This window comes from Vitis vinifera, chromosome 8 (genome assembly GCF_030704535.1).
Source record: "Vitis vinifera cultivar Pinot Noir 40024 chromosome 8, ASM3070453v1".
Classification (NCBI taxonomy): Eukaryota; Viridiplantae; Streptophyta; class Magnoliopsida; order Vitales; family Vitaceae; genus Vitis; species Vitis vinifera.
Genome location: NC_081812.1, coordinates 11,470,485 through 11,540,309, shown reverse-complemented (window position 1 = coordinate 11,540,309; position 69,825 = coordinate 11,470,485). Strand labels below are relative to the sequence as shown.

At 33.2% G+C, this 69,825-nt stretch overlaps 8 protein-coding genes and 1 long non-coding RNA gene across 12 annotated transcripts in view; 2 read left to right on the top strand and 7 right to left on the bottom strand.

Annotated features, from left to right (window-relative positions):
• LOC109123019 (uncharacterized) overlaps nt 1-1,027 on the top strand; it is a 1,466-nt gene extending 439 nt beyond the window's left edge. The window contains exons 1-2 of the long non-coding RNA XR_002030638.2: nt 1-217; nt 759-1,027. The exon at nt 1-217 is cut by the window's left edge and continues 439 nt beyond it. This is a non-coding gene — a long non-coding RNA (uncharacterized LOC109123019). The remainder of the gene's footprint in view (nt 218-758) is intronic.
• LOC100248250 (uncharacterized) lies at nt 281-4,902 on the bottom strand. Of its 2 annotated transcripts, XM_002268545.5 has the most exons (6): nt 4,687-4,902; nt 2,871-2,996; nt 1,955-2,151; nt 1,467-1,661; nt 1,116-1,175; nt 281-677 (listed from the first exon to the last, which is right to left on the bottom strand). In XM_002268545.5, exons 2-6 carry the CDS (start codon nt 2,989-2,991, stop codon nt 525-527), a joined length of 726 nt encoding a protein of 241 aa, XP_002268581.1. In that variant the 5' UTR covers nt 2,992-2,996; nt 4,687-4,902; the 3' UTR covers nt 281-524. The 2 variants fall into 2 exon arrangements, with proteins under 2 accessions (XP_002268581.1, XP_059594944.1); XM_059738961.1 differs by having other exon boundaries at nt 281-1,175; nt 4,687-4,819.
• Nucleotides 4,903-11,073: 6,171 nt separating this feature from the next.
• LOC100265320 (WEB family protein At2g38370) lies at nt 11,074-16,334 on the bottom strand. Of its 2 annotated transcripts, none has more exons than XM_010655054.3 (2): nt 15,868-16,334; nt 11,074-12,971 (listed from the first exon to the last, which is right to left on the bottom strand). In XM_010655054.3, the coding sequence occupies exons 1-2, from the start codon at nt 16,111-16,113 to the stop codon at nt 11,430-11,432; spliced, it is 1,788 nt and encodes a 595-aa protein (XP_010653356.1). In that variant the 5' UTR covers nt 16,114-16,334; the 3' UTR covers nt 11,074-11,429. The 2 variants fall into 2 exon arrangements, with proteins under 2 accessions (XP_010653356.1, XP_002266471.1); XM_002266435.5 differs by having other exon boundaries at nt 11,074-12,968; nt 15,868-16,332.
• A 4,798-nt stretch (nt 16,335-21,132) lies between these two features.
• LOC100253378 (uncharacterized) lies at nt 21,133-22,058 on the top strand. Its single transcript, XM_010655055.3, has one exon. The coding sequence runs from the start codon at nt 21,231-21,233 to the stop codon at nt 21,855-21,857; it is 627 nt and encodes a 208-aa protein (XP_010653357.1). The 5' UTR covers nt 21,133-21,230; the 3' UTR covers nt 21,858-22,058.
• Nucleotides 22,059-23,810: 1,752 nt separating this feature from the next.
• Nucleotides 23,811-28,291, bottom strand: LOC100243028 (aspartate aminotransferase, mitochondrial). The gene is made up of 10 exons (XM_002266390.5): nt 27,945-28,291; nt 27,767-27,852; nt 26,750-26,956; nt 26,523-26,628; nt 26,344-26,448; nt 26,096-26,268; nt 25,415-25,574; nt 25,219-25,314; nt 25,020-25,114; nt 23,811-24,112 (listed from the first exon to the last, which is right to left on the bottom strand). The coding sequence occupies exons 1-10, from the start codon at nt 28,125-28,127 to the stop codon at nt 24,040-24,042; spliced, it is 1,284 nt and encodes a 427-aa protein (XP_002266426.2). The 5' UTR covers nt 28,128-28,291; the 3' UTR covers nt 23,811-24,039.
• A 934-nt stretch (nt 28,292-29,225) lies between these two features.
• LOC100258515 (cationic peroxidase 1) lies at nt 29,226-30,575 on the bottom strand. Its single transcript, XM_002268376.5, has 3 exons — nt 30,328-30,575; nt 30,015-30,209; nt 29,226-29,920 (listed from the first exon to the last, which is right to left on the bottom strand). Exons 1-3 carry the CDS (start codon nt 30,538-30,540, stop codon nt 29,372-29,374), a joined length of 957 nt encoding a protein of 318 aa, XP_002268412.1. The 5' UTR covers nt 30,541-30,575; the 3' UTR covers nt 29,226-29,371.
• Nucleotides 30,576-34,519: 3,944 nt separating this feature from the next.
• LOC100253452 (cationic peroxidase 1) lies at nt 34,520-36,632 on the bottom strand. The gene is made up of 4 exons (XM_010655056.3): nt 36,330-36,632; nt 35,592-35,783; nt 35,139-35,304; nt 34,520-35,059 (listed from the first exon to the last, which is right to left on the bottom strand). Exons 1-4 carry the CDS (start codon nt 36,561-36,563, stop codon nt 34,674-34,676), a joined length of 978 nt encoding a protein of 325 aa, XP_010653358.1. The 5' UTR covers nt 36,564-36,632; the 3' UTR covers nt 34,520-34,673.
• Nucleotides 36,633-41,517: 4,885 nt separating this feature from the next.
• Nucleotides 41,518-43,506, bottom strand: LOC100263665 (cationic peroxidase 1). The gene is made up of 4 exons (XM_010655057.3): nt 43,131-43,506; nt 42,458-42,649; nt 42,144-42,309; nt 41,518-42,054 (listed from the first exon to the last, which is right to left on the bottom strand). Exons 1-4 carry the CDS (start codon nt 43,365-43,367, stop codon nt 41,669-41,671), a joined length of 981 nt encoding a protein of 326 aa, XP_010653359.1. The 5' UTR covers nt 43,368-43,506; the 3' UTR covers nt 41,518-41,668.
• A 23,426-nt stretch (nt 43,507-66,932) lies between these two features.
• LOC100241403 (uncharacterized) lies at nt 66,933-68,535 on the bottom strand. Of its 2 annotated transcripts, none has more exons than XM_002268064.5 (4): nt 68,341-68,535; nt 67,919-68,044; nt 67,649-67,819; nt 66,933-67,147 (listed from the first exon to the last, which is right to left on the bottom strand). In XM_002268064.5, the coding sequence occupies exons 1-4, from the start codon at nt 68,416-68,418 to the stop codon at nt 67,052-67,054; spliced, it is 471 nt and encodes a 156-aa protein (XP_002268100.2). In that variant the 5' UTR covers nt 68,419-68,535; the 3' UTR covers nt 66,933-67,051. The 2 variants fall into 2 exon arrangements, with proteins under 2 accessions (XP_002268100.2, XP_010653360.1); XM_010655058.3 differs by having other exon boundaries at nt 67,649-67,822; nt 68,341-68,531.
• Nucleotides 68,536-69,825: the final 1,290 nt, after the last annotated feature.

The window sequence follows — 69,825 nt, the reverse complement described above, 5'->3', positions numbered from 1 at the left end:
AAAGCCCTCTCCCACCATTTCTTGAACTTGCTCACCTCCTCCACATTCTCACCGTAATACCTCCTTCCGACTGTCATCACCTTAACAGACGCTCGAAGATAAGCAATTTCATCTCCATCTCCATCTCCATCTCCATCTCCATCATCTGATGTGAGGCCTGGAGATGACTGAACTCAACACTGGAACAAGTATGGCGCTGATACGATCAAAACAGTAGGTAATGTTGAGAAACTCATAATCAAGCTCGTGCTTTTTGCTTCAATATAATGCACTACAGATGTATACAAGATTCTTCCCCGAAATTTGCCAAGGGGATTTTTATTTTTATTAGCCCTATGAAGTGCCAAATACAGAGTGAGATAATTGGCGAAGGTAGTTCATGAATACTTTAAGATTGAAGTAATTTGAAACAAATACTTTGCAGGGAAGCACAAACTGTGATAGGTAATCTTACATCACACCCCAATACTTGGAAGCCAAATAATATATACTACTGTATTACAAAGCACAATTTGCTATCATATTCAAGAGTCCGACACTTTAGCTACTGCTTCTTCAACGCTAGCAGCTGGGGGCACACCACAGGCATGCACTGTGGTGCATACATCATTTTTTTCTAAAAACCTCTCCGTATTGTTGAGGATTATTGGCCCATACTCAAACACCATTCTCTTGCACTGCAGAAAGAGTTTAAAATATTAGAGAACCAAAGAATTATTTAAGAATAATTATGTAATGTTCCTCTCATCATCAAACAGGCAAACAGGCTGTTCCACTTCATCTTCCCAGACATCTCACAACCAAAAAATTTTCAACCAGGCAGGAAAGGTGATAGTTTTCTTCAATTTTCCTTCTTGCTTTTACTCTTGATTATCTGATCTCAATGCTGATATTTTGGATCAACAAGATGGGCAGTGGCAGTCCAAATTTTAGAGTGCAGAATGATGATGAAATCATCTAATATCCGACACTGTTATTGGTCGACTAACTAGATGTACCCATTTATTGAAATCTCTTTGCTTTGAAATCATGGTGAAAGTATAGAAATAGAAAAGGGGTAGTTTGTTAACATGTAAGAAATTATAGTCTAGCATAAATTCCTGAATTGTTCTCACCTTTCTCACCAAGCCCTCCACAGCATCACAACCTTTCAGAAGCAACTCAAGTATCTCCAACTGAAAAAAAATAAAATAAAATAAGATTATTTGATTTGTTTGCCTATCAGAAGTAAGCTGCAAATTTTTCATTTTATTTTTATGTAAGCTTCGCAGTATAATACTTTCTATATTTTAGCAATAGTCAGACTTGTCCCCACAATTTAGAGAAAAACTGAATGCCATTTTGCACTTTGGAGTTGGAGACTGAGCCAGAAGGCAAGGTCTAATGAGATAAATATATGCAGCTGCAAATAGCAAGAGTTGTTTTATTATATTTCCTTATGGTCAGCTGAAGTTGCAAGTACAAACCTGTGTGTCAGGATCTCTCAACTTAATTAGAACTTCATCAACAGCATGACGGCAAAACACACAGCTGTCTTGATAGAGTTGTCCAGCAGTGAATGTCGGTCCACAGAGATTGGCCTTTTCACAGAAATTACCAGGTGTAATCAAGGCAAGCTCGGAGAAAATGAGAGCAGCATAATAGTCCACCAAAGTGATGCACTGCCAAACAATGAATATTGTCAATACGAATCAAAGAGATACTTTGAATTTGTGCAATTAAAGATAACAACTAAACTGAGTCTTTAGTCCTAATTACTTGGGATCAGCTGCATGTGACAAACTTATCAGTGTTTGCACTTCATAGAGAAGACGCACAGAATATACAGATTAAAATCAGACAAATGAAAGAAAAACAATGGTGATAGGGAAGTAAAAGAATAAGTAATTCTGTCACTGACAGAAATTACACAGCTTAAACAACAAACTCAACTCTGCTTACAGGAAGTAACTACCTGCTGCTTAAAAGACTGAACTTCAGAGCACGTAGCATGAAGCATTTCAATGATCAATTTCTGGGTCCTGTTTTCAGCAAGGAGATCAAGCGCCTCAGTAATAAGCCTCTCGCACATGGTGCATACATTTTCATTCCCGTCATCTGGTTCCAAAGCTAGAGCTTCCCCTTCTTTTGGTAGGGAATTCATCAGCACAACTGAAACAGGAAAGCACATTTTATTATTTTGGCTTCCAGCATAGCAGGTGCTTTAGCTTGAATTACAATATTAAAAAATGCATTGCCCCTCCAACCATATAAGAGTGCACATTAGGGTCCTAAATTCCTAATGGAACATTATAAGCTCAAAGATCTGCATGAATACATTTTGGAATACGGTTCTCATTTCAAAAAATGTGCATACAACTGTTTAAGGTAATATGCTGGGTTTCAACCAATCCTGATGATAACATGCACTTTATGAAGTAGAATATTTGGACAGGTCAACAAACAACTTAGAATGCAGGAAATATAGCCTCTATACTTGAGAATCTGTTCTGTCACCCATGTACCAGGACCAAAATGAGTACTGGCGTATATGGTTCCCACCCCACAATCTTTCAGTCAGAAAAAGAGGTCATGAAGACAGGGGAATAAGGAGAAGCACAGAGAATGTGCACGATCCCCCTAATTGTCTCATGTCGCAAGAAAAAGTCAAGGATTGCATCTCCAGGTCTCAAAATGGTATTAAAAATTGTGCCAACCTATCAAAATCCTGAATTTTTAAAAGAAAGCCAAAACTACTTTTATGTCATATACATCGGACAAGAGGATATGAACTGTGTAGGACAACATTATCAAGTTAGGCAATGATATTCAGAACAAATTCTTATAGAAGAAAATAAAGTAACACCATTGGAATTAGTTGAAAGAATTACCTGAAAAATCAGAGAACCCAATGCTCTTACTAGACAAATCAGAGGTCTGCAATTGTCTAGCATCACAGGCCCAGCTAATGCCCAACACAACAAGAAATAAGAGCCCCACTCTCACGCCCATGATGCCTGAAGAGATAGCCATCCAACCACCAATATTACAATATCATTGTGGTAAAATTGGCTGAATCTTGTAATTTTTTCAATCATTATTGATCCAGAGGAGGATTTAGTAAGTCTAGGGAAAAAGCAGCAACCAGCACAAGATAATTCTGAGCAGTAGTAATCAATGCTAAAATGCATACAGAACACCTCACTTCCTATTTTCAAGAGACGATTGAAGCCTACTTTGATGTGAGGTGCTGTAAATTACAATCCTACAGCTAAGTATGTTGCAATACCAAATATTATGTAAAAAAATTGCTTCAGAGTTATGATAATGCTATTGAAAAGAAAGTATCATCATATGGACAATTAGGAATCAAGAAATGACAATTACATTTAAGTGTTCGTTTGGATACACTTTTTTAATTTTTGTTTTTAAAGTCACAAAATAGTAGTAACTTTTAGAAACTTACATTGGAAAAGTAATGGTTTTAAAAACAGTTTTAAAAAATTCAGGTATCAAAAAAAATTTTACTACCTCAAATTTTAAATTTTTTTAAAATGATTTGTATATCTGTGATTTTTGTACAAGATGCCCTACTTTTATATAGAAGGTTTTTTTTTTTTTTTTTTTTTTTTAGAAACAAAAAAAAAAAGGAAGTGTATCCAATATATTTTCTATTTTCTCTTACATGCTGTTATTTGGGCAAAGTTTTTCACTGTATTATGCTAGAATTGCAAGTTCATGCCCAGCCTTGTATTTGCTCAAACTTAGATGCTAAGCATTGAGGTTAGAACATAAATTTTGATCTCAGCTTGTTTAGGCTGGTATTTGAACTCGAACAAGAAACTCAAGAGTTGAACACAGTATTTAATTAAGAAGGCTGGTTGGCTCATTATCAGCCCCAAGCCTAATCCCTAATGTCATACATACATCCTATGTGCGGAGTCCTAAATGAACAAGCTTGGGGTAGTTTTGGATCTTGGCTCAAGTTTAGTTCATTTTATTGATGAACAAGACTGGACACCTCTCACTGAGCCATGCAGGAGGGCGACACAAATCCAGGAGTCAGTGCTCTAGACGAATTAGTTAAAATCAGCCCTGTTAACCTTTCATATTTTGATGATTTGCAAAATGAGATAAGATCACTGGAAAGTGAAAACCATTAAGTGCTATTTATTTGACAAGAACAAAAAGGAAAATTTTAAACAGAGGATTCATCTGAGATCCAAGAGAATGAAAATCTCCAAGCACCAAAACCAACAAAACTACTTGGTTAATTCAGGAGAGTTTTCCATATTTTGAAAGCCAAACAGCATAAACAAATTAAAAATTCTTTTTTCTTTTCTTTTCTTCCTCTCAGCTTTCTATGCAACCAAGCGAAACAGATATTAATTGAGAAACCCCAATAGGACAGAGAACACTACGGTCATCTACATACGTAATAAAAATATCGCTAAAAAAAAGGAAAAAAGGAAAAAAGAAAAATAATGAAAAACAAATCAAACTGAACCAACAAAGCAGAAAAAGCATAACACCGCAATCAAACACTATGAGCGACATAATAAAAGAATTCAAATAAGAAGAAGAAAATCCCTAACGATCGTGGAATTGGATAGCAAGAAAACTTTTCAGTTTCTTCTATTATTCCACGATTTCCCGGAAAACAAACGAAGCAGAATCGAAATCGAAGGGCAGGGAAGGAAGACTTACCTTTTCGCAAGGGTAGGGTGGAAGGAATGCTTAGGAACTCTGCAGAGAGAGGAAGGCAACCGATTCCTTCTTGTATTGGGTTGAGGGAAGCGTTGAAGGGTGGTTGGTTTATTTCGAAAGGTCCACTCACTAGGGTTATAATCCTCTGTATTCGTCCTCATCTAACAACATTCAGCACACCATGGATGTCGACGTGTCACGTGGAGAATGGGTCCTAGAATTCGTTTGCTTTTGATTTGATCGTGATATGTCAAGATAAGACCGCGGCATCATTGGAGCGTAGACATTGGAAGTTTGGAACTTTGCTCCACCCCTTTGGCGTGGTACGAATTTTTAAGAATTATGAATACCTCCCCACATCTTTCTCATATTATCACAAATCTTTATATCTTTATCTATTCCCCATTAATCTAATATAAATCGTAAAATCATCAACCCTATCCAAAACCATTCAAAATCATTAATTGAGATAATCATCATTATTTTTCCAAAAAAAAAAAAGTTTGGATGTGAGATGGGAATAAAAAATAATAATAATAAATTGTATTTTATTTAAAAAATAATTATAATTAATGATTTTAAGTAATGAAAATTATTTTTCTAAATAGATTCAAATAATCATTAATTAAATATAACTTAATAAAAAAAATTACAAAAGTACATTAATACTTATTTATGAAAATTTTGAAAAAGATCATTTACTCATTTCTGTGTTTTACAATTAAAATTTTTTTAAGAGCCACGATTAAGATTTTATTTTTTATTTTATTAAGGCATTAAGTCAGAATGAGAAATTACGTGTACACTCCACAATGAATGATAATTATAATATTTTGGAATAATCCAAAACAAAAAAAAGGATAATTATTAAAAAAAAAAAAAAAGTTGATATTTTCATATCGTATATAAACATCCAACATATAGGTATTGTTCCAAACCTTTCCCTCAAAAAATGAAAATACCCACGTCCGTACAAAATTGTAGCACAAGATTGAACGCAAACACCCGTATGGAAAAGGAAGTTGGGGTTTAATCATAACCCATTGGACAAGTATGAGGAACAAGCAACACGTAAGACATTGCTAAGTACACAATTTCTTCATTTCTCTCCATAAAATATTTACTTTTTATATATATATATATTAAAAGGTGATGAGACAAATGCATGGAGAAAATAAACATTTTTTTAAATTTGTTATAGTAATAATTAAAAAAAAAAATTAATGTGGAAGTTGATCATACGCAAAACTCTAGAAATAGATGAGCTGTTTGATGTGAAGGAGGAAGCGAAGTGATGGAAGAACGATGAGGAAGCGTGCCAATTAAGATGCTGTCTTTTTTTCAATTAATAGACTCAATGCCACAGCATATGAAGCCTAGACAATTTTGTTCATCGAAGATAAAGACGAATAAGATAGAGACTAGATTGAAAGTATGATTTATTTATTTATTTATTAGTTAAGTTATTTCCATTTATTTTCGTTAAAATAATTAGTATTAAAATGACTGAAATGAAGGCCTCACTTTTCATGAAGCTTCATCATTGTAAAAATCTAAAAATAATTTTATTTTTGTTAGCTTGGAATTGAAAATTTTTCCAAGAATCTTCATTTGTTTCTTCAAAGAAATAAAAATTTACATATAATAATTACATTTTTGAACATAAATATTTATTTTTAGGTGTATCTCAAAAAAGTAAAAAATTCACGCAAACCCTCAAATGTAAATGGTTGTCAAATTTTTATTTAACTAAAATTTTAAAAGTATTACGATTATCTTTAATAAAAAGATTTTTAAAATATAGTTTATAAATGTAAATTTCAGTTAGATTTAGATTTATTAAATCTATTTTTTCCCCTTTTGATTACATTTTTCTTTAAATTCTCATAAACCAAACATTTAGTATTTATTTGACAATTATTTTTTAGAACAATTTTCTGTTTTACAAAATAAAAAATATAAAAAACACATTTGACAATAAAAAACTATTAACAAAATGGAGTTTTCAGATAAAATCTTTTAGTTGTTATCTGTTATTTTTTAAGGGTTGTTTTAAAAAATAATTATACAAATAAGTATAATGATTAAAAAATAAAACACTTGATATGAAATTATTAAAAACAAGTTAAAAATATTTTAGGTTTCTAAGCAGACTTTTATTTTACAAAAATCAAAAAATAATTTTCAAAAATTTTATTTTCGAAATTGTTTTTAAAAATAGTTATCAAACAATTACTTAAGAATTCTATTAAGTTTTTTTTTTTACCCATAAATTATGCATTAAAAATATTGTTTCAACTTAGTACAATCAATTATATACATTAACTTTGTACATTTGTGTCGCTAGTTTACCTTCGTTTAGTAATAGGTTATGGTAAGGATCCAAAGATGTGCTCCTAGGTTTGTAAGTAAAAAAGATGAAATTTCTTCAAAAGTTTCTCCACATAATACTATTAAAAAAAATTATTTTACATCACACATTTCATCCGAGACTACAACCATATTTGTTTTTTGATTGAATAAAAAAAGGTTAAAATATTTAGTTTTATTATCCATTTAAAAATAATCTGTTAATATCAATCAATATAATTAAAGTGTACTTATTATTAATAGATTCGATTTATTAATATTGGTTGATATTAACTGATTATTTTTAACTCAATAAAAAAAGTTAAATTATTTGATTTATTTATATCAAACTAAAAAACAAATACCACCTACATCTATTTGGACATAAACCTTTTATCTCGTACACTTTTGTGAGTTAAATTTGTTAGTTGCAACAATATTTGACGAAAATATCATTCAATCATTGACATAAAAAATAATTAATGGTTTGTCACTTTCTTTAGTAAATAGACCGTGATCTAACTTACAACTTTTGAAGTCAAATTTTCTTAATTTCTTTCTTGAACTTTTTATCCTTAAATCAAATTTGCTAACTTCTTTCTTGACCTTTCCTCTCCATTGTCTAATCATATAATAATTTATAAAGCTTTCCTTTTGTGGTTGTGTGACATCTTTGGATGGATTACATATATTTCTTCTCAAAAGTTAATTTTACATTCATTAAAGCTATATTTAGTCCTGGAAAAAGATCAAGGAAAAAAAATGGTAAAAAAAATGATTTTCTCATAAAAAAAATATGAAATAATACAAAAAAATAAAATAAAATATAATTCAAAATTTATGTATTTTAAATTTATTTAGTAAAAATAATTTATTGAATTTAATTTTTTTTCTTTCATTTTTTTTCTTTATTTTCTTTTCTTCAAATTTTCTAAGAACTAATAGCCTTAAGGTGATGTTTGGTTTTTTGGTTTTTTACTGAAAGTAATTTATTTTTAGAATTTAAGTTATTTATTTTTCTACTTTTTTATAACTTATTATAAATTTTTTACTAAATAAGAGAAACCAAAATATATAATTTTTTCGAAATAGAAAAAAATAACATATTGATTTTTTTTATTTTTTAATACTTAATAGAAATAAAATATTATAAAAATAAATAACTCAATATTTAACACTATTAAACATTAAGATTCTATTTAGAATTAAGTAAAAAAATAAACACCACCTAAATTCCGCCTTATCATTTTTACCTTTTTATCTTTTTTCTTTTAAATTTTCGTGAAAACCAAATATTAACCATTCATTTGGATATAAAGTAAAAGGAATTTGGTAATGATTTTAATAATGTATTATAAAATTAAAAAGTCATATTGGAATAATCACCGAATAAATAATTGTTTGAGAATCAATTTAAGTGAATCTCCAGTACTTCTAAAAATGCTTTAAAAAAAATTACTCAAAAGCCTAATTTTCTTGTAAAAAGAAAAACACTTCAAAGAAATTAAAAAATAATAATAATTCCCAACTCTTTAACATACTCTAAACTGCGCAATGATATTTGATGTTATTGGTAATAAACAAAATTGGGAAAAAAGTTGTGGAAAGGTTGAGAAAACATAGAATTTTTTAAAAGCATCTCGAAAACATTAGGAGAGCTCTGAGATGGGCATTTTGAACTAACTAGAACAACTCGGCAAATTCTAACAACGGCCCTAGAGTTCAGGAATCGACTAAACTAACTTCTAACATCCCCTTCCAAGTTCATGGACTGTTAAGATCATCAGTCACCTTGGTTCCAAAGACTTGAAATCTTTGAGTTGGAAAAGGTTTGATGATCAGATAAATGATAAACCCAACATCCAAAAGCTTCTCTGGCATCTTTTCTCCGACAGAATGATGATCAATATGGGCAGCCTCAGTGCTAGCACACAAGACTGGAGAAAGAGCAAGATGAGTAACGCTCATAGTTGTCACAATACAAGACGAGCAACAAGCAGGGACTGATGCACTCACCTTAACAATTTGTATATTGAAAAAAATCCCAAGATGGACCTTAAGATTATAATGTTCATGCTGTAAGTTACCATTGGCTCAATATGCCCATGCATGAAACGGGAATCAATTGAAATTCAGAGGGGTCTGACACATCAAACTTCTTTGTTCAAGCAATATATCATCACCTTTCCCCTTCTATTCTTCCTTTTGGGTGCTACTTCATACAATACCAGTTTCAATAGGGCAACATTAATTTATATGGGTGAAAGATAGGGCAATACAAATTACAAAAATACAACTAACAGCCAGACATGGGTGAAATACCATCCGATAAAACACGTTACCAACCCTAGCAAACATAATTGCAAACCAGTAGAGCCCAAGAGGGATGGGGAATAGGAGGAAGGAGAAGACAGTCCCCAATCTTAGATCAATTCATGTGGCTGCCATGCCATTGGGAATTTGTGGTTGGCTTCTTTTTCTTACTTTGTTCTATCAGGAGTGAGAATGGACCAAACCCATATTTCTATTGCGTGTGGGAGTCTTTCTGCTTGAAATATTTTTTTAATGAATGCATTTATTTAAGAAGTGTTTTTAGAAGAATCGTCCCAAATTATTTTTCCAAAAAATACTATAAATAATTTTTTAACACTATAAATAATTTTAAAAATATTTTTTAAATTTTATCAAATATCTAATATTTTTTTTTTATTTTTTTTTTTTATTTTTTTCCTGTTGCTGGAAACTGCTTGGGAACGCTTTCTCTCTTAGCCTTCCGATGGGAGGGTAAGTCACCACCTTGTTTGTTAAGCATTTGACCCCAGTGACATTTTCTTTTACTGTTTTTGTCTTTATCGGATTCCTGGCTCAAATTCATCTGGCATAAGAAGCTTCTTTGAAGCATTTCTTTGAAAAAGCAATTTTCATTGCTTCAAGTATTTTTCTAAACTTTTGAAAATATTTTTTCAAATGTCACCAAGCACAAGTTTTTTTTTAAAAAACATTTCAAATGTTTTTAGAGTTAAAAACACTTTTAAGAAGTGCTATCTTTTAAAATATGTTTGACAATAATTATAGGAAATATTTTTAACATTTTTATTACTTAAAAAATGAATATTTTCAAATGTTACAAATGTTAGAAAACTTTTGAAAATCACTGTCAAACACACTTTTAGAATCGTTTGATAGTAATTCTAAAAAGTGTTTTTAATCTTTCTATCACTTCAAATTTTTTATCACATAAGTATTAAAAAAGTTAAAAATATTTTTTAAAATCATTATCAAACACACTCTTAATAATGTATCGTATGATAATTTTATTTATTTTTTTAAATAATCATCTAATAAATCGATGACTATGAATTAATTTAAGTGATTCTCCACTCTCTTAAAAAGTGCTTTAAATTTTTTTTCAAACACCTGATTTTCATTTTATTTTGTGGGTAAAAAAATTTACTTATAAGCATTAGAAAACGTTTTTAACCCATTTCAAAATCATCCCCGACTTCTCAACTTTCAAACAAACTCTAAATCGTGCGGTGCTATTTGATGTTATTGCTAATAATCAAACCTCGAAAGATTGGAACTTGTGAAAAGCTTCTCAAAAACATTACGAGAACTCTGAATAAGCATTTGGAACTAACTAGAAGCTAAAAACTTCTTAACTAATCTGATAACTTGGCAAATTCTAACAACAGTCCTAGAGTTTAGGAATTGACTAAACTAACTTCTCAAGTTCGTGGACTGTTAAGATCATCAGTGAGCTTGGTTCCAAAGACTTACACGTCTTTGAATTGGAAAAGGTTCGATGATCAGATAAATCCAACATCTAAGAGCTTCTCAAGCATCCTTTCTCCGACTGAAATGATACTCGATATGGGCAGAGTCTCGGTGCTAGGATACAAGCCTGGAGTAAGAGCAAGATGAGCATGACTCAAAGTTGTCAATATACCCTAACAATTTGTATATTGAAAAAGTCCCAAGATGGGCCTCCAGATTTTAATATTCATGCTGTAAGTTACCATTGGCTCAATATGATCATGCATGAAACAGGAATCAAATTGACATTCAGAAGGATAATACATCAAACTTCTTTTGTTCAAGCAATAATTCATCACCTTTCCCCTTTTCTTCCTTTTGTACAACCGCGTCAATACCATATAGTAGGTGCTACTTCATACGATACCAGTTTCAACAGGGTGAAAGCTAGGGCACCGTTACACGTTGAAATGGGTGAAAGCTAGGGCAATACAAATTACAAAAATACAACTAACAAGCGTCTGGGCAACAGCCAGTTCCAGGTGAGATTCCATTTGATAACGTAATTGCAAACCAGGAAGAACCAAAGAGGGATGGGAGTAGGAGGAAGGAGAAGAAAGTTAGTCCCTAGTCTTAGATTAATTCATGTAGCTGCCATGCCATTTGGAATTTGTGGTTGACTTCTTCTTTTTCTTACTCTGTTTTGTCAGAAGGAGAGAGAACCGACCAAACCCAAACTTCTTTCTCTTGGCAGGAAACTGCTTGGGAACACTCTCTCTCTCAGCCTTCCAATGGGAGGGTAGGTCAACACCTTGTTTGTTAAGCATTTGACCCAGTGACATTTTCTGCTTCACAGTGCTTTTGTCTTTGTGGATTCCTGGCTCAAATTCATCTGGCATAAGAAGCTTCCTGCTCAGTATCTGGCCTATTGATAGGGTAGGCTTTAGAACAGGGCTTGGGCCATCACTAACCAGATTCAGTCCATTCACATCAAGCATGCGGGAATCTCTCCGATGGTGGGCTGGGTAGGAATTCTTGAACTTAGTCGAGTTTTGTACAGAACGCCTTCTCTGACCATGTTCAGATCTCCATTTCCGAAGAGCCTCTTCAACAGCCAGCTTCCCTCTATTTGCAGCCTCTACTCTGTTCAGAGCTTCTTCCAATGCCTTCTTACTGGTTTTGATTTCTTCAGTAGCTTCCTCTACTCTCCTCAAGATTTCCACTTTTGAAATATTTGCTTCATCAACTTGAAGCATGGCCTCAATTACCTTCCCTTTAGAGAGTTCCTCAGCCTCTCGAGCTCTGCAGGTTAAGGCAGAGTACTCTTCAAATGAAAGAGTTACTCCATCAGGCTTTTGCAGGAGAACTCCATGTGAGCTCTCACTGTTTGATAGAGCCTTGATCTCTGCAAGAGCAATGACTTCTGCAGCTCTAGCGGCTTCCTTCATTTTTTTGGCAGCAACTAGCCTGATCTCAGCTGTTTTTATTCTAGCTTTTGTCTGTTCAATCTCAGAGATTGCTTTCAAAACTTCTGATTTTGCTGCTTCCCCCATTTTCTTGAAATCTTCTGCTTCAGAAGTCAATTTTTGGAGCTCCCTTGCAATATCCATAGGATTGTCAAAACTGCCTTTGATTTCAGCATCTTTTGCCAGTTGTACCTTTAATCTTGTTTGATTTAGCTCCGCCTCAAGAGATGAAATTTTTGAGGAATTCAAAGTTAGCCGCTCTCGGGTCTTTTCAAGTGAGATTCTTTCTTTCTCTATTTTCTTGTTAAATGATTCAACAGAAGCTCGAATATCAGCAAGATCATTTGTTGTTCTGGTGAGGTTCAACTTAGCCTGTTTTAGCTCCATTAAGATTAAACCTGGGGCTGAAGATGGACACAGCATCAAACCTCCGGCCAAATGCTGTTGATCTGCTTCAGGATTCTCATGTCGTTTCATTTCTGCCTCTTGCACAATGGGGGTCACAATCCTATCATCTGAATTTGTCTCAAGAATTGCAGTGACTTCAGATGATTCTTTTTGTAGCTTTAATTTTAGTTCTTCTACAATCATTTTAGTGGCTTCCAGTTCTTTTAAGACATCAAGTGTTTCCCTTTCTTTCAAAATAAGATCTTTCTCCAACTGTGCTGCATGTTCTTCTACTTGAGCAATGTCAACCTCTTCAATTCCACGCTGCTATTATTAAAAAAATTATTCAGAAATAGAATCATATAAAAAGAGTAGAAACAAACAATTAGCAGGCTTCCAAGCCTACAATTCATAATTTTCTATTCAGCCAGTCTGATATGTGAATGCATGAATATGGAAGCCCCAGTAGTAAACAGATGTCACAAAGAAAACCCATTACGTCTCTTTTTTTTGTTCCTCAAAAAAACGCTTCTGATATGGAAGCCCCAGAAACAAAGAATCAGGTAGTCCAAATTTGGTGGAGTTGCAACATAAGAAGCTTCCTAGAGTTTCACACAATATCACAGCGTTGCATGGTTGAAGGAGCTTCAAATTTAGAAATAGATGGAGGTTTGAACTTTATGACCACATATCTAAACGTGTATGTGACATGAATTCATGCTGTACTCAAGTTCACTTGTGTTTCTAGATGACTATTAAAATTTACTTGGTGCTACCAGTGAAGATTGCACTCAGGTACAATATGATGACTTATCTTTTTATCTGGCCAAGAAAAACTCCAGTACCAAACAGAATAACATGCCAGCATTTGATATCCAGGTCTCATGAAAATTCTGCAGTAGTGTAGGCCTGATCTAGGAGATAGCAAGTTCCAAACCATGATATCATAGTTTTGGGCTCATTGTAGGAGCCAAGTATCAACATGACAACTTCCCAATGTTCTTTTTTCCTAAGTATCATAGACATTTTTCCTAAGTATCATAGTGACAACTTTCCAATTTTTTATTTTTTTTTAGACCGGCTTATAATGAAGCATACCAATCTGATGGAGAAACAAATCACAGACATGATTGATATCAAGGCATGCATCAAACTATCATCACCTGAGTATAATAAAACTCCCCAGATGATTCTTCCTTCCCAAAGCAGCTCTTGTTGCTTTCATTGGGTTCTGATCCTTTAAGTTACCGTGGAAGTTTCTAACAACATGAAGTTGAGCCAAGTTCATCCAATTTAAAATATTCTCCAGATGATAAATTCCTGATAGTTTTCCTACTTTCATTAAGGCGCCTTCTATCATTGATGTGTTTATATCTGAACAAGGATTAAAAATTTTCATATCCTACCAATTTGAGAGGGAAGAAAGCATATATTTTATTCAAGGGTAAAAATAAGATGATCTTTAAAAGACACAACCATAAGCCCAAGTTCTGGTTTAGCACATTAACAAAAGAATGCAGTCATATGGCTGTGATCCCGTGTGATGTGACTATTAGATGGAGGAAGGATGAGGAGGGGTAAAACGCCCTTCAGGTTTGAACATATGTGGCTTAAAGTAGAGAGATTCAAGGACATAGTTAGAAACTGGTGGATGGGTTACAATGTTAGGGACTCCTCAGTAATATTCTAGAAGCTAAGCTAAAAGCTTTAAAGCATGACCTAAAATTATGGAATAAAGAGGTGTTTAGCAATGTCACAACCAGAAAAGTTGTGATCTTAAATCATATTGATTTATAGGATGCCAACAGAAGGGAAGTCATTCTCTCTGTTGAAGTGGTTGAGAGGCTAGGATGGAGGTGGAAGATGAGTTCAACAAGTGGGCTACAAGAAGCCTACTAAAAGCAGAAATCAAGAGAACTTTGGTTAAAGGAGGGCAATAAAAACACTAATTCTTTCATAAAATGGTCATCACTCATAGAAGACAAAACCACATGGCTAAAATAAGGGTGAATGGTCATTTAAAGGATGCAGATATAAAGAAGGGGATGTCAAATGTCTTTCTTAGCCTTCTTGCTGGGGCAAGGGAGTGGAGACTGAGCACCAACAGAATATTATTTGTGTCCTTGGGTAGTGATGCTTTAGGGAAAATGGAGATTGCTTTTCCTGAGGGGGAAGTTTTCGCCGCTCTATCCTCTTTCTATGAGGATAAAGCTCTTGGTCCGGATGGATTCACAATGGCATTTTGAGAGCATTTTCAAGATTTTGTAAGGTATGGGGGGTGATGGGATGTTTTTTTGGGAAGTTCTATAAGCAAGGTTCTTTCAAAAGAAGCTTAAATGACAAGTTTCTTCACTTCCTGTGTTAATTCCTGAATTTGAAATTCGAGGTCTTACAGTTTGTTCCAACAACTACATTTTGTTCTAACGGTAAATTTGGGAAGTTTTTTATGGGCACTCATAAGGCCATGTTCTAGTGCGGCACACTAACATTAAAATACAATTATAAAATTGACCCATGTAATGCGGCAATACCGACCAAATAGGGAATGAACTTTTCCATCTATAAACTTCTCAGCAATGATTTTGTCCACCAATAGAAAAGGGCCTCTTATTTAAATAAAAAAGGAAAAGGCCAATATCAACAGCCTATATTGGCGCCGTGTGTCTTAATTTTGTGTTTCCCATACATATAGCTAATGATATGAAGCCACGCACGAGATCCATAGCTCCATAAGACAGATCTCCTGTCTTAGATGCAAAATCACAACTAAATTTAAAAAGCACAAGCCACAACATTTGGGGCAAAAAGTGGTATGGTTGAAAATTAACGTTAGCGAATCAAAGAATCGCATTTCAATTGTCACAGGTAAGCTTAAAAACATACATTAATATTTAAGCAACCTGTTCTTATGGTTTGCTCCATCGAAATCGACGAACAAGAAACTATTCATATCGCAATTGCAAATTCATATTCAACTTCAAATTTGCCCATCAGAAAGAAAAGAGAGAGTAACAATCCACTCAGAGAAGCTCCGAAAAACAGAACTTAAAGCCCCGTTTGGTTCCCGAGAAAGAATGAGAGGAAAAAAAGAAGGAAAAAGCTTTAAACGGCCTTTTTTGTTTTTGGTTCTGTAGAGCATTTTCCTACTATTTTCCCTTCATTTTCTCTCCTCCCGATTACCAACCAAACGGGAGGAAAATGAATAGAGAAACAATAAACATACCTCAGCTTCAGAGAGCTTGCAATGACTGGGTTTCCAGAATCCGATTCCACCAAATCGACTCGCAGCTTCCTTCACAGACTCGAACGGCGCTGACGTGTCGATCTCCCCCCTGCCCCCACCCTCCTTCTTCCACTCCTCCGAACCCGCTTCACTCCTACCCTTCGGGTTCCCCATTTTCACGCCCGAATCAACCACACCATTATTTCCAACTTCCACTCCAGTACCAAACTTTAGGGTTTCAGCCATTGAAAAAGCCAACAGCTGAGAAACACAATCTGAGATCAAGAAACCGAAACTCTAGAATTTAGGGATGAGAGAATGCGAGTGTATGGGCTATAATGGAGGCGATGAATGATGATGTCGGCGTGAGTGGGGCGAAAATCAAAGCTCAGTACTCCACACCCACAGTCTCTGTAGAGATAAAAGAGGGAAAAAAAGCAACAGCGTCCATTTGATTTCTGAATCGTTCTAAGTTGAATTTCCCCAAAAGCCCCTACTTGGATTCAAATTCCCAAAAATTTTACGGAAGCAGCCGGGGAAAAACAAAAAATGAGTTTCCCCCTTTACCCCTAATGGGAAAGGACTTCACAGGTGAGAGCTTCGAAACGACGCGTTTAACGAGCGTGTGATTTACGCTCCCACCAGCCCAACGGACAAATGAAGCAGTGAATACATTTGTCCTTGATTTCAGCCAAAATCGCGTTAACCTTCTAAAAACGTTACCCCTCTGTTTTTCCACTTTGGTGGCACAGTAAAAATCCAAATATGCTATTATAATAATCTTTTTAATTATGAAATTAAGAACAATGATGTCGCGTCTGAGAATTAAATTATGGCATTGTGTCCAAGGAAATGTCACTACTAATTAATTAAAATCTTATTTAATAATTATTATTGCATGTCCCATCTTTTATGTCGCACTTATCCTCCATATTGCAGACCCAAAACATTCAACATTGAATTGGCGTTATCCTATTGTATGGTTTTATCATAAATTCGAAATTGGAAGATGACTTGAAGGATTTAATATTAATTAGACCACTCTACAAATTTGGGTGCCGTATTAATGGGCATCAATTCCACAGTATAATTTGGCGTGTCCATTAAGAAATTTTATCATCCACACCCACCGATGTAGCCCCCGGAAGGATTAGGTGCAACTGAAAATAGCAGTCGTAGGTTTGCCAAAAATAAATGATTGTAGCATTTGACGCCTGCTTTCCTATATATAAATTTGCTTCCCCTTTTAGGCCATCGAGGTAATTGAGCAAATGTCACATGTAAATCCTAGGCCGTGGGTCCAAGTGAAAAGGGCTTGGTCCCGACCCTCAGTCTCCATGGAAGTGAGTAAGAATAATAATAATTAGAAAAAAAAAAAAAAAACTAAATGAAAGGACAAGCCTTAGTTTGCTTTGCACTTTTTAATCTCCTCAGTGCTCCGACGGGCGTACCGGCATGATGAGATGACCGTTGCTGTGAAAGTTATGTAGAAGCTGGCCCTACAGGTTCAGTGCCGTTGGCCTTTAGTATTTGAATTTAAAATAAGTTAAATAACTTTAAAGTGGAATGCACTTGCAGACATTGCTGCTATTATAGCTTCACTTTTAGCTGCCAATTTCCCTCAAGAGACTATTCTTGAACGATTTTGGAATAAGCTATTTAAATTAATTCAGTACTTTCCATCAATCTCTTCACATAATAAAATTAATTTGGAAAATATAGAAATTAGAAATAAAATTAATTTGAAAAAGGAACTTAAGATTAAAATTTTTAAAAATAGAAAATATCTTCACATAATAAAATTAACTTGGAAAAAAAATTTAAATTGTGAATTAAAAAAAGAAACTTTTCAAATATTGTAAGAAATTTGGAGACAATTTAAATGTAGATTTGTTTTCAGAAAAAACTTTCCAAATCTAGTTGAATTTAAAAAGAAGGAAATATTTGCAAAATCTTTCCAAATCTCTGTAAGTTTCTAGAATTGACTTTAAGTACATTATAATTTTTTGAATATAAATTTTCCTTTCGTGTTTAATTCAAATCCACAAAGGTAGTTCATATTTAATTCTTAGGCTAGCAAGAGATTCACATGGTGGTAGTGCATCAGGGACGTAACATTGTCAAGTAAGTCTATGTATATTTCGTAAAGTAATGGGTGGTGGTGGTTGAATGGTGTTACATGGCTTTCAAGTGACTTTGGGTTGAAGGCTAATTGGAGCTTAAACCCATCATAATAAAGTGGAGTTTACTTAGCATAATTTTAATACAAGTTGTACTTAATTATAGTTTCATAGTTGTGTATTTCCAACACGAAATTCATTTTCTTAGTAAAACTTGTAAGGTTTAGACAATGGGTTCACTATCAGCCCAAATGGGCCCAACTTGATGTGGTAAAATTCTGAATAGGCCCCAGCAAAAGGCCCAGCTATATATAGCTGAAACTTGGAAGTCTTGACTCTGAACAGGCCGGACAGTGGAGCACTCCATACAAAACTGAATCTGTTGAAACAGAAAGAACGGGTAGCGGTGAACGGTGATGATCTTCTTGGCCTAATGATTCTTTGGGATCTCCAAAAACATTCACTAAGGTGATGTTTGTTTTTTTACTTAATTTTAAGTAGAATTTTAATGTTTAATACCGTTAAGTATTGAGTTGGTTGTTTGTGTATATTTTATTTAAGTATTAAAAAGTAAAGAAAGATCAATATATTAATTTTTTTATTTATAAAAAATTAAATATTTTGATTTTTTTTAATTAAAAAATTTAAATAACTTATGAAAAAATAGAAAAACAAATAACTTAAATTCTAAAAATAAATTGCTTTTAGCAAAATTAAAACCTGAAGATGCACTGTATTGGATGGGTCAAATCTCAGTGTGGGTTACCTCCGGATGGTGGTGCTTTGAGATGAGTATGAATGATTATATGTATTGATGGGCTTTTAATTAATTGTGTAGATATTATCTACTGAATGCATCTATAAGGTTAATAAATTAATTTTCAAATGAATAGCTAAATCCTTATCCTTCTAATTCATTTTTAGATTAAATAGCTAAATCCTTGTCTTAAAGACAATTACTACATCCGTAGGAGGGACGCAGAGGTATGTAAGATCAAAGATGGTTAGGCTGTTATAAAACACAGGATCAATTAAAACTTTGAGATGGGTGTGTTGTATGAGATGAGTCAAAATCCATTGGTTCTGGGTCAAGCTAAGTGTGGATAGGCGTAATCTTAAATTCCGAGGATTAGATTGATATCACCGACAATTAATTGATTTTCAAATGAGATGAGTAAAACCTTATCCCAAGTCTAATATCGTGATTTTGAGTCTTCGTAGCCCTATTGGGTGGGTAAGGCCGAGAATGATATTTCATTTTCATGGGATGATACGAAACATGGATTTGAATCTCGAGAGCCCCACTGGGTGTGTAAGGTCGGCGATGGTATTCCATTTTCATGGGATGACCAAGAACATGACTGTTCGAACCATCAATTAATTAGGTGATTAGCCTTTTATAGATCCAGAGGTGGGATGACCCAAAACAGGCACTGTTGGAATTGCTATTAATCAGTTGATTAGCCTTTTAGTTTTATAGATCCAGAGGTTTGGGGACGCCAAAACTTACCAACAAGCACATACTAGAAACCGCGGTCGCTATAGAAATCATTGGACTTGGGAAACCTGCAGATTCTTCAGCCAAATTCACAAGCACAACAGCAAATAATGTCGGATCCACTATCGTTCAATCCACCCCAGGGTCAAAATGTAGGGTCTTCTTTTGTGGTGTGTTTGAGTGGCGTACAGCACTATCTATATCTAGCTCATACCCTACTATTTAATTTTTTTCACCCTTCGCCGTTGTTTTCTTCTGGTGTTCCCTTCACCAACTTTTCCTTCCCATGGCCCATATACCATGAAAACAACTACGAATGCCACTGTTGTACCTCACTATCAGCCATTCAATGGTGAATGCCGTGATCATTTCCACCACTGACGACCAGTACACTCTATGTCCTCTTTAAGGTATGTATAATAATTATTTCTTTTCCTTCCCATCACAAACATCTCCCTGTATTAATCTCACTAGCTTCATCTGCAATATTCTAATGCATGTAGATTCAGGCAGCAACTAAATAAAAGGAAAAGAAAATGATCAGTTTTCTCAAATTCCAACATACACTGACTTAGAATATACTTTGTAAGTTTATCAGGGATGGCATTTTACTGCAAACAATCGTTTGTAATCCTCATCACGCATTTCTACTACTCGCTAAGCTGTATATGTCGCGATCCCAGTGGTTGTATAATGATGGTGGATACATTATTTTCGTAGCCTTCCAGCTCCACTATTACCCAATCACATCCTGACAGATCACTGCCATACTACCTCAGGGTTCCCTGCAGTAATTGCGGTTACCAAATCACATTCGGGCATGTCACTGATCTTCTCTTTAGACTTCTCATCTCCCTTAGGTTGTTTTCATTTTTATTTTTTGCTTAATATTTCGGCATCCATGATAGTGGAATGACTGTACGTAGAGGTAGTCATCGTAGCAGATCAGCCCCCAGTCAATCTCGCGTCCTTGCCTATTGCTTGGGAAAATCGACACATTAATTAATGGTGGCCCTGCTAAGCTTCAAATTTCATTTTCCACTATTCTTTTCGGTGAAGCACGTTTTCTTGAGTGGTGCCCTAAATTATAGGCAACCACTTCTCATCAGAACAAGAAAAGATACTCTTATTTGATTCTACAAGGCCTACTATAAAAAAAAATCTTATGTTTATGATCGTTGAGAATACATTTTAGACTCCAAATCTTGGTTCACAGTGCTTTGGCTAGAACTAAATATGTTGTTAGAAGGGTCCAAAAAAATAAATCTATATTGAGGGTGATGTAACCAGAAAGCAGTGAGAACTGAGAAGAGGCTTTTAAGGAGAGATGGACCACCAATGAGGCTACCTTCCCTATCATTTATTTCTACAGACCCAACCATGCGGACCTTAACAATAAACCATAAACCAACCCTTCTTGTTCGAGAAACATGCATGTGAGGCATCTCTTACATTGTAATATAATAAGACTTCACTTTTTAATTGCCCATTTGTTGACTGGTTGGGAAACAAATCCAGTGTACATACTCAGACCAAAACCCTTATGGTTCCTTGAATAATGACCATACGCGTGGCACGTGGCATTAAAGTCAATAATCAATTTGCATGAGTCATTGTGTGTGTGTGTATATATATATTATATGACTTCAATGTAAGGTTTGCAAGCTAACTTTCCACCTTTTCCATCTTCTCCATCTTTGAATCTCTGCGAATCAGAGAATTTCCAACAATCCCAGGAACCCGAGATGCTGAGAAGTGAGCAAGATGTGCCCCAAAAGCGGCTCCAAATCAAGGAAGATGACAAGTTCTTCAGCAGGCTGTTGTCCAAGGAGAGCTCCATGGCCAACCCTTCCTCGAGAGTCTACTATGGAGGAGTGACTGGTGCAGTGCCATTTACTTGGGAGTCTCAACCTGGAACCCCTAAATACACATTCAGTGAGTCTTCTCTTCCTCCTCTCACTCCTCCACCTTCCTACTACTCCAATTCCATGGACAAGAAGCCCAACAAAAAGCACTCAAGATCCAATCTCTTGCACTCCATATTCCCAAGGATGAACCACAACAACAATAATCCTAAGAAACCGAATGTTCTATCATCACCCTCCTTGTCATCGTCCTGTTCGTCATGGTCTTCGCCGCGCTCATCATCCATGTCTGGTTCATTGACTCCAAACTTTCTCAGGCGGAGGCGGTGTTGTAGCTCAAGATCATCGTTTGATTCCGGAGCTGATTATGAAGAGGAGGCCGTTTCGCCTACTTCAACCTTGTGCTTTCGCATGGGTAGCGGGCTGAGAGGGCGCTGCTCGGTTGTGGTTATGAAGAAGGCTTTCTTGTCCATGGTCGGCCATGGATCTGGCCAAGGTACCGCCTAAGTTAGCTAGAAAGATTCTCCATTTCTTGTTTAAACACTTGTTTTCTCTCTGAGTGGGGTCTCATTTCTTTTATGGTAGTGAGTTTTCTACCAAAAAAAAAAAAAAAAAAAACCAAAAAAAAATGCATGCTGGTTATAGCTGTTGTTGATCTGAAAAAGAAAAGAAAATAAAAAATAATTCTGTTTTTAGAATGAATGTAAATCATGTTCTTCAGTCTTCACCATCTCTGGTTCTTCTTCAATAGTTTGTGCATGTGGGTGGGTAGCTCAATTTAGTAAATCTCACAGCAGTCAAAACTTAAAACAGTTCTCCTTTTGAGTGAAGAAACTGCTATCAATTATCAAGTACAATTATCACCATTTGGGGAGAAAGAGACGGAAGCGTAAGCATTAGAGGGCTCATATCCCAAGCAAACCCAGGGGACATCATATACTAAGATTAATAGCGTGGTGGCATTTTGAGATGTGCCTCACTGGCTATTCTGAAAATAAAGGAGGGCATATGCTGGGGGTTGTGTTTGGTGGTGGTTGTGGGAAGCTAGGCATTGTGGTTAGATGAATCTCTCTGTCACTGTGTCTCTGTTATTATTTAATGCCAAGAGGAAAGGTGGATGCAGGTTCCTATCTCGATATTTAATTTTTTGGCCTGGCTGCTTTTTGGAATCTTTTTTGCTCTGCCTTCGTCTTCCCCACACATAATGAATGGGAGGGGAAACCTTCTGTTTTTATATTTAATCACTCTAGATATTAATAGGTGGTCAGTTGATTTATGAATATGTTAATTGGTAATGAATGTTCAGTCCTTGTCCATCTCCGTCCACTTACTTCAATACCGAGCAGAGACAAATCCTTCCATATGACAGCTTTTGAAGGGCGACCCACTCACCACAGCCCATTTTTCACGCATAAAATGATACGCCAAACAAGCTAAAACAAAACCAAACAAAATGGGTTTGTCCCTAAACCAAAAATAACCCATCAATGAAAATAGATGGTCAGTCTGAAATGTTGTGATTTTTATCATCAGGTTAAGAGTGGATCAACCTTTTTTGGTAGAATGAAATGATGAAAAGGGCAGCAAGTGTTGTAGTAGGGAAGGAGGTCACAGAGGGCATGTGCCCCATCACATCTCTATGGGCTGGCTCACCCACCTACTTGAGATGTGCTACAAATCCACAGCATCTCATTCTTTACTTTAAATTAATGAAAGAAAAGCTGGAGAATCCTGACCAGAAAGCCAAGAATGAAAAGGATACAAGACCACCGATATACTCATTCAAGATTGCATTTTTTCTTTGTAATTTGTCTGTCGTTTGGTGGTCTTTGCGGGAGCGTGTCCACTTCAATAAAAAAGTTCACTTTTGAAGGTGATCAAAAGAAAGTGGTCCATGAAAAAGTTATTCTAGTTCCCTCTAGTATTTCCTTATCTTTATGGGTTTCAAGGAGCCAGGCAAACCATGTGGAAGGTTTATGAACGGGGATTTAACGGAACCTAAAATATCAGGAATAATATTTGGGAGGAAAATTTCAACAATGAATATGAAATTGGGAAACACAATGCACCATCAAAGACAAGTACTTGTCTAATTGTTTTCATTCAAGGAAAAATTACAGAACCATACAAGTCATTGAGGACAAAAAAATTCATTGCATCAGGTCCCATGGGATCTGTCCCTAATGGGACAAGGACAAAGAGCATAATAAGGATTGAGGTTGAAAAAACTTCATAAAACCTAAAACAGGGAGGAGGCGGAATCTGTCTCCATCCCCACCCTTATTTTATATATATATATATGGAAGCCCTCCTGGACTGGTCGAATTCATCCCTTAACAAGAATTCACCATCCCTATCCCACCTAGTCTAAGCCGAGAAATGAGACAGGGATGAGAAATAAATTCATAGACATAAACGGCGACGGGAAGCCCTCCTTGACCGGCCCTGTTCATGTCCCTATTCATAAAACAATAACTTTCAAAGCTTAGAAAATACATTGGAATTGTGCATTTGGAGGGAAGTCAGACTTGTTCTAACTCCATAGTTGCCACAGTTCAAAATAGAAGGGCCACAATTTTTATCCTCGTATTCCTCATTTTCAAATGTTTGTACACCATACAATATCACTTCCCAAAAGGTATCGACTGTAAGTGAAGTTCCTCATTTTCAAAGAATACATGTACGCTTCTCAGCCAAATTTAGTAACTTCATGTATTGCATTTGCCAAGTAACTCACATTGCTTGTAGTCACACCTGCCATACTGCCAATGATACATTTTATAAAAGGTTATTCAGTCTCACAGCCATTTAATTCAATAATTAAAACCAGGGGAATAAGACAATATGCTTTTGTTGAAAAGTTACATCATAACCAATCTTTCCAAACAAATCAAGTTAAATAATCAATTCAGTGCCTTAAATGCCATATTGGATGCAGAAATAATGCATAAGCATTTAAGTGGAACTCAGCAAACCAAAACAGGCTAGATGTTGTCATATTGCTACCAGTACCATAATAAATGGTATTATTTATCTCTTGGGATAATGATGGATGTACCAATCCACTCTCTTCTTTTGGGCCTAATAGGTCCTCATGGCTTCAAATTACATCTACCTAATTAAGAGAAGTACCAATGTGAGATATCACAATCACCCCCCAGTAGACACAAGAAATATGGAATATCACAATTAACCCCCCATGCTAATACAACATTAATAGAATCCCTTAAGGGGTACACAAATAGAATCCCACATTATCAGGGTTGGGGATCGGTTTTGATACCATTTGTAACAACTACTTTTCCTGTGCAGATATCATTTACTTTGGGCTTAATGCACCCTCATGAGTTTAAAATGCATTTACCTAATTAAGAGAAGCTCACTACCTATATATAATTTACATAACTTCTTCCCTTGGTCAATGTGAGATATTACAAATTCACAATGGATATGCCTGAAAAGATTCTCCAAATTTCCTTTACCTTTTAGAAACACCAGACACATTCAAAACAAGATCCCAACATATTCAGCTATGAACTGAAAATATTCATTGGTTAAATGACTACCAGCTCACACAAGATCTTTGCAGAAAGAACTAGTAGAAAGATTGGTGTGTCAAAAAGGTAATTCAAACAAGATATAACCATTTATATGAGCTTGATTAATCACCTTATGCGACCATCATAAGTCATGTATATATGGAATTCCTTCACCAGTCTATTAACCTGATCCGGGGATAAGCCAGAGAAGCAAAACATCCCAACCTGCACTTTTGTAGATTTCATCATTAGATCATTGCCATCCAACTAGTCAAATCTTTTTCAGGCATGCTTTGAGACCATAAAATTTGGATAATTAAATTCTAAACCTGGTTAGTCATGTGATCCCAGTTTAGGGGAGAACCCAGCTTCTTGAGACTTTCATGTAGAGTGGACCGCATCCTATGAATGCGGTTTGCCATTACCTTAAAAAGTGGGTATGGTTAAAGGCAAATCAGAATCTTCTAGTCCATCTTGGATAGAAAATGATAGGAAAAAAAAAAAAAAACAAGTAAAAGTTACCACCTTCAGCTCTTTTTTCCAAAGCTCCTTTAGATGTGGGTCACTCAAGATTGTTGAAACCAGTAATATGCCATGGACAGGAGGGCTGCTGTACATTGCCCTAGTAATATGCTGTAGTTGGCTTTTAATTGCAACTGCTTGCTTTGCATCCACACAAAGAACACTGCAGAAATTAAATTAGGATGCAAAAGTGAAAAAACTTAAAGAAGCTAAATCTGACTACAGATTGAGATGGTTGTATGATGGAACAATAAAGCATGTGGAACATCATCAAACCATCCTCCCGCCCTACTCTTTGATCATCAATGAGCATTGGAATAGATTTGATTATAGTTTTGAAGAAGTTTAGTTTTTCAAAACATGTGTAATAACAATCCCTCTGAGTTGTGTGCCTCAATTTTAAAAATGTTAGATGGATGACTTAGCGACAATAATTGAAGTTCTGCTGACATTTTGGCCTCTCATACTAAAAAAATATCTGAAACCCATAGCTTGAGGATGTAAGTAGTTGGAAAAACTAGTGGTTCAATGCTCTTTGGTCCATGTGAAGGGTGTTACTGCCCTGACAGAGGGTTGCTTTCAAGGATCAAAGCCAACATTCTATTGATTTTTAAACTCGCAAAACTTTAAGGTGGATAAACACATATAATCATTCACAAAAAACTGTGGATTAGTGGTCTATACCTGAGACAGCCCACTCTGTGCCCATATAATCCCATATTTTTAGCAAAGGACTGAGCACAGCCTATTAAATGTCCATCTTCAAGAAATATCCGGATAGCCTTGGCATCCTTGTCAAGGTCCCCACTAGCGAAACCTTGATAAGCCATGTCAAAGAAGGGAAAATGATTTTTTACCTGAAAATGATTAATTAGCACCTATCGGTAATTTAGAGATCAAGGAAATGCTTTAGAAGACTTGTTGTTATTTACCTTGAAAAGATTTGAGATCTCTCTCCATTGTTCCTCAGTTGGGTCAACCCCTGTTGGGTTGTGAGCACAAGGATGGAGCAAGAAAAAGGAACGATCTGGAGCATTCTGGAAAAAAATGCCTGATGTAATCAGTTTCTTACAAATTGGTGAATATCCTATCCATTTGAAGATTCTTATACCTTGATATCGTCCATAAGTGCAGCAAAGTGTAATCCCTTAGAGTCAGGATGGTAGTAATGGAAGGTTCTCCCTGGAACTTGGGCATCTCTCCAGATGTTATGGTGGCTGTGCAACAAGCAATTCCAATTATAGAAAATCACATAAGATTTCAACAATATAATTGATCAGGGGAGGCTAGGAGTCTTAAAAATGAGCAGGAATTGAGAGGATACAGCACAGGCTTTACTTGGACCAAGTTGGAATGGGTAAATATATTCTTGATTGAGGATAGAAACGCCTCTGAAACTCAGCAAAGAGACGGCAAGCACCAGTGCCAGAGAGAGCTTGGACCCCCGCAAATCTTCCTTCTTTTATGAAATCTGCCTCCTTTCCATAAATCAACTTGACACTCTCCTCGACTAGTTTTGAACTAACTGAAGCTGAAACTGACTCCCTGCCAATGGCTCCAAAAATTAGACTAGAAAAGGTACGGCAATAAAATTGGCAGTGGAATTGGGAGAAAGTATGCATCCATATTTAAGAACAAGAAACTATATCTAGTCAATTATTAGATATGCCAATAAATAGAGCATGTACACCATGCCATAATAATGGATATACAAATATAAGTCAGAAGATACTAATGCCATTGTGCTTCTCTGGAATCGATGATGGCAGTGCTAATAACAAGGGCACCTATACCACAATATTTATTAACTTTAACTCATTAAAATAGATTCTGTTATTGTTTCATTCCCCAAGTACCCAATTGCCAGATGAACCACATAGTCAGTATAATATTATATTTCATTGCTATTAAACACAATCATAATCCAATCTTGCGTTATCACAACTCTCAACTTCATGATAATTGGGAAAAATTTCTCGTAACATCTAGCATTTTGCGCAAAAGGGGCATCGCCAATTTTTCAGTGTTTTAAGGGTTCATTCTTTCAAGTATGGTTTGAATTGATGAGGGAACATGGATACAAACAAAATAGTTTAGAAACAACAACAAAATGCCACCAACATTTGAACGGTAAGCAGAGTGATCAGCCAAACCTATCAACCTCAAGCAAACACGAAAAGTTCATCAAATCAGCCATTCTAAAATCATGGAACAACCCTAGACTCTTCCAATAACAAATGGCCTTTCTCATTCATTGCAAAAAGAATTAAAGAAAATTAATTGATAAATCTCAATCATAAACAACTAAAACCATCATACCCAGAAAGAAGAAAAAGGAAAAAGACAGAAACTCACAGGAACTCGGTGCCCGCAATCTTTACCTCCCCATCTCTAACGCACTGAAGAACCACAGGTCTTCCATCATCATCCCTGTAAGCCCCCTAAATCATAAAAGAGCCATAGTCGCAGTATATTCTCATCAGAGCTGGTGCAACAGCACTAGAAGCAACCAAAGACTGAACAAAACACCTACCACTCCAAGATTGATCTTGTTGGGGCTGGTATCAGAAAGAAAAGCCTCAGTAACACTCATGATGGGGTCCTTAGGGGCGTGACCCACATGATCCCACCAATCAATGGCAGCGGCTGAGGTTGACATGAATCTTCTTCTCACAGTATCACGTGCCCACTTGATCATCATCCTCCTCCTTTGCATTTGTTTTTACAGTCTCAATGCCAGACCCTGTGGAAAGCTGCTGAATCGAGTTCGGAGAGTTGAGGTTCTTGAAGAAGGTGGAGCTTAGAAAACTATGCTCTTCCATGGTTTTTGCTGGTTGTCTCAATTTCCTGTGGGCTCTGCTGGTCTTTGTTGCCTTTTGGGAGCACATTGGTATAGAGTTTCTGCTCCTCTACGATGAACTTTTCTACAGTTTGTCAAGTGACCCAAGCCCCATGAGACTGGCCCAAGAGATTTTGTTGTTGATGTGAATTGTTGTTTTGAGGCCCAATTTCATAATGGCCCAACAACACACCTATACAATTGGGCTGGGGCCCAACTCCAAGCTGCTGCATAGATTACACTTGTCAGCGCACCGACAAGGGAGGCTTTCTGCATAAGGACGGTCGTCTATTTTTTTTTTTCCCATTTTTTTAAAATAACCCTCTACAAAATATATTTTTAAACTATATTTTATGTAAAACTCGTCTTACAAGGTTAATGAAAGAAGACTTATCATATTTTAATAGTCATATATATATATATTTTTAAAAATTGAAGGCTGAAGGTTTTGAATTACCAAATTATTTTAGGATTTATGTAATGATTTTAGGAAATGTTTTTTTATTTTTTTAATATTTAAATTTTTTTATCGTTCTAATATTAAAAATGTTAAAAATATTTTTTAGAAATATTATTAATTACTTGTAGAATAATTTTATAATAACTAATGATAAATAAAAGACAAATATTTATGAATGGTGGCATTTATTAGTAAGATTCAACAATTTTTTTATGAGTAAGTATTGTTTTGGAATTGAAATATTTCAACTTTGAGCAAATAAAAAGGGGTTTGGTTTCCGGAAAACTTTGAGCAATATTCCAAGATGAGGACCCTGGTTTCACATTTGGATCTAATAATGCTTCTAAAGGAAGTGTCAGCGGTGGTTATCATAAAGATTAATTTATGAATAAAATCTTAGATATTTTATTTAGAAACGTTAAAGACTGTATTTTTTATTTGTCTCGTTGTAGAACAGCTCAAAAAAGTGTGGTGGGGAACTAGAAATTCCACATGAAGGCAAATATATATATATATTAAAGGAAAAAAAAAATCACTTGTATAGTATGGTCTGTAGAACAGTTCCACATATAAATTTATTACATTGACTTACACATTTTTATTTGCAATGAAACAAACCAACAAAAGAACATGTTAATCAAACTCCAATCCATCACATTAACTAGTTCACCTTCCTGCAGTTCACACGAATCTGGCCCTTCTTCCCTGTCAATGGCTTTATGTTTCCCATCTTCACCATGGACTTGGCGAAATCAGCTGAAAATGCTCCAAAGTTTGTACTGTATGTCTTCACCAGTGTATCGGTTGAGCCACCATTGAAGAGTGCCTGATCCGAGTGGAGCAGTCCCCTCCTCTTCACCAAGTTGGTGAAGTATCCGGTGTCGAAGCGCGCTGCGGTCGGGTCCAGGGGAGCCAGTTTGGTGTCACCGCCGTTGGGAGGGCATGTGGATTGGCGGGCACGAGCGAAGGCGGGATCGATGTTGGACTCATTGTAGATGCGGTTCTTGAAGAAATTACACTGGGCAAATCCTATGACGTGGCCACCTGAGAGTGCAACTAGGTCTTTAGTGTCCAGGCCTTGGTTGCTGAACCTGGTGATGAGTGCGGGGAGGTCCATGAATGGCGAGGGAATGTTGTTGTTGGCGTCTGTCCTGCTCGCTGTTGTCGAGTCTCTCCTTCCCAGTTGTACAGTCCATGATGGTCCTCCAAGCTGTGGTTTCATGATACAGAGAACTCCATGAGTTACGATAATGGAAAGCCTTGGTTAATTTCAATGACAAATATTAACTATATGTAGTACCCACCGCAACCACAGAGTCCCGTGCTGCAACAGCCAAGATGTCTGCACAGGACACCACTGGGCGTCCGCAGACTTTGTCAACCTGAGACTTGATGTCGTCGACGACATTGAATCCTCTTGCAGAATTTGCATTAGCGCCCGCATTCTTTTCACTGTCAATCGTGGATGTAGCGTCTAGGAGAATTGAAGCATCACAACCCTGCCATGAACGAACAACTTCAAGTTCAGAAAAATAATTTAAGCATTCAAGAGTACATATAATGTCAGAATTAGGGGGAGGAAAAAAAAAGAAAATAAAGATTAAGCAGGGTTCATACATTAACAAAACAGTCATGGAAGTGGAGACGAAGCAAAGAAGCACCCATGCGCTTCTCCTTCTGCACTGCGGCCTCAACCACTCGTTTGATGGTTGGCAAAGCTTTGGGACACACTTTGTTATAAAAATAAGGAGACAAGGCTGCAGAGAAATCTGCGGTGGCAAGACTAAACAGCACAAAGGCATAGAGACACAAGAGGCTGCGTGAAGCCATCTTTAATATTCTAATTTGTATGTATCAACTGTGGTGCTTTGGGCTTCATCCTAAGGTGTATTTATAGTGTTGAGAACGTGAGAGTTGGGGCGTGCTGCCCTTTGGACTTAGCCAACAAGGCAGCCTGTTATAATAATTTTATGATCTCAAAGGTCAAGGAAATTTCCATGGAATTAAGGAAACGTACGGGATTGCAATTTACACTGTTTGATTGGGTCATGTGTTACAGCAGGCGCCTAACTCATACCCTAATTACATTAATATCTTATAACTATTTATTTTCCTTTCCTAATTTTCATAAAAGCCTTTCTAAATTTAACCCAAGACTATTCAACTACGCTATAAGCCTATAACTTAGGTGAATCCCAACCTTCTATCGGCCGCTAAACCCTCAGTCCTCTATCCTATAGTTAGTGGGATTGGGTTAGGCAACCTCAACTTGACCTCTAAATTCTTTCATGTCAGTAACTAAACTTGGAAGTTGGGCAGATTTAAAACCAATATCAGGCTTCTCTAGTTACAACTTTTCTTTTCTTCTTTTTTTTTAATAAAAAAAGGCTTGTGAGAGAAATGTAATTGTTGAATATTGTAATAGTGATACTAATATCATTGGGTTTGAAGTGGATAAACTAACCATACATGTCTGATTCACATGCTGATGTGTTTCAATGAAACCCGGCTCAGACTTACCAATAAGAAAAAAAATGTTACTGTCTTGATTGATATGTACGTAACCCTGATATCGATATAAACTTGATTGGAAGATCATGTCAGCTAATCGTCCACTTTGGCGGTTTGTAGCTAGTCCACACAAGTCAATGAATGCCAATAAAAGCTTTTAAATCACTGTCCTTATCTTCATGTCCATAGACAAGACCTGGTTAGGTTTCAACTGCCCTTACCTAATTCCAAGAACAAAATAGATCCAAGATTGAAAAATTAGCAATATGATTGCATTACTTGAAATTTTTTCATCCTTGTTATTATTATCGTGATTAATAGTACCTTATCCATATACAGAGCGTCAGCGAATTTATCTACCAATGAATTATGCAAATATATATCATGTCTTGGGCCAGCTCTGCCATTATTGTTTACAATGACGCATATCATACATATCTCATATGTGAGCACATCTGCTATGAACTAATGTCAACCATAATTATTTGTATGCATGCAGGAATATAATCCCACATTTCCAGTTACACCAAGTCCTAGTTGCTTTAAATATTTAGCATACTTGTCAACACTATGAGAGCCTTTTTCTTTATCTTCGTTTTTCTCTTTTTACTTATGAAGATCTAGGACTTGGTAACATTATGGTTTGAAGAAGAAAGGTCCTAATACTAGGTGAAATATACCTCTCATACTTTGAATTAATCTTAAGAACTATTCCAATCAAATAACCTTATATCCCGCGAAGAAATCAAGGAGGATGGTGAGGGGGATATGATCCCATCTTTGACTTTTCTAGGTTGAAGATTTCTGCACCTATTATTGCTCTATCCCTTATTTAAAATGGGAGAATCAAGGCCAAAAAAAATAAAAAATTATATATGAGCACATGCATGTGCAAGCTTCGTGCTGAAGTGTATGAACATGACTTTTAGCAACTTCATTGAGTAGCCCAAGTCCAAGCTTTTGAGTCCCAGCTGGCCTGGTTTCTTAATTGAAAGAAGCCAAGCTTTGGTTCATTGCTATGTTATTTGCAAAACATAATTTCCTAAAACTTAGTTATATCTTGATAAAAGGATATTAGGCATTTGCACAATTTTTTTACTCTTCCCACACCTTAACTTAGAACCTTCAGTAAGAAAAAACCAGCTAATAGTGGCTCTCCTAGGTGGATGAATTTATTACTTCAATTCTTATAAGCTGATGTAGGTCATTATACACTCTCAAAAGTTTAAGTTAACGAGGGATATAGGTAGTCTCACATATAAAGCCCCACCAACGTTCTTAATCAACTGATGTGGGAGATTGAACTCTTAAGTCGTTAGCCAAGATTGATTAATCAATTTAAACCAACCAATATGAAGTTAAAATTTTATAGGTGGGTTGTTTGGATATGTACACTTTGACAAAGTTGTCCACAGTTCACTTGAAAAATGTTATTATATGCAGCAAATGATGGGGGCGATTATGATACTCGATTAACATAATAAGACATATTCTTTATAACATCGCATTTCTCTCAAAATAATCGACCGCCCAATCTTTACTTTTCGGGGCAAGTGATCTGCCAAGATTATCAAATGTGATGACGCGCTTAGAACTGGTCACGAGTTTTGACAAATAATCGGATTAGGAAAAAGCAAAACAAAAAGAGACAAATAACCATTAACACGTTATTATTGCCTTAGCGCCATTTAGGCCTCTTCCACTAATTGTCTCTTTCATTCAAGAAGAATAGCAATAGTAATGAGCTATGATAGTTCTCTCTGCCGTGATTGGATTACAACATCTATAGCATCCTTCCATTTCGTTATTATATTACTTCTGCTCAACTTGTACGAGCAGTACTGTTTCACGTACCCACAACTCCCCAACGTTACGCTACCTGTCTGATATGGGATCGGATCCTGATCATCTTTTCTTAAAGTGAATTGGTGTCTAGCATAGATGTATCAAACCTTGATGGCATTCAAGATAACACCTCACGAGTCTGTTCTAAGAATCATAATTTGGGTCATCCGTTCATGGACCTAAGGACGACATTGTTACTCACATATCAACATGCATAATACATGTAGCCCTTTCGTAATTGTATATCTTGAAGTTTTTATAACAGGAGAATTCCAGGAAGTTGACAAGGAAGCTTAGACGAATGGGCAAATTAAGCAATATGGGGAATGTTTCAGACTGCCTAGGTCGAAATTTGCAGCTAACTTAGTCAGGTCTTGATGAAGCTGTCATAGATATAAAAGGATATAATGTCCAGTTGTTTCTAGTGGTTGGAACTGTCAATTTGACAATTTCAGCCGTTTTTCTGTTAAATAATCTACCCAATGCTCCAACGCCTGCATTGACTAAATCATCTCCGCCCTTCTAAACTTTAGCTAACCATATACTGACTCAGTCATTCTACAACTTGACTTTATATTACTCTTCCCTAACATTAATTGCTTTGATTTGAGCATGTTGGTTGAAGCTCTGTTTGTTTTGATAGAAAAATTGGAGTTCGAAAGAAGTCGTAAGCAAAACTTAGTTGCAAGATTGTAAGCAGTAATCTTGTGATAAGAACAATATTCCCAGAAACATCCTTCGTCAATAATTGCAACTTTATTTAAATTAGGAATTTTATACCGATAAAAATCCATGAAACTTGATGTAAGGGCCGTGAGGAAATGTTTCATGCCTTGTGTTCTGAATCAACTCATCAATTGAATTCTTAATCACTGAATAGGGCCTCTGAAGGTGGGTCCGAGGAAGCTATTTAGATCACTGAATAGGTCAATGGGTCAAACACAAGAGAACATATTAGCTATAGTAAGTGCTCTGGCCATCCTCCAGAATTTTCAAGTTTCACCTGCAAGGAACTTTGAAAAGTAATTTTAGATTTTTACTTCTAAAATATAGGAAAGGCGTAGTGTATAAGTGTTTTTTATATTATAGAAAACAATAAATTAATGAAGTTATTTGTAATGATTGAGAAAGGGGTTTGAAAAGCTACAGCTGTTTTCCGTTCTCAGGTGGGTTGAATTTGAACCCCTCCAAATCATCTTCATTTGAAGATGCTCTAACTAAACTATGCTCTAGGTATCATTCCATAATGATATTTTCACCCATCTGTGTTAATTCTTAATGTTTCTAAGCAATTTTCACCAGCATTTTCCTAACATTGATCATTATAACTGCGGGTATTGATGATCTTGTCATTGAGTTCTTAGGCTGTTTAGGGAAATTGAACTAGGAGAAAATGACATCTTTCCCAACTACATACCTTAATTTTGGAAACCAGGAAGCAACTATATTATATGTGGTAATATTCCATGACATTCTTTTTAAATCAATTAAGCTGAAATTACAAAATCAAATCACAAGAAAACCATACAAACATAGTTGTTTTGTCAAAAAAGAAAAAACAAAATGAACACTACTAGGGAAGGCCTACATATGGTGCATAGGTAGAATCAGTTGGTTTTCCTGCAGTTGGTCCTGATTTGGCCACTGGTTCCAGTAAGTGGGCTGAGGTTTCCCATCTTCACCATGGCATTTGCAAAGTCTGTGAAGAAAGTAGTCGACCTGGTGCTGTATGTGTTAACCACAGCGTCCGTGGAACCCCCATTGAAGAGCTGTTGGTCCGAGTGGAGAAGGCCCTTCTTGTTCACCAAATTGGTGTAGTAGGCATTATCAAAAGTTGTAGGAGTTTGGGTGTCAAGTGGAGAGAGGGTGTTGTCACCCCCAGAGCTTGGACAGTTGGCTTGCAGAGACGTCTTGAATGAGGCATCTATGTTGGCTTCATTATAGATCCTAGTCCGGAAGGTTGTGCACCTTGCTTGCCCTATTGTATGAGACCCTGAGGAAGATAAATCAAGGATTATGATGTTAGTTAATTTGGTCATTGGCATATAGCGGTTTGAATATTCTCATAATACCTGACAGAGCCACCATTTCCCTGGCATTGAAACCTTTGTTTGTGAAGGCAGAGATGAGGCCACTAAGGTTCAAAGTGGGGGCAGGAATGTTACTATTAGCTGCACTTAAGCTCGCTGTCGTCGAGTCTCTTCTGCCTAATCTAACCATCCAGCTAGGTCCCCTCAGCTGAAACAAATCCAAATTTTATCATTGAATTCACCATATGCCATAACAGGATCTGTATACGAAAGATCAAATTGCCATATCCTCTTAATAACCCTTTCTGGCAAAAGCCCAACTTTATTTTTTTGCAGTTGGGCTTTATAGGACTCAACCAAGGCCAACTTGGAGCCCATTATTAATGCCTGCCACTGCCTTGAAAGAGTTATCAACAGAATAGGATTTCAATTCATATTTTTCTCCACAATGGCTGGGGAATAGATGAATAATTAATATTATGGTAGTCAGCTTACCGCCACAACGGAGTCCCGAGCAGCAACGGCTAAGATGTCAGCACAAGAAACCACCCCAGGGCAGGAAGCCTCCAATTGAGATTTAATGGTGTCCACCACCTCATATCCTCTTACCGAATTTGCATTTGGGCCTGCCGTCTTCTCACCCGTGAAGTTGGATGTGTCGTCCAGCAGGATCGATGCATCACACCCCTGTTTTACAAATGTTACAAAAAGTTAAAATAATAAATGTTAATTTTCTTCCAAGTAAGGTGAACGGATGACCACGACATGTACAACAATCAATGCCAAGACTTTGGCAACATCTTCTGCTTTGAAGGGTTTTAAGTAAGAGAATGCCGTGGCTTCTACTCCAAAAAAGAGGGTGCAAGTAAATATGTAAATCTATGTGCATATACATTAGGAAGAGAGGTTTTTGGCCTGTATACATGCATGGTAGATTCCTCTTAATTATGTAGATGCATTTTAAAATCACGACAATCAATTACTTAGGTCTAAATAGGAAAATATCTACATAATAAAAAAGAAAGAAAAAGAAAAAAGAAAAATCCATCTTGCACCTTGATCTCGGATTGCTTATTCAGGTGTCTGTGACATTAAATCAAATTAAATGCATTTATAAACATTCAGAGACGTATACAAGCATGAGGTAAAAGTATAAAGCCATGCAGAATATTATAAAATGGTTAAGATTAAAGGCTCATGAAAATGGAGATATATGAGGAAGTGGTGACTTGCATTAACAAAGCAGTCGTGGAAATGAAGACGGAGCAGGGACGCCCCCATGCGAGCTTCACTCTTCACTGCAGAGTTCACTGCAGATTTGATTATTGAAAGGGCATTCGGGCATGTTTTGGCATAAAAATTTGTGGTTAATTGAGCCGAGGCCATGCCAATGAAGGATAGGAGTAAGAGGCAAAAGCAGAGCTTGAAGGTAGTGAAAACTGATGAAGAAGAATGGTGAGAAGCCATGATCAATGAGGAAATAGAAGAAGAATAAGGGGGAAAAGAAGAATGCGTCGTGCTCACTGATTGGTGAAAAGCCCTAAGATATCTTCTCTATTTATACACCACAACAGCTCTTTCTCGCACAGTTCCTCACGTTATAAGTCAACAATACCCAAAAAAAAAATGTGTAAGAAAAAATAGAAAACTTTTACGGGAAGATCAATCTGCTGTTCCCCATCAGAAATTGAAAGATGCACCACCTAGTGGTCCTATGTTCTCCACCCATCCAAGGATAGAAATTGAAAGATGCACCACCTGGTGGTCCCATGTTCTCCACCCATCCAAGGATCTTGGTTGGTACTCATTATCATCTCTTGTGGAAATTCCTGCCTACCTCAATTCATACTTCATTATTAGCTGGATTTAAGGTATTAATTCTTTTTAGTAAGTCTATTATATAAATGGTTTAGATGTGTTAGGAGTAGTGGTTAATGGTAGTTGTCCACGTGTATAGCTTAGTTAGAATAAAACAGAATTAGTTGGTTGTTTTTGTTAGTATAAAACAGAGTCAGCTGACTAAGAAGGGTATTTATACCTTGCTTAATCATTCATTTTTGAGTAATGAAAAATTCCTTTCTCTCTTGAGTTTTCTCATAAGATGATTCACAATCTTTATAATGTGTCTACATTTTACTGTCAATATTCACAAAATTATTTCCACCGTCCCAGAATTCATTGGGTTCTGCAGATTGAGATCAACATCACCACAAGCTTATTACCTTACGTCTTTTAAGAGTAGACCCATCAGTTACCCTAGCTGGAAATTTCGGCCTTTCACACCACCATATTCAATTATTCTTTTTTTTTTGACTTAGAAACGCGTGGTAGTAGACTTGCTTTCCCTCAAATAATAATCTATGGAAATCTGAACAAAGAGGATGGGTTACCTGGGGTGGATCTGATCACAGATACTGAGAATGCCACTACGACTGTAGGATCAACACGGAACAAAGCTCTCAGAGAGAAGGAAAAAGTAAAACAATTATGAGATGTAACATGTTCACATCCCTTCTGAGTCTACGCGTTGACGTAGCAACCATTGGCTGCCGGCATTGTCAGTTTGTCTGTCTCTGGGTAATAAAAGCTTTGGCACAGTGTGTGAATGTGGTTGTGAATTGCAAGAATCTTGTTTAGCAAACCGAAGGCAGTGCCAAAAATTCCAAGCTAAGTTTACTTTATCTCTTCTATGTATAATTTGCAAATTCCATGACTACTTGTATGTCAAATTAAACTGACTTGTCCAGGGACCTCCCATCTCTTAATTCCTTGTTCATCATATTTCAACGAATTGAAAATTACATATTGCTTAGCCAGCTACCATTTAGATCACTCCCCAAAAAACAATTTTTAAAAATTGTTTTTTAATGTTTTATAAAATAAAAACATATTTGAGAATTTCAAATATTTTTTAACTTGTTTTTTATATTTCTAAATATATTTTAAAAATAATTTTTTTTATATCACTTTATTTTTAATTATTCTTTATATTTATATAATTATTTTTTAAAGCAACTAGTATAATAAGTGAAAATAATTAAAAAATATTTTTGAATTTTTTTTTTGGAAAAGAGGTAAAGTAAAAAAATAAGGCTTCTTGACATGATATGCAACATTCAAACAAAAATATAAATTAATTGTTTGAGGTGAAATTACAAAAATATGTCATAGAGTATCTTTGTAAAATAAAAGAACAAAGATTTATACTTTGTCTCTTCCCAAAGTCTACCATTGCTAATTCCACCAAGTATAATCAATTCCTGCGTAGTTGTTTGACTATGGTTATTAGAAACAAAACCTTTGTCTAAGTTTAGACATATTTTTAAGCTTAGATATATTTTTTTACTTGTGTTTGTAATTAGAAAACATAAATAATAAACCCTTTTGTTTATTTTATATTTATATTTTAAAATAATATTCTTAAATTCAAACTTAAAAGGTAAACGTATACAAATCAAAATATTGTTCTTAAATTCAAACTTCAAAAGTAAACGAATACGGCCGAACCTCTTCTTTTAATAAAACGTGCAAAATTTTAGTTTTAAAAAGTGAAAAGTAGGTGTTTCTTCTTTCAAGAAAATAAATATCATATTTGAGCAACATTTTTTTTTTACTTGTTGGACAAACTAAGTTCAAAATAGAAAAATTGAAAATATCAATTTCATGTTTTAAAAAATTTCTTAAGAATATTTTAAAAGTATTCTTAGAAGTCTTTTTATCTTCTATAATTTAGAAACTTCGAATTTTTAAAACAGTTTTTAAGGAATTATACCCAAATGAATGTTAATGACTAAATTTGACTTATTAAATACATTAAATGTGTTTTATAAATAAATTAAGAATGTTTATTAAAAGTTACAAATAATTTAAAACAATCCATTTTTTTTTAAAATTCAAATCATTGGTTTTTATTTTTTTACAAACTTATTATATAATATAAAAAAAAGATAAATGTAGTAAGTTTAATAGTTTGAGAGAGTCAAATAATAATCAATTTTAATTTAATAAATCAAGTAAAATATAGATTACGTTATCACGTATATCTTAAGTTACCATTATGATTTTTTTCAAGGTTCCAAAAACCAAACTTACTAAAATGTGATATGAATTAATATTGATGCAAATAAAGTCTATAAGGGAGTCTGCTAGTGATTCTCAAAAAATAGTTTTGTTAACCTAAGAATTCTCTTTAGTAAGTTTTGATGATAATAAAATATGATTAAACGAGCTAACACCTTAAATCAAATATGAGAAAATCAAAAGAAAGAATATATTTGCTTAAGGAGGATTTAAGGAAAGTGAAGTTGTAGATACTTGAAGACTTGTCAAATCTAGGAAAATGTAATAAGATGAATCCTTTGGGTGAACTTTTGCTTTAAATCCTTTTCATTTATTCTTTCATACTTGGTTTTCCTATAAACAAACTTAAATGCTTATAGTTTCTCTAAAATCTAGTTAATCTTTAAAAACCTTAAGTAAAATGGTTTCAAATTGATTCACAAAGACTTTTAAAGGTGTTGCCTAAGTGTTAGGGAGCTTTGGACTGAAAAATTTGAAGTGTTTTGAGCCTTTTAGGTCCAATCGGTTTAGGGTGTACCTGAACCAACTCAATTGATTGAAAACTGGTTCAATCGATTACCTTTTCTTGATCGAGGATCAGTCTAGACTCAAAATACTTTTCTATCTTATAAAGAGTTTGTTTTCCTAGTTGATGCTTTGTCTTTCCTGGTTGTAAACTAATTGAGGTCTAATTGAGGGTCAGCTGAAACTTAGAAATGACCAATAGTCACTTGTAATGCATTTAATGTTTAACAACTAATTAACCAATCAAATTAGAGCTCAATCAATCGAGGCTTATTTGTGCTATTTGAGGTGTCCAAGGTTGGTTCTTTATAAATTGATAAGAATTGTTGTGCATTTATCAATAAGTGAATACCTTCATTGAATTTTCTACCTACTCATTGTGCTCATTCAAAGCTCTCAACCTCTAGTGTATTGATTACTTCACTTGCAAATTCATTCTAGTGCACTCATTTGTGTTCATTTTAACTTTCTTTGTATTTAAACTATCATTAAAATATGATCATTCCTTATTTGAGAAAAATTGAGTAATTGAAGGTTCAAGTTGAGATTGAATTTGAAGAGACTTGTAAGTGCTTATTGGAGCCATTGAATCCAAGTGTAGGGCTTAAAGACTTGTGTTAGAAGCTTTGGAATGGTGGAACCCTCATTTGAAAAAGAGTTTGAAAAGAGTGGATGTTGGTGGAATTTGTCAAACTATTATAAAACATATTTGCAAATCTCTTTCCCTCTCTATTTACATTTATTGAGTTGTTTATTGCTTAATTCAGTTAGATTTGGAAAAAGTTTTATTAACCCAATTCACCCCCACTTGGATGTTTTGTTTAAATTAATTAGTCTTCCTTCACAAGTTTTATGTTTTTTTTTTAGAATAACAAGATAGGAAAACACGTTTAACAAAAAAATATATATATAGAAAATAACTTTTCATTCTTAAAAATAGAAAATAAGGTATTTTACAAAAATATATTTTAATTTTGTTTAGTTGTTTTAAAAAATACTTGAACAAATATGAAGAATAATTGAAAATAAAATATTATATATAATATGTATTTAAAAAAATTGAAAACATAGAAAGCAAGTTGAACACATTCCAAGTTTCCAAACAAACTTTTATCCTAAAAAACATTAACAAACTATTTTTCTCAAAAACTGTTGTTTAAAAACAGTTTTTAAAAATGTTCTCAAACATACCCTCAATTATGATAGAGAAAAGTCGTTTTTTGAGCAAACTTTTGAAGGAAAAAATGGAGAAGTGAAACCCTTTAAAACTAATTAAAATTTTATGTACTCCTATCAAAGTTTGATTATATTATCTTGATACTACCTTTGATTAAGAATGCATAAAATCCTAATTATTTTAAGTTAAATATATTAAGTTTAAATTTTACAAATCTTAGTTATTATTTTGATTTATCTTTTTTTTTTTCCATTAGAACAAACTTTTCCTTGAATTATATTCTATTTTAAACATGGAAAAAGAAAAGTGTCAAAGTCAAATGTACGGCTTTGGGATGATCTATAAATGTTCAAGTTTCATGGGTTAGGCACCGGTTATAAAAAAAAATAAAAAATCATATAGCATATAATGATATTGATTGAGAAAGTAGTTCGAAAAATTCTTGCCAATTCTAAGATGGGCTAATAAGCCTAAGATGGTCTTCCATATATATCACTCCATATATGCTGATATTTTCACTGGCTTGTATCAATTTTTATTGTTGTTGACTAATTTTCACCAGCAATCATATCAATTTTGATTATTAAAATAAGGGTGGAAATTGATGACGTTCCTACATGGGCACAATCATAAAATCAACCAACATCATCTGCAACTACATTTCAGAACGATGACACAAATCATATTATATTTATCACACACTAGGATTCCTCTTAACTAAAGCTGAAACTGCGAAATCAAATGACATGAAAAGCATACAATAGCTCTTATTTTGCCAACAAAAATGAATACTAAAAGCGGCCTATATGACTCAGTTGGTTTTCCTGCAGTTGGTTCTGATCTGGCCACTGGTTCCGGTAAGTGGGCTGAGGTTTCCCATCTTCACTATGGCATTTGCAAAGTCTGTGAAGAAAGTGGTGGACTTGGTGCTGTATGTGGTCACTTGAGAATCCGTGGAGCCCCCATTGAAGAGCTGTTGATCAGAGTGGAGAAGGCCCTTGTTGTTCACCAAGTTAGTGAAGTATGCATTGTCAAAAGTTGTAGGGCTTTTGGTGTCAAGCGGAGAGAGATTGTTGTCACCCCCAGAGCTGGGACAGTTGGCTTGCAAGGACGACTGGAATGAGGCATCTATGTTGGTTTCATTGTACAACCGATCTCGGAAGTTTGTGCACCTTGCTTGTCCAATTGTGTGAGATCCTGAGGAAGATGATCAAACAGTCATGAGTTTAGTTCTTCTTTGGCGTGTTACAGTTCTAAGGGTCTAATTTGAATGGGAACATATATACCTGAGAGAGCCACCATTTCATTGGCACTGAAACCTTTGTTTGAGAAGGAAGAGATGAGACCGCTGAGGTTCAAAGTGGGGGCAGGGATGTCACTGTTAGCTGTACTTAAGCTCGCTGTGGTCGAGTCTCTTCTGCCCAATCGAACAGTCCAGCTTGGTCCACCCAACTGAAACAAATCCATTTCATTATCAAATGTGGCTAAATTTTCGTATTCTTGGCAGTTCATTTCCATATTTTTTTGGCATGGAAGGTGAGATACACTATATGAAAATGGTTGAAATTTCACGAATGATGAAAGTTGGTAATTTACTTACAGCAACGACCGAGTCCCGAGCAACAACGGCCAGGATGTCAGCGCAGGAAACCACACCGGGGCAGGAGCTCTCCACTTGAGATTTGATGGTGTCAATCACATCAAATCCCCTCACAGAATTTGCATTTGGTACCGCAGTTTTCTCACCGGTGAAGTTGGATGTGTCGTCCAGCAGGATTGATGCATCACACCCCTGTTTTACACATGTTAGGAAACTTAATCAATACATGTTAATTCAACTTCAAAATAATTTTCTTTTACCTACGTGGCAAACGATCAACTAAATTAATTTAAAAGATGGTGAGTTGTACGTTGAAGAGGTAAATTTTGACCAAGGCCTCAAAAATTTAATCATCAATGCTGTCCTAAATTCAAAACTTTATAATCTTTATCTTCACCAGTCACAGCACACTACGTCATGGCGTGCATACATTAAATTACCACAAATTTCAAGGGAAGTGTTGAAGGCATTGTTATGAACTGATGATGAAATTATCATAGTGCAAACACGGTGGCTTCAACTGTGAAGCCTAAATCTGTAGGAAGGTAAATCCTTTGATTTTGTAGATAAAATGCTATAAGTTAAAAGAAAGCGATAATCCAGAAAATAAGCATGAAATGGTTAATAATAAAAGCTAGCTCATGGACATGGAGATGAGTAAAAGATGACTTGCATTAACAAAGCAATCATGGAAATGAAGACGGAGCAGGGATGCGCCCATGCGAGCCTCATTGTTCACTGCCGTGTTCACTGCAGATTTGATGATTGAAAGGGCATTTGGACATGATGATGAGTAATAATTTGTGGTTAATTGAGCCGATGCCATGCCAAGCAAAAATGGGAATAAGAGGCAAAAGCAGAGCCTGAAGGTGGTGAAAAATGATGAGGAAGAAAAATGATGGGAAGCCATGATGGTTGAAGAAGTGGAAGAAGAAGATTCAGGGGAAGAAAACAAAGAAAGTTTGCTGCTCTGTGCTTGATGAAGGCTCTACGGGGATCCTCTATTTATCCTACACAACAGATCTTCCCCACACTGTTCCTTGGGTTCTAAGTCAATATTACTAACAATCTAATATAAAAAAATATATACGTGCAAAGATAGAAAATACATATTCCAAAGGGATGTGAATGGAGACTGAGCCCGGCAATATATTCTAGCGTGGCGGGCAGTGCTCTGGCCCAATCATAAACATGATATATTTACAATTAGAAGATTCAAAATGAGTAGTCTAAAGTTGCAATGTTCCGCCTCCTATAGAGAAAAGTTCTAACATTATACAACTCTTTTTAATCATATACATTATTTTAAAATTGTAAGATTTCTAACACTATATATTTAGTGAGACCTTTTTAATTATATAAACCATCTTAAGACAGTAATGGATTAATTTAAAACTGTAAAGACTTATTAGAATTACAGGGAATAATACTGTCATATCAAAACTAATCTCCACTTCAATGTGGACTTTTATCTTTCTACCCCATTAAGATATTTATCGATTGATCTAACCCCATTGAGATATTTGTTAATAATTCTGTATCTGTCTATCATTGACAATATCATTTCCACCGCCCGCGGAGCCCTTTTAGAATTAGAAGATTGAGATTTCGTCTCTTGCATGATATTTGAAGGAGACAGCCCAAAAGCTATGAATGGCTATCTTGATTTCTTCCTGTAAACAAGAAGCTTCCACATGAACAATAAGTTTACTAGTATACTTGTTTTGACTCAGACACGCGCGCCAGTACAGACTTAATCCATGGTTCAGTATTGCGGTGAAAACAAAAAGATAATCACAAGGAAGCCCTGGAAGGGATGATAGAGACTGATGGTGCACAAGTAGGAAAAATCAACACGGTAATAAGCTTTCACACAATTAAAAAAAAAAAAAAAGACAATTAGGGAACGTGTGTTCACATTCGTTTTCAATGTACGTGTTGATTTAGCGGCCATTGATTCCCTGGCACGAAAACTAGGTTCTTCTGGGTAGAATATATCCATATGGTGTGACTCTCGGGAGCCATGATATTTTAATACAAGTTCAAGAGATCGAATCTGGGTGTGCTTTATTCGCCTATGTGTGAATGATTTGACACAAGATCGAATCTTGTTTGGCCAATTAAAAAGAAGATTGCAGCTAAAATTCTAAGCCGAACCGACCTTGTCTTCTATGGTTAATGTACAATTTCCAGGATTCCTTGCATGTCAATACAGAGTTGTCCCCCGAACTCCTGTTTCCGAATTCCTTCACAGCAGTAGTGAATAAAACGCGTGTATATAGGAACAGAGCCTATTCAAGTATAAGCTCAAAGTAACGTTTGAAATCAAAACACAGTATTTAGAAACTTTAAGATAAAGTTATCCAAAGTGAACGCAGACTTCCAAGCAATTCATCTGTACTCAAGAACAGGATTATTTTATACTATTAAAAAATAAATTTTTTTCATACCATATGGGAGAATTTTAACATTTATTTGTATGTTGGCTTAGATTTTATTTATTTATATTTGTATTATTGTTAAAAACTTTTGTGTACTCTTTATATTAAAAAATATTATTATAAAATTATACAAGGTAACTCCTCTTTCAGTAAAACATGCAACCTTTTATTTTTCTAAATGAGTCATTATTGGGTTGTAAAATCTAAATTAATTTTGTTACACTTCGCTCGAAATATCATGATTGAGCTACTTGATCAACTTGCGAGGAGAAATTTTTTCTATATCATGATTGATGAGTTTAGGGTTTTTTTTTGGATGTTTTATAATTGTAATTTTTTTTATTTGTTTTGATTAATAAATTATTGAGTGTTAGTGTAGTTTATTAACAAAGGGAGGATATCGACGGTGGAACCCAAGTTAAAAATCTTTTTTATTTCCGTATCATATGGGTGGGATTGGTTAACAGTCGTTTCCCATTTCAGCTAATAGTCAAATGTAATTTGGAAATTGCTTCTCAGCGCCTTACAAGGTAAAAAGTAATCCAAAATGAGCTGGAAAGCGTAAAGTCACCATTAAGTACAAGACATGAAGGAGAGCCCACTCAGAAATCTAGAACCAATTCTTTCTGCTTTAAGCCTTTAACACAAGCTACATCAATCAGGCTTCATTATGGTGACCTGAAATTCTTGAATGTGACAAACAAAATGTGAATACTTGTCAAATTTGGCTGCAATTACATTAAAATTTGCTTCAGTTCACCTACTGTGCCGCAGCTTCCTCGTCACTTTAAAGTTTCGGAGACTTCTAAACCAAGTGTCCTACTACGTTGCTTTCACTTGCCCGTTAGTTGGTTCATTTTTTCTCTGGAGAGTAGTTGGAAATTGTAATCTCATGATCCATTCAAGTCAAATAACGAATCGGCGAGCATTATTGTTTGCAAGTTCCCACTGACATTTTCTTCCGTGAACAAGTCAAAGTGAGGAGATTTTCAATGACCCCACACGCTCAATTTGCTTAAAGTAGAAGTCTCCTTCCCATTTTCTATCGTTCTTCCAAGGGGTCACTGTTTTGGGGGAAGAGGATAGAGTCATGGAACTTGGAAGTTACCTAGACTAGGCACCAACTGTTCAAATGTTGCCTCCGATTTTTAATCTTTTGGTTCCTCACATTCTTCAATATCATGATTAGGTTTCATGCATGGGTGCAATTTTACGAATTTAAGCAAATGCCATGAGTGAGCCTAGTGAAAACAAAACAAAAAAACAAAAAGACAAAGAAAACAAAAACAAAAAGAAATGAGCTTTTTCAAGTGCACATCTCCATCAATGTTTGGTGGGTTGATACTGTTTGACCTGTATGGATTTATGTAGAAAAGTTTCGCCATATCTTGTTTTATCTAATCCCGCGGATTTCACTGTTACAGACTTACAGTGACCCTTTTCTTTCTATTCTAGAATGTGTAAAAAAAATAAAATAGAACCTTCCATTGCTCCTTTTCTAGCGCGTATTTGACATAATGCTTCACAAATTTAAAAATTATTCTTCGGTATCAAGTAGATGTGATTTTGAGATAGATTAAAAGTGTTGTTATTTTTATATATATAAAAATTAAATATCTGATAATTTTTTTTAAAGTTTATAGAATTAGCGACCCTTTTTTTTATTTTATTTTAGGATGCATAAAAAGAAAAAAAAAAAAAAAAAGGGGAAAAGTGGATTTTTTTTATTAATATAAAAACATTTGAAGAAAAGAATCTCAAATCTTTTAAATTAGTAATAACTTCGTATGCTTAAAAAATAATTTGAAATACATACATTTTTTAATAATCATACAATTATTCTTTAAAATATCATTTTTTTTTTACTTATCATGTCATCAACAATAATTGATAACTAAGCTCCTTGTCATAAATGTTTTCATTCATTTTAAATATGATGTTTATTATTATTATTATTTGAGATTTTTTTTCTTTAAAAACAAATATCCCATAAGAAAAGTTGATAATTTTTTTTTTCATAAACAAGCATCTCATAGTAAATGTGAGGTAGTTTGAACGATGCAAATATTAAAAGTAGTGGAATCCCTGTGATAATGATGATAATAATAATAAGAGTAGTAGTAATAAACATATCTTAAAGAGAAGAAAACATTTACTAATAGGAGTCTAATTGTCAATTGATATTGATGATATAATAAACAAAAAGTGTATTTTATGAAATAATTATATGATTACATGTATTTTAAATTATTTTTAAATAAATGAAGATAATATTGATTTAAAAAATTTAAGGTTATTTTTTTCGTATATTTTGTATTAGTAAGTTTAAACCCATTTTTATCAAAATAGAACTTTTTAATACTCATTATCCAGCACCTGTTTGACATAATGTAGATGTGATTTAAAAGTGTTGTTATATTTATATAAATTAAATTTTTTTATAATTTTTTAAAATGATATGTTTGGTTCTAAATTTTTTTTTATAGGGAAAATGTAAGGAGAAGAAAATAGTGAGAAAAAATAGAAGGAAAAAAAAAATTAAGGTTTATTTTTATATACTTTTTAAAATTATATTTTTCTTCCTTTTTATTTTTCTTTTTCCTTATATTTTCCATCAAAGTTTTCATAAGGAAAGATAGCGTAAAAGAAAGGAATCATTAAGGCTATGTTTGGTTCCCGGAAAGTACAAAGGAAAGAAAAAAAATGCTAAGGAAAATGATTTTCTCATGTTTGGTTGTCCTATGAAAAATATTAAAGAAAATCAAATATAATTAAAACTAATTAAAAACTTATGTATTTTTAAATTATTTAATCTTTATATTGATGAGTTAAAATAAATAAAATGAGTTTGAAGTAACAAAAAAAATAATTTATCAACTTTTAATCTATTTTTTTATTTTCCTTCACTTTTTCTTTCCTTCTACTTTTCTTTTGTATTTTTTTTCCCTCTCATTATCCCTCAAATTTTCCGGGAACCAAACATAGCCTAAAGGAAACTCAATCTCATAACCAACACGGAGAAAACAATGGAGTCGTTAGGAGAGAGGCAGATGTTTCTTCTTTTTGATATCATGTTATGAATTGATTTCATAAAACAGGTAAACTCCACTTGCTTTGTTTTTTTATTGTTGCTTATAAACTCATTCAACGCGGATACGGTCTGGTAACTGACACATACAAATTTTGAAATTAAATAATTTTATAATATTATATAAAAATATGTTTTCTAGAAAAAGCGCAAGATGGTGGGAAGTCGGGTTTGACCTTTGACTTTAATGGAAATATAAATACAGTGGTGTGAATTGACAGATAATTTAAAGGTTTTATTTAGTTTTTTTTGGAAAAAAAATATTTACGGGCTTTTTTACAGAAAATTTTCAAAATCTATTTATTTTGAAGTAATTTCTTCCGACTTTTCTTGAATTTGTTTTGTGGACATGGATAATTGTGGAAAAAAAAATTAAATCATTAAAATTTGAAGGGTTTGTTTGATGATTATTTTCAAAAATAATTTTTTGTTATTTAAAAAAAAACATATTTAACAACAAAAAATTCTTATCCATTTTTTATTTTTTAAAATAAAAAATATTTTTTAATTATTTTCATTTTGTTTTGGATTGTTTTAATAATTATTATTTAGACATGTAAAATTATTAAAAATAAAATAATATATATATAAATTATTTTAAAAATATATTTAAAAATATTAAAAACATATAATAAAAATTTTAGGTTTTCTAACCTACTTTTATTTTACGAAATATTATAAAACAATTTTTAAAAACTATTATCAAAATCTATTTTTCAGTTTTAAAAAAAAAAAAAAAAAAACCAAACCCTCTAGTGGATGACTAGAATTAGAATCATATTGGGCTAACAGACACCAGGAATGTGGGCTGACATTCCTTTTCCTAACGATGAGCCCACTGGCCCAAGAGGGTCATGCTTAAATCGTAATCCAAGTTAGGCTAATGGCATCGACTATCTTCTTTATATACACTCAATTAGCATGAAACATGTGGTTTCAGAACAAAAGTGAAATTAAATTAGTTCTTTTTATTTTTTAATAAATAAAAAAAATGTTATAAAACAATCCACGTTGACGCTTTAATAATTATAGAATATTAGAGGTTCACCTTTATAATGGTGACAGAATCACGAGAAGCACACTGACATGGATTGGGCTAACGGACACATGCAACGTGGGCAACGTTTGAGACTGATTTGTGACATCACTGGGGCCCATGGGCCGGTTGGGCCCATTAGGATCATGCATGTCGGTGACAAATTAGTTTTTGAAGAGGTCAATTAAAGCCAGTACCATTTTCACATTAATGTGTTTTCAATATAACAAAAGTCAAAGCAAATTAAAGGTCTATTTATCAAGAGTGTTTTTAAAAATAAAACAGTTTTTAAAAATAGGTTGAAGTTATAATATTAAAATAAGGTTAGTTTGTTTTCATTCATCATAATATTACCATCAAAAGAAAAGGTAAAGTGGCAATGATTGCTTGATGTTAAATTATCTCAAAATTTTAATCTCAATTAAAATAATTTGAAATGGAAAGCTATGTAAAGATGGGTTTCCAAGATTGATTCCCACGGACTTGCACCTACAAATTTATAGGATTGAAGTCAATTCTCTTAATTTAAGTTGTGAATCTAAGATGTCAATACTTGATTTCTTAAATTTGATTAACTAGCTTTATTTCTTATTCAAACTATGACTAATTACAAATTAGAAATAAAATCGGAATACAACTGAGAATTATACTCATCTAATCTAAATGACTAATCAAATGATGAAACTATTAAGATAAAATCTTGCACCTAAGATCAAAACTCGATTAAAAATATGATGGCACCGCTTCTCAAAATAATTTCATTTTTTTTAAAATTCAAATACATTTAAATTTATGGTGCATTAAGATGAAATACAACTTTAGAAGTAAATTTACTTAAAAAGCAACCCCCTTCCCTTAAAGCCTAAAAAATTATTCAAAAATAGTTTTGAATTATCCAAACTCAATATAAGAAGTTTACAACTTTTAAATATGAAATAGAAGACTAAATTAGTTAGTAGGCATAGTTTCGGTTTGATCGATCAACCAACTTATTGACTGACTACTATTGTTAAGAGTGATCATTACCTCACCAATAGCAACATGGTTTCCCCCGTCATTAGTATTTTTGCCCCAACTAGCTCAATTGATTCCCTTGCACCTTGAGTGATTGCATTGGTATTACATATTTGATTCTAGATCAAGGCCGAAAAATTTAGATTAATAACTCCTTAACTTTTGGAAAACTTTTAAAATGATTTTAACTAAATTAAAAATTAGCCTTTTCCTCAAATCAAATGTTCATCCAATTTAAGATTGAATTAAAAACAATTTAGTACTTCAATGAACTTAGAAAAGATAGGTGTATAAAGGAAAAATGCAATGTATTATGAAACTAATGGACTAATAATCTTACAAAGAGATTCTAAAAAATAATTCTCGATTGATCTTCTCTTTAAGATTTTCTGGTTCTTCTTGATTCCCTTTTTATTTAAGTTATCCTTTATTGTCTTTTTGAAAATCTTTTTATCTAAATACATTAACATAAATTATTCGTTTTAAATCTTATTTTGTTATCAACGAAATTAAGATTAACCAAATTTTGATTTTACAAATTTTTTGCAACTTTAAACCCTAATTTATCACACTATCTAATCTAAAACTTTCTACATCTTTGATCAAATCTTGTTGCAATGAAGGTTTAATTACTAATAATAGGAAATCCAATCTTGATTCTTATAATTGATAGTCAAGAAAGTGCAAGAAAATAAAATGGAAGGAAAAGAATGTTTTAGAATACTCTCTACTAAATTCAAAATGGGAATTATAAAAATATCCAAAAGATTCTCAAATAACCTACCAACATAGCTCGTATACCCCTAAAAGTATCTATGTGGCAACATCTCAATACCCCAAATCATCAAAACAAGTGTAAAAATATCAATCACAATCTTTTTACCTCTCCTAAAATTTCACCCTATAATAGAAATGATCAAATTACATCTTAAATTGAAAAAAAAAAAACTTTACCTTGCCTCAAATTTTGATGTAGGAGTATAAAGAAAATCCAAATTTCGATATAAAATTCTTCCTTCATTACTTTTCACATCCAAATTTCGATGTTAAATTTCTCCATCTTATCTCCATATCCAAAATTCGACGTCATGTTCCCTAATATCATTTCTTCATAAAAAATTTAGATATTTTCATTCATTGGACCCTCCAAATAATCTTTCAATCTTCAAAAGCCATAAACTCTTCATGCACTTATCCTTTCTTTCATCAATCCTCTGGAGCCTAGATGCATTCTTTCCACCATGTTAAGTTGTTTCTCCTTCAACTTTTCCTCAACTTAACCCACAAACCTCCATCAATTCTTGTTTTTTATCATCTCCTTTACTTTTAGAAAACAAAATTGAAAGGAGATCAACAAAAGTCCTTTAGAATATCTATATTTGAAAGCAATATCGACCTCTGCTCTCTAGGTAAATTGGCCAACTTTGATAACTTCTAGGTGTCGTATCCCTACTCAATAAATTTCCCAACCTCGGCCCATCATATGCCGCTGGCCGCCAACCTCACAGAATTGGGCCTTCCATTTGATTCAGAGCCCACAAGGCGACATATCGAGTGTCTGGGAGAAATAAATTGAACTTAGAAAAACGAACTTTTCGAAGGTTGAGGTTCATAATTGTGGCGAAAATCACCGACCACTCACTCCATTGAAATTATATCGAGGTAAGAAACAGGTGACCGAGAGCAATGATGTGATATTCCACTTGCCTAATGGGCCCTGCGGAATCATGGTTAATTATGTGTGTCGGTTGTTTGTTTGTTTATTTATTTTTCCAAAAAGTAAGGCTTAGGTGTGTCGTGTATATTAATCAGTGTGCAACATGTGTTTTCGGGTCATCAAAAAGTGAAAGTTAAATAATTTGTTTTTAAGTGGAAAGAATTCGCCACTTAAAAACAAAATGTGTTTGACAATCAAAAAGAAGGAAACAGAGATTAAGAAAAAGTCATAATTGAAAATTTTATTTGTTTGCCAATTGAATTATTTTTCCAGCATCCTATGAAGTTTTGAGGGAATGAATAAGACAAGGAGGGAGGAAGGAGGAAGGAGGAAACTTGGGCCCATCACCACTCCCCCGCCCATCTGTCTGTTGGGCCTTTAATTTCAGCCCATTACAGTCCCAATCCGTAAGGTCCATTTGCAAGTGATGGTTACAATTTTCACTACATACATAATTAAACTAATTAAGATTAAAAAAAAAATTAAACATTAAAAGTTAAAAGCCCCTAAAAAATTATTTTTATAAATTTTAAATTTTAAATAGGTTAAATAGATTATTATAATTGTATTAATAGGTTTAATATGTTAAAATCGTGTATCAATTCATTTACAATCTATGATCCAATTCCCTTATAAATGGATTAAAAGGGTTGTTTTATATTATTCGTGTAATCATATTAATAAGTTTGATAGGTTAAAATCATGTGAGTGGATTATAATTTGACCTAATTCATTTATAGATTGATTAAATGAGTTGCATCCAAGGATAAAAACATCAGTTGTATGTATATATTGGTAAGTAGATTTTAGGGATATATCAAGATATATTGAGAAATATTGAATGAAAAAAATTTCAAGAAGTGATAAAATTGGAAATAATATACATATTTAAATTATTATTTTTAAATAATATATGTATAATATATTTTGTGACAACTGTCATAATATACAAGGTTTGAAAACACATTAATATTAAATATTATAATATATTTAATATGTATAGGAATCAATTGAATTTTGTAAAATATTTCTCCCCATATTTTAATTTTGAATAATATAAATACAATGATAATATGATAAATTTTGTATATAGGAATCAAGTAAACTTTAAACCCTATTATATCATTATTTTGTAAAATGTCTATCTCCATCTTTTAGTTCTTTTTATTTTTTATTTTTTATTATTTTTACTCTTACAATCATTTTGAATTGCATTCTTAAGGTGTTTTCAATTTATTAAAGGATGTTGTTATATGTACCACTATGTTTATAAAAATAATTTTTATTTATTAAATATATAAGTTTTTTGATACATAATTAGCATCAACCACTCAATAAGAGCATAATGCAATGGATAATTTAAAGTGGATATAAAAAGAGCATAATGTAACATTTAAAGTTGATAATAAGACGAGTATTTCCATTTCATACTTTTATGTGTACCTTTTAATAGATAATTTGGACTTTGTCCTCAGTAGATGTGTCATACATGGAGTCTAAGATGACATCTTCTTTTTTTTAACTTGATTCTAAATAGAACTTATGATTAATATGTTTACCAAACTTTTATAAATTTTATGCGAAATTAATTATTTTAAAAACAATTTTGGATGCATAAAACAAAATAAGTGTAAATACTAAAATAATGATCATTTTCTTACCTTGATCCACGAAGTGAGATTGAGTCACTTTGTAAATTGTATTGTTAAGGTCTTCAACTCACTACTCTCATATAGTGGATGAGTCACTTGTGTGGTGTATGTTATTGAAAATAAAACAACAAAAAGACATGAGAATGAGAGTGTGACTTGGGACCTCAACTTATAAAAAAAAAAATTGTACATCTCTTAGTCTTCCCATCAGACTATATGAGAGTTATACTCATTATTTACACTCATTATGTACAAATTAATGGATAATTGTGGGTTATAAACTTGAATGCATCTATATAATTGCATAGGTTATACTTTTCCATTTTCTTCCATTACTCATAAACATAATGTACAAAATAAATTTCATAATGGTGGGGTTACAAAAGTTGTAACATCACATTCATATAAATTAAATTTTCTAACTCCCCATTTGTAATTTGAGTCTTCCATACATAAGACTTTTGGATGCCCAATCAATTGATTCACCTACCTATCAATTGATACCCTTAAATAATATTCATACAAATATAATTGTATATGACCACACGTTATAAGGAAAAAAGCCAACATAATAATGTTTAATAGTGTTAAGTATTAATTTTTTTTTAATATTGTATTTCTATTAAGTATTATATGGTAAAAAAAAAAAAAAAGATTTACTTTAGTTATGGTTGTTCATATTTAACATTCATAAAAAGAAAAATCAAATACCAGTAATATATATATATATATATATATATATATATATATATATAACAAATGATTTGAAATCTAAAAGTAAGTTGCTTTCAACAAGAAATTGGAAAAACAAATAACCATGTATTTGAAGTAAGTAAAAACAAATATTTTTTTAAAAGTTCTTAATTTTATTTTTATTTTTGTTGTGTTTGAGAAGTGAAAAACATTAAAGATGTTTCACATCTAAAAACACAAAACACATATGTCTACTTACTAATATTTTAAGAAATGGTTTTTTGAAAAATAATTATTTGATATTTTCTAAAACTAATTCTTTTTTTAAAGCAAAATTTTGTTTTATTTTCAATTGTTTGTCGGATTTGTACAATTACTTTTTAAAACAATCATAAGAAAACAAGTGAAAATAATAATAAATAATTAAAAAAATCCTATTATGAAAGCAATTCTCAAAAACATGTTTTGATAATAATTGACAACCAAATATGTTTTCATATATATATATATATATATATATCTATTGTTTTCAAGAATAAATTTTTTTCCTTGAGAACAATTCCTAAACATAGCCATAGTTTATGAGATCTTCCATTATCGATATGGAATGTGTTGACCTAAGGTTTCTATTGATCAAGTTTTAATGATTACAAAACAAAGTTAAGTTAACTAATAACTTAAATCAAGTGAGGTGTAGATTCCAAAATTTGTCACAATTTTATTTTTATATTAATTTTGAATACAATTTTATCCTTATATTTTAAATCCCGATTATATGTGTTATTTTTTACTCACTCTCAATTTAATTCTTAATTTTTATTATTTTGTATATTGTTTTATTTATTTATTTATTATTATTATTATTATTATTATTATCTTATTTTATTTTATTTTATTTTATTTTATTTTATTTTATTCTTCATTTTTCTTTTTTTTCTTTCTTTTCTCTCTTCTCTCTTCTCTTTTTTTCTACCTTTCTAACCGTCCCACCCATTCTCTCTATCTTCTCCCATACCCCTGGTTCCCATAGCCATACCCTTATATCCTATATTGATTTTATTATTTTTTTTTTCCCTTTGGCCTTTTTCTTCTTCCTCCTATTCTCTTCTTCCTACCCACACATTGCCACTTCTAGAGACATCCCCATGCCACACAACCACACTCCCTTCCACTATTCTCCCTAGCCTTTTCTTCATTTTTTATTTTTATATTCTTCCTTTTCTTTTTCCATTTTTCTTCTCCATTACCACTGCCGATGGCGTGACATCGGCGCCCCTCCATCCCATTTTCTTCCTCCCATTTTTTTATTGTCTTTTTTTTTTGTTTATTTATTTATTATTATTTTATTTTATATTTGTTTTTCAAAAAGCCATCAACCCTCATCACTGTTGGCGAGACCACCGGCTAGTTGCTGCCAGTGAGCCACTATCGACCAACAACTCCCTCATCTTTTCTCTCATTCCCTCACTTTCCCATCACACTCATTTTCTATTATTATTATTATTATTATTACTACTACTACTACTACTACTTTTCTTTAGTTTTATTGATTTGATTTTAATAATAATTGTTGAGATTTGAATTATTGAATTAATATGAAATTTTTGAGCTTTGTTAATTAATATGAAATTTGGGTTAATTTGTTGTTGTTAAATTAATACGAAATTTAGAATAATTTATTGTTGGTGAATTAATTTGGAATTTATTAATTTAGGTTAGATTAGTTGATAATTTATATGGTTGTACTCATTTGAATTATTTAATTTAGATATGATATAATATTGTGGTATATTTTGGATGTGAGTTTGCATATTAAATTGGGTTGATTTTGGTTGTGGATATAGATTTGTATATTAAATTAGGTTTGGATTATGAGATATTAAATTTAAGTCTAATGAAATTTATTTTAATTTATCATGTTTTGAGTTTGATTAATTGAACTTATATTTTGACTATTAATTTGAAAATTTTGGATTAAGGCCTATGACATGTGAGATATTTTTGTTGGGTCATATTTGCTAATTTGAGTCCATTTTGATTGACGAAATTTATCGAACTAATTTGAAGTTTGGATTTAGGTTTGAATATTTGTTTTAAACTTTGTACATTTTTTTATATTTACATTTGGACTATTTTTACTTTTACATGGACCCATTCTGCAATCCTATTGACTGAGTACCAATTTATGACACGTGGAACATGAAATTTCATGGAAGAAAGTGAGACTCGAAAAGTTGTAGGAAGACATTGAGCTTGTTGTAAGTTTATTTGAGTACACGTTTTATTTTTCACCATTATTGGGTTTTATTTTTATTGGTTTTTGTAAATATTTGTTTTAATATGTTTGCTTGTTGTATACAAAATTAAATATTGAATAAACCAGAAATTTTGTTTAAATAAGATGAATAATTCAGTTAATATGTTTTAATAAAATAATACTTTTAAAATATATTTTTTTAAATCAGAAAAATGCTTTTAGAAAAATAAAAAATTGTTTTTAATAGAATTTGAATTTTTTTAATAATAATTGTCTAAATATTTCTTTGTTTAATAAAAATTGTCCAAAAATTGTTTCGTAAATAAATTTGTCCCAAAAAATAAATTTTAATTAAAAATTCTTTTGCAAATAAAGTTATATATATATAAAGTTAATTAAAAGCAAGTAAAAATAAATTTTCTGAAAATTGAATAAAAATGAAATTGAGAAACTAAATTGACTCTTTTTTGTAAATAAATAAATTGAAATCATTAATTCAAAATCATTTTTAATAAAATCCTTTGAAATTTCTTGAAAACTATTTTTTTAATATCATTTTTTTTATTTAGTTCAATAAATCATGTTGCATAATTCTCTTGTCATTTATTTTGTGTATTCTTGTAATTAGATTTCATTATTATTTTTGTGTATATTGATTTTCACCATGACTTGCACATACTCATTTACATGATTATTTTTTTAGTATCCATAATTAATTAATTAATTGTCACAATTCCCTTAATTCGTTTAGTAGATGTTGTACATATACAGGCTTAGAGGGGTGCTACGGCTCACCACAGTACCTTCCCAATAGGTAACCTGACTCCCAAACTAGATTCTGTTTTGCAGACATGTCTTTTTCAAATGAGTCACACAAAGTTTTTTCTTATTTTGTTTTCCCTTTTAAAAATAAAATAAAATAAGTAGCAACTCCAAGTCTTTTTCTAAGAATTATATTTTTCATCAAATAAATAAAAAGCGAATCTCATCGTCGAGTGGGGACGTATATGAAAAACACGGGTCCACATGATGTTTTCAAGTTTAATTGAAAAAATTTAAAGAAACCTAAAACAACTATGGAGGCAACTCAATGACTTGAAGACTTAGATTTCTCTTAAAGACTTAAAATGTTTTAGAAAAATTTGTAAGATGGTTTTTATTGGTGCACTTGAGTTTAACACTTTTCTCATACACTTAAAAACTTTTTTTCATCATCACGTAAGCTTAAAAAAATGATGTTTTTATTATAAATTTGGATGAATCATTATTTTAATTCAAAACCTAGAACTAAATTCTTTCTAAGCTTACTTAAAAAGGTTTTAAGAAGGGTTACACATATTGCTGAAAGCTTCAAATCTCGTATCAGGAGTTTTTATGCACTTTTAGGTGCAACTAGTTGAGGGTACCCAAATTTTTCTCATTTTTTCAGTAATAAGGGTGTAGGCGATCAGGATTTTTCCTTGACTGATCGAGGATATGGTGAACCTTTGATTGAGCTTAAAAATCCCAACATTACTTATAAGATATTTAATGTCCAATGTCTAGTCAATTAATCGAATCAAAGTTAGACTAGTTGAGGGTGTTCTATGCCTTTTTAGGTGTCCAAGATTATGTTTTATAAATTAAATAGTTCTATTACATTATTAGTATGAGAACAATAGCATTCAACTGAAAAACCTCTATTTTCTTACATTCAAAGCTTTTCTTTCAAAGTGCATTGATTTTCACCTATATATTCTTGAGTGTACCTTAAAATCCAACCTAGCTTTCTCTTGTAATTCAAAACTCTTCTTTCAAAGTGCATTGATTTCCACTTGCATGTTCTTGAGTGCACCTCAAAATCCATTATTTCTCTTATATGGTGAGCTATATTTGTTCTAGGATAAGAAAACATTAAAACCATGGTTTTGAAAATTGGATTTGTGAAACCAAGGTTTGGTTAATCTCGGTTTTGATGATAACAAAACAAGGTTTAAAACTAATTATTATATTTTAAGTGTGATTAGGCAAGACGATTTCCAAAGTGGCAATTACAAAGAAAAATCAAGTCAAGGAGAAATCATGAGGAAGAAGACCACCTCAAAGAGAAGTGTTTTTCAAGACTCAAGCTTCATAAAGATCTCTTTGTAAGGTTATTGGTGCACTAGGAATTTCATGCATTACATTCTTTACTTATGCTCCAAAATCATCAAAGAGTTATTTTGTTTTAAATATTTTTAAATTGGATGATTTCATGTTTTCAACTAAAACCTTATATCAAATGTTTTTCAAATTTGTTTAAAAGGTTTTAAGTTGAAAAAGTTGGATGTTGAACCAAAAACGGCTCAACTGGTTGAACCGAATGAGGAACCGATCGATCGCCAGCTCAACCAGTCTAAGAGCAGGTTGACCCCCAATTTAACCAATCAAGGGTATGAATAGTAATCGATCGATCGCCAGTTCAACCGGTCGAGGGGTGCAAAAAACTTTATTTATCTTCCAGAATGGTTGTTCAACCGGATGAGGAACAGTCGACCCACACTTTAATCGGTCGAGGTTCGGTCGAGGTCTAACGGTCACCTGCCAAGCATAAATGCTAACGGCTAGTCAACCGATTGAACCCTCAACAACTAATTTGGTTTTTTCCTCTATAAAAAGGCTCCAAATCTTCATTGTTGAAGAGCTCAACCTTCCCAAACCTTTCTTAAATATATTTGAGCCTTGGAAGAGTATTTTTGAGTGCACAATTGTTCTAAAACTTGCATATCTTTATTGCATCATTCAATCCTAGTTTTCTTGTATCATTTGAGCTTAAAGTTTTTGTACTAGGATTTTGTGAGATTAATTATTTGTATATCTTTGAGAGTAAGATTCTCAAGTGTGGGGTATCACTTGAGAGGTTGTTTAAGAGTGAGGTATCTCTTGAGGATTGTAAAGGGTGCTTGGAGCCAAAAGTCTAAGAGGGTTGATTGGAACCATAATCCAATTGTATTGCTTGAAGGCTTGGTTTGGAAGTCTTGAATTAGTGGAACCTCAAGTTAGAGGAGAGTGGATGTAGGTCGGGTTGCGTCGAACCACTATAAAATCTTGTGTTTGCATTCTCTCTTTCCTATTCTTTTACTTTATATGCAATTGTCTTTATATTGTTTTATTATATACTTGCATATATTTATCTCTTACATTCACATAGTTTGAATTTGCGAAAAGAGACCATCACTCTTTTCACCCCCCCTCTAGGGTGATTACCATAGGTATCAGAATTAGGTCTCTTATTTAAGACTTAACCGTCTAAAAGGTAATGACTAATCCATCAAGCTTATCTCACATTGAAAGTTTTTCAACCACACGACCTCAATTCTTTACGGAAACCGATTATCCCTATTGGAAAACTAAAATGACTTGGTTTTTATAATCTACTAATCTTGATTTATGGGATGCCATTGAAGATGGTCCACACATTCCTTCAAAATTAGAAAATGGAGTGATGGTTCCAAAACCTAAGCAAGAATGGGATGAACTTGATAGAAAGAAAGTTCAATTAAATGCCAAAGCCGTTTTAATCTTACATCATGCTATAGATAGAAATGAATTTAATTGTGTTTGGCAATGTAAGTCGACTAAAGAAATTTGGAGACTATTAGAAATCAGGACTCATGAGGGAACCAACCAAGTTAAAGAGTTTAGAATCAACATCCTTGTGCATGATTACGAGTTATTTTCTATAAAGGATTTTGAATTTATTGTAGAAATGTTTTCTAGGTTCATGGTGATGGTGAATGAACTTGAAAACTTGGGAAAGACCTACACCGAAGTAGAGAAAGTCATGAAGATCTTAAGGTCTCTACCAAAGAAATGGGAAACAAAAGTGATGGCTATTCAAGAAGTAAAGGATCCCACCAAACTCTCACTAGAAGAACTCGTTGGGTCACTCATGACTTATGAGATAAATTTGAACAATCATCAAAGAGTTGAAGAAAATAAGAAAAGTATAGCTTTTATGGCTTTAACATATGATGATGCAGAGGAAGATAGTGAAAGTGAAAGTGATGAAGACTCCATGGAAGAAGAATGCACAAATGAGGATGTCATCATGTGCTTTATGGCTTTGGAGGAACATCAAGATGAGGTAAACTCCAATTCTAATCATAATGAGTTTCAAGATGTACTTCAAGAATTATATTTTGATTTTGAAAAACTTGGATTAAAAAATGTCTCTCTCAAGAAAAAGATTTATTGTCTTCAAAATTAGCTTAATGAGCTTAAGGAAAAAATTTGAAAATATTGAGAAGACAAAAATCTCTTTTGAAAAATAAAAATGAGGAGTTGAAAAAGAAAAATGAATGGCAAGTCAAAGGTGCATTTTTGATAAAAAGTGGTTAGGCTACAAGTCTTTTAAAAATCAAAAGTATTTTAAGAATTATTTTGTAAAGGAAGCTTCTAGTTTTTCATATTCAACTATTTGCAATCTTTGTGGAAGAGGAAGTCACATTAGTGATTTTTTTCCCTTAAGAAAATCTCCTCATGTTCTTCAAAACTCTAAATTATTCCAAAGGGAAAAAAGACTAACCCTCTAGGACCCAAAAAGATATGAGTACCAAAGGTTAATTTATTTTGGTAGGAATCCATGCAAAAAGGAGGATATGCTTACCTTGGAAAGAATGCATTGATAATATTGATAATGGTATCCCTTTTAAAGCTTAATTTGCAATATCATTTTATTATTTTGCTAACACGTGGTATAATTTTTGTTAATAATATAATATTTGGTATCACATGCTTGAATGATCATATTTGTTAAACCAAGGTTTGGATTAAAAAGAAGATTTTTTAATATACACCTAGGTAAAATTGAATGATCATATGCTTGTATGCTCTAATAGTGTTATTCAATGCATGAATATATATCTTTTTAATGCATATGTTCTCCCATATATTTTTTTTCAAATCATGCTTTAAATTGGGAATGCTCTAAGGATGAGCAATCATTTATTTGGAAAATGTTCTTAAATGAAAAAAAATGGAGATTCATTTCTATGAGAAATCATATCATACTTATTGTTTATTCTTTTTAAAACAAAACTTTTGATAAAATGTGATTCCCCTTATATACTTTATTGAGACTTTTTGTTGATGACAAAAAGGGGGAGAAATAATGGTAGGTTACTAACTTGGGAAGAAATGTCAATATTGTTTTAGCAATCCTATTCATATTGATGCTATATGCTTTATTGGTTATAATTGCATGCATCATATTTAATAATAATGTCTTGCCAATTGCTAAATTGCTTTTTATACTATTTATGTTTGATTATATTTTTTTTTAGCATTCTTAATATACTTCTTGAAATTTCTAAAATTGAATATTTTCTAAATTCAAAGGAACATATATCGAGGGGGAGCTTTTTAGCAACCTTGGTTTTGTTATTATCAAAAAGAGGGAGATTGTGAAACCAAGGTTTGGTTAATTTCGGTTTTGATGATAATAAAACAAGGTTTAGAACTAAAGATTATATTTCAAGTGTGATTAGACAAGACGATTTTCAAAGTGGAAATCACAAAGACAAATCAAGTTAATGAGAAATCATGAAGAAAAAGACCACTTCAAAGAGAAGTGTTTTTCAAGACCCAGACTTCATAAAGATCTCTTTGTAAGGTTGTTGGTGCACTAGGATTTTTATGCATTACATTCTTTACTTATGTACCAAAATCATCAAAGATTTATTTTGTTTTAAATATTTTAAAATTAGATGATTTCATGTTTTCAACTAAAACCTTGTGTCAAATGTTTTTCAAACTTGTTTAAAAGGTTTTAAGTTGAAAAAATTGGTTGTTGAGCCAAAAATAGCTCAATTGGTTGAACCGGATAAAGAACCGATTGATCGTCAGCTCAACAGGTCTAGGAGCAGGTCGACCCCCAATTCAACCGGTCAAGGGTATGAACAATAACCAGTCGACCGCCAATTCAACCGGTCGAGGGGTGTAAAAAACCTTCTTTCTCTTCTAGAATGGTTGTTCAATCGGATAAGGAACAGGTCGACCCACACCTTAAACGGTCAAGGTTTGGTCAAGGTCTGGTCGAGATCTGATCGAGGTCCAATGGCCATCTGCCAAACATTAAATGCTAATGGCTAGTCAACCGATTGACCCCCAACTCGACTGGTTGAACCCCTAAATGCTAGTTTGGCTTTTTTCTCTATAAAAGGGCTCTAAATATTCATTGTTGAAGAGCTCAACCTTCCCAAACATTTCTTGAATATATCTGAGTATTGGAAGAGTATTTTTTAGTGCACCATTGTTCTAAAACTTGCATATCTTTAGTGAACCATTCAATCCTACTTTTCTTGTATCATTTGAGCTTAAAGTTTTTGTACTAAGATTTTGTGAGATCAATTATTAGTAGATCTTTGAGAGTAAGATTCTCAAGTGTGGGGTATCACTTGAGAGGTTGTTCAAAAGTGAGGTATCTCTTGAGGATTGTAAAAGGTGCTTGGAGCCAAAAGTCTAAGAGGGTTGATTGGAACCATAATCCAATTGTATTACTTGAAGTCTTGGTTTGGAAGTCTTGAATTAGTGGAATCTCAAGCTAGAGGAGAGTGGATGTAGGTCAAGTTACGCTGAACCACTATAAAATCTTGTGTTTGCATTATCTTTATATGCAATTGTTTTTATATTGTTTTATTATATACTTGCATATATTTGTCTCTTACATTCACATAATTTAAATTTTCAAAAAGATACCATCACCATTTTCACCACCCTTAGGGTGATTAACATAGGTTGGATTAGCCTATTTTTTCTAACAAGATCTAACCAACTAGACGTCCAATTGGTTAGATCATCAACTGGTCATGGTATCGGTTTAGTTCGATTTAGTAGTTGAATTGTTTCAAGCATTGAACTGAGGCTAAACTGTTTGAACCGACGGTTGAACCATTCAAACTGATGAACCAATCAATTTTTTAGAATTGGATAGTTATTTTCCTCTTCCTTGTAAACCCAGAAAAATAAAAATGTTACGAAAATAATTTTTGTTTATTTTTAATTCCATTTAAATATGATTTTTTAATCTCTATTGATAACAATGAAATTATGTTTATAAAGGTAAAATAATAAAAATATATATTTCATTTAGTTTACTTATAATGGACAATTTAAACATGATCGATTTTAATTTTATTTCCTATGTGTTAGTTTTTGTAGGGAAGGTTTTAATGACATAGTTTGGTATATATATATCAATAATAGTCTTAATGTCAAACTCAAGTTGTTTAAAAATTGTACAAAACCTATTAGGAGCTTTGTACACCATTGTATACTTGACACATTTCTTTTGTACGGTTAGTGTAATACCCTTGTATAGTGGCATAAATTTCATATCCTTCCTAAGTTATGTGTTTATGTAGGTGTATTAACCATGTTTTCAATGGTATGATCGAAAAAAATAGTGGATGACTTAGGGTCAAATTTTTTTCCCAAATATCATTATTGGGGAAAATATTGGAATTTTCATGTGGAAGTTAAATAAAATGCATGACATAGGTGTATGATCATTGGGTGACAAGGAAAATAAAGGAGTCGTTCAAAATCGATTGAAATATTTCACAAAGGGTAGTCTTGTACACTTAGTATATTTCCTTTGTACAGTTAGTGTAATACTCTTGTATAGTGACACAAATTCCATATCCTTTATGTGTCAACATAGGTGTGTTTAATCATATTTCCAATAGTTTAATTGAGAAAATGGTGGATGACTTAGGATCAATTTTTTTTTTTCCAAATATCATTATTGGGGAAAGTATTTGAATTTTCATGTAAGAATTAAATAAAGTGCATAACATATGTATACAATTCGTGGGTGATAAAAAAAAAAGTAATAGTTCTAAATCGATTGAAATATTTTATAAAGAGTAGCCTTATACACCTTTGTATATTTAGTATATTCCCTTTATAGTTAATGTAATACCATTGTATAATAACACAATAAATGAATAAATTTATTTATTTATTTATTTTATTATTTTTATGTAAAAAATAATATTAAACAAGGTTTTCAATTTTCATTTTTAAAAATAGTTTTCATTTTTTTAATTAAACATATTTTCAAAAAAAGACAATATAGAAAATTAAAGTTATTTTAAAAAATAAAGAATAAAAATTAGAAAAATATTTTTAAACCAAATTCAAACATAATCTATATAATTTTTAACTACTTGTTTTAATCTAAAATGAGTAAATATATTTTTCAACCCTTTTATATAAGAAAAATTCAATATCTACTATGTATTGATATACGCTTCTAAAATTAGGTTATACAAAAACATGTTAATTGAGTATTTAAAATAAAAACTATCCATCCGTTTTTTTTCTTCTTATTTTAATAAATTTTCAATTAATTCAAATCATTAAAAAAAATCTTTAGTAAACAAATTTACAACATTTCATATAATACTAAAAGTTATTAAAATAAGGAAGGAAGAAGATTAAACAAAAAATTAAACTTTTTATTTTATAATAGTAAAAAATAAAATTTTAAAATACTTTTTAGTATTAAAGAAAAGAAAACAGTGAATATATTTATTTTAAATAGTGTTTTAATAATTAAATTGTTTACTTCTAAAATATAAAAAACAATTTTTATTTATTTAAATTAATATTTTTTTAGAAAGTATTTTCTAAAATAGTATTTGAATCATTATTATAATTTTTGCTTATTTATAATTTAAAAATAGAAAATAATATTGATTTTTTAATTATTTATAAAAGAGTTTTAAAAAACAATGAAAAATAAAAAAAATTGTTAAATAAGAGAGAATTTATTGATAGCGGCGTAGGATAATAAAGACAAAAATGGGTTAAAGGATGTCCTTATAATCAATTATGATGCTTGGAGTTACCTTAATTATTGGGGCTGGAGCACAATTCTCCCATAATCAAATCCAGCTCATGACTATCCCATGCTTCCAGGAAATGTTCCCCCACAGTAGTCTTTCCAAGCATCTAATGATTACACCTTTCGATAATCCTTGTTTTTCAAATAGAACATCGTAGAAAGTAACCCTCATGCATTCAATAGTGGGATCAAGTTTCATTTTCTGAACATATATGCATTCCCCTCGAGAAAAGGTGTTCCTGTCTCCTTGTGGAATATATCATTACACTTTGTTGTCTGTGAAACATATTTGAAACTCTAAACTTTAAATCCTAAATCCTTATATATTTATACTGTTCCAATGATATCTTCTTTTCCTTTCCATATGCCATTCCTCATAGTAATGCAATTGCCAACCTGTTATTTCCCAGCGTAACAAGTGGGAATATTAATTTTTCTGTAGTTGTCTGTAGGAATTCATCTTTAAATCATTTTCATTTGGTTTTTTCTAGCTAGTGTCATGGAAACCACATTGTGGATTGCTGGTGCTGCTGAATCTCTAACACAAACCAGTGGCGGATTTGTTGTGTTTGTTTAATTGGCATGGTACCATGAGTCAATGACTGCTAGTACAAGTACCAGCCAAATGAATAGACATATATATAATATTTTTCATTCATCAGCCAAATGGATGTGTTTCTCCTCTCAGAAGGCATTTCTCTATGTTAGCATAGCTGTCAACTTATTTTATGAGCTGACCTTGGGGTGCAATCATGTTAGTCTCCCAGGTCTGGAACTCCCTACTCCTATATATAAAATGAAGATTTCTGTGTACCACCGTAGAATTTTCCTATGCAGCATGGGAAATTGGAATCACACAACTAGAAGGAGAAGGAGAAGGAGAAGGAGAGGCATAAATAATGCAAGCAATTAATGGAAATGAAGAATGCAATTTCCCTTTTATTCTTTCCTGTCATTCAAAGAATGGAGACATGCATGGGAGAAATAAAAATGAAGTACCATGCAATGCTCAATCGAGTGGGAGAAGAGTTCATTTCTTTGGATGGTATAAATTTGGGTCCATTGTTCATATAGGTTTTTAATTAGAAAGATAGGTAGTGGAATATTCATGCATTCCCTTCCCTTGATGTTTTTCTAAGTTTCTATTCAGTACTTTGCACTATTGATTTACAGATTGAGTTTAGTCTCAATAAAACAGACATGTTGCTTTATGCTTTTCTTCCAACATTAAACATTATTTAGACCGGGCCACAACCCGATTTGGAGTAAATCTCTTGGATTCTTTTTGAACTTCAGGGAGGCTTATCCTGAGAAATTTTATCTCTCTAGCTCAAACCAAATTATCTTTCAAGCAGATCAATAAGGTAAAAAATCTTGCAAAGTTCAAAATCTGAATAAAAATTGTTAATGATAATTAAAAAGGGCTCTAACTTAGCTACTGATACAGGACTGCTACAGACTGCAATATTCTTTGTGCAGTTAAAAGACACTTCTCCATAGCTCAAACCCATTAATTAATTGAACAACTAAACAGAACTGACCATATTTGGCGTCACCCCAACATCATGGAACCATAAGTACCTACAGTGCATGGAATCCGAGGTTATTGTCTTTTGTGGTTGTAGGATGAAAGTTTCTGCCTCTACTACTATCAACACTTTGATTGAAAAAATATATATATTACAATTAATGTATCATGGTGGCCATATTTTTAAATAGAATTTAAGACTCTCCTTCATTGGATAATTAATTTGATACACTACTACAAAAGATCAGGGAAAGACGAAAGAAAGAAGAAATCAAAGGCAAGAAAAATAAGATGGTGGGCTATTCTTGCTCACTGCTTTCACTCCAGTTCTTGATAGCTTGCAGCACTGCTTGTTTCACCACTTGAGCATCTATGCTATCCTGTTGTCCTTCATTCTGAAAAATTTAGTAATTTCTGGTCAATTTGATGAAAGAAAATAAAGTAGACGAATTTTAAATAAAATTTAAAAACTGCATGCAGTAGCATAACAATGTAAGGATTGGACTGCCCAGCTGTAACTGATGCAATCACAAAAGGAGGATATTTTAAGAAATGTATTTCAATGCCAACCACCCATTCCTTTGTCAGCGCTCACAATTGAATAATCCAAAACCGTGTGGTTCAATCCATAAAGCGAAGGAGCGTGCACAAGGCCCGAGAACAATCTCATGACCATATAGTTGATGGCCTTTTTGGTTCAATTCAAATGTGAAAAAAGAAATGATCTGGAAATTGAAATTACCAAAGCTAAATAATAGTAGTACTAGAGAGAAATCCATGTACATACATGTAAGCATGCATATGTAGGTACCTCTATCTATAAGTAAATACATGGTGAGATGAATAGTTTTACTCAAATGAATTGACATAAATGAAACATATGTTTGTTTTCTTACTTCTCCTCCAACTGCTTCAAGATGAAAACTATCTGAACAAGAAACCCTAGCGTCGAGCACATTAAGCCCCAGCTCCTCAAAGGTTTCCAGTATTGAGACTAGCAGACCTGGGCAATTTCTTTCTGAGAACACATTAATTAGAAAGCCCCTTTCTAGGGTTTCCACTTTAACCTGCTGAAGTATTGATTACAGAAGGGAACAGAAATCAACTTCAATTCATTGACCAAGCAAAATCCAATAATAGAAAATGAAGAGGCTGGCGATACGTACCACAGGTAATGGATTCTGGTCTGCGGAAAATTGTGAAGTCGCAACGTCTTGGTTCAGTCTATCTACCTTTTGCTTCAAGTCTTCTATATACTTAGTTGCATCCACTATAATTGAGGTTTTGCTGTGCTGCAAACACACAATTTCATGAGAAACTTGTAAGATGGATTATTAGATCCATGTTGCGGTATCGGATGAGTGTTTATATATGCTTTCACCATACTGGCAAGCAGCAAGTGGATTTCACTGATGAGGATATCGATGAATGGGATAAAAGAACTTGTTTTGAACCCATTCAGGCTGACTCTGAAACTTGTATATGTCTTATTTTCATAAGCAGATGGAAAATCAATGCAGAGGTAGAAGCAGATTAAAGAAGAGAAAGAAAGCCCAGAGAGTAAATGCTTAAAAGGATAGGGAATTACAGCACTAGAGTTGGTAACAGAACGAAGTAGTTGCAACTTTTCATATAGAGCTGCTTTCTTTCGCCCCCTAGAAGACATGCTTCTGCCTCTTATCCTTAGCTCTAAACTCTCTTTCTCCTCATCGTCGCAAGCTTTGAGGGCTTTTTAAAGGGGAGATGTGTTCTCAACATCACTTGTTTGTTTCCTGCATGACCGCCTCATCTTCCTAATAGGAAATTGTGATACATTACAATACAAAGCGGTAAAACTACATAATTGCCCTTTTTCCTCGGGGTACTACCTTTGAAAGGAAAAACAAACACCAACTATCAGAGACTTGAAAAGGGACAGGGACGCGCATCTCATGCATGGAAACACCTCAAGCCAACCACAAAAAAAATTATTGATGACTTATATCTATACACCACAAAAAAGAAAAAAAGAAAAAAAAGAAGTGAAGACCCCATTAAGAAAAGTCAAGTAGACAACAAACCGAAGTAAGCGGATGTGTTTAATAATTCTTTGTAATTAATTATCCTTAGGTGGAATCATATTATTTTTAACAGAATCTTATGAACATCCTGCATTGTGATATAATAACGTACATACAACCTACCAAAAGACACATACATAAAATTATGGTATTCTAGTTAAATGGTCAATGGGCAAGGTGATATCTACAAGTTACACGTCCCCCATGTATATATGGAGATGATGATAGTTCCAAACTGAGGCTGATGGTGACTCAGTATACACAGATTGGCTCAAACACAAATGTTTGGAATCCAAGTGGGTATAATTGTTTTAGAATATGGATAAACCATAAGCTTTTTTATAAAGTAATATTACCCTTGAACTACATCTAAATATCAAATTGGCCATTCTATATGTTAAAATTTTTCTTCAGAATGTGATGAAAAAACTTATATGAACACATTCATTTGCATGAGTTTTTACAGGATGTGTATATGTCCTATTTGTTCACCTAATCTCACATAAATTTCTTCATTCTTCTTTTTTATGGAAAATCTTAACAAAAAGACCTATTTAACATTTGACATAGAATGAAAGTGATATTATTTTTGAAAAAATTACGGACTAAATTGAAACACAAATGAAAGTATGAGAGCAGTTTTTGTAATTTTGATTTCAAATATTTTAAATTAATGACTTTGATTTGGTTATTCTAAGGATATTTTTAATCTTAATGGATGGTAGGTTGGTGTTGATGCACCTCAGTTCATAATCCAATGCCCAACCAATCATCAGCTCCGTTGGTTTGCAATGGTCCTGATCCTAGAGTTGGAGTAGTGATATGATGGTAGGACGGTGGATCTGGTTACCTTCGATCATCTTTTATTAATTAAATTAATCATCAAAAATTTTATTCCATATTGTACAAATTAAGATCACTAAAATGCCCATGAATTAATCATAAAAGAAATTAATAGAGGACAATAACAGGTAAATGAATACTAAAAAAAACAAAAGAAATAAAAAGAGGAT

What these genes read in the sequence shown, in the direction of transcription:
- LOC100248250 (XM_059738961.1), bottom strand. Translation starts at nt 2,991, where the DNA reads ATGGGCGTGAGAGTGGGGCTCTTATTTCTTGTTGTGTTGGGCATTAGC. An exon ending in TGGGTTCTCTGATTTTTCAG is followed by an intron (nt 2,152 to 2,870) that starts GTAATTCTTTCA and finishes TTCCTGTTTCAG; the next exon opens with TTGTGCTGATGAATTCCCTA. An exon ending in TTCAGTCTTTTAAGCAGCAG is followed by an intron (nt 1,662 to 1,954) that starts GTAGTTACTTCC and finishes ATTGTTTGGCAG; the next exon opens with TGCATCACTTTGGTGGACTA.
- LOC100265320 (XM_010655054.3), bottom strand. Translation starts at nt 16,113, where the DNA reads ATGGCTGAAACCCTAAAGTTTGGTACTGGAGTGGAAGTTGGAAATAAT. An exon ending in GCAAGCTCTCTGAAGCTGAG is followed by an intron (nt 12,972 to 15,867) that starts GTATGTTTATTG and finishes TTTTAATAATAG; the next exon opens with CAGCGTGGAATTGAAGAGGT.
- LOC100253378 (XM_010655055.3), top strand. Translation starts at nt 21,231, where the DNA reads ATGCTGAGAAGTGAGCAAGATGTGCCCCAAAAGCGGCTCCAAATCAAG.
- LOC100243028 (XM_002266390.5), bottom strand. Translation starts at nt 28,127, where the DNA reads ATGCAAAGGAGGAGGATGATGATCAAGTGGGCACGTGATACTGTGAGA. An exon ending in ACAAGATCAATCTTGGAGTG is followed by an intron (nt 27,853 to 27,944) that starts GTAGGTGTTTTG and finishes TTTATGATTTAG; the next exon opens with GGGGCTTACAGGGATGATGA. An exon ending in TTTGGAAAAAAGAGCTGAAG is followed by an intron (nt 25,315 to 25,414) that starts GTGGTAACTTTT and finishes CCACTTTTTAAG; the next exon opens with GTAATGGCAAACCGCATTCA.
- LOC100258515 (XM_002268376.5), bottom strand. Translation starts at nt 30,540, where the DNA reads ATGGCTTCACGCAGCCTCTTGTGTCTCTATGCCTTTGTGCTGTTTAGT. An exon ending in TCCATGACTGTTTTGTTAAT is followed by an intron (nt 30,210 to 30,327) that starts GTATGAACCCTG and finishes CGTTCATGGCAG; the next exon opens with GGTTGTGATGCTTCAATTCT. An exon ending in CACGGGACTCTGTGGTTGCG is followed by an intron (nt 29,921 to 30,014) that starts GTGGGTACTACA and finishes ATGAAACCACAG; the next exon opens with CTTGGAGGACCATCATGGAC.
- LOC100253452 (XM_010655056.3), bottom strand. Translation starts at nt 36,563, where the DNA reads ATGGCTTCTCACCATTCTTCTTCATCAGTTTTCACTACCTTCAAGCTC. An exon ending in TCCACGACTGCTTTGTTAAT is followed by an intron (nt 35,784 to 36,329) that starts GCAAGTCACCAC and finishes TTTGTAAAACAG; the next exon opens with GGGTGTGATGCATCGATCCT. An exon ending in GGAAATGGTGGCTCTGTCAG is followed by an intron (nt 35,060 to 35,138) that starts GTATTATGAGAA and finishes TATCTTCCTCAG; the next exon opens with GGTCTCATACAATAGGGCAA.
- LOC100263665 (XM_010655057.3), bottom strand. Translation starts at nt 43,367, where the DNA reads ATGGCTTCCCATCATTTTTCTTCCTCATCATTTTTCACCACCTTCAGG. An exon ending in TCCATGATTGCTTTGTTAAT is followed by an intron (nt 42,650 to 43,130) that starts GCAAGTCATCTT and finishes TGTGTAAAACAG; the next exon opens with GGGTGTGATGCATCAATCCT. An exon ending in CTCGGGACTCGGTCGTTGCT is followed by an intron (nt 42,310 to 42,457) that starts GTAAGTAAATTA and finishes GATTTGTTTCAG; the next exon opens with TTGGGTGGACCAAGCTGGAC.
- LOC100241403 (XM_010655058.3), bottom strand. Translation starts at nt 68,418, where the DNA reads ATGTCTTCTAGGGGGCGAAAGAAAGCAGCTCTATATGAAAAGTTGCAA. An exon ending in CTGTTACCAACTCTAGTGCT is followed by an intron (nt 68,045 to 68,340) that starts GTAATTCCCTAT and finishes GTGTGTTTGCAG; the next exon opens with CACAGCAAAACCTCAATTAT. An exon ending in TTGAAGCAGTTGGAGGAGAA is followed by an intron (nt 67,148 to 67,648) that starts GTAAGAAAACAA and finishes TAAATTTTTCAG; the next exon opens with AATGAAGGACAACAGGATAG.